General features: G+C 42.5%; 1 protein-coding gene across 1 annotated transcript; it reads left to right on the top strand.

Moving 5' to 3' along the window:
* The first annotated feature begins 1,068 nt into the window (after positions 1 to 1,068).
* On the top strand, positions 1,069 to 45,985 carry LOC111853263 (guanine nucleotide-binding protein subunit alpha-12-like). Its single transcript, XM_023829973.2, has 4 exons — positions 1,069 to 1,944; positions 9,835 to 10,050; positions 41,025 to 41,075; positions 42,279 to 45,985. The coding sequence occupies exons 1-4, from the start codon at positions 1,627 to 1,629 to the stop codon at positions 42,846 to 42,848; spliced, it is 1,155 nt and encodes a 384-aa protein (XP_023685741.1). The 5' UTR covers positions 1,069 to 1,626; the 3' UTR covers positions 42,849 to 45,985.
* Positions 45,986 to 56,756: the final 10,771 nt, after the last annotated feature.

Genomic DNA, 56,756 nt, shown 5'->3' with positions numbered 1-56,756 from the left:
GAAAACAGGAAACTGACGTCGTCAGTCATGCGAAAAGCAAGAAAGAGTATAGTTTTGTCTTGACTTTTTTCCTACTATCGATGTTACAAATAGTACAATGGAGATGTGACACTTTCAGTGATAAATTCTATTTCCTCTCAACGAATTATTATACATAGTGCTCTATTGTTACTGTGACTTTATTGGGTAACATTTTAATAATGCCTAAAATTTGTATTATAAATTTCGAAAAAAAAAACTCGCAATATAATTTTGATGAAGAAAAAACCGAAACTTAAAATAAAATGTAATATTGTTTCATGGCGCCACCTGCTGACCACACAAAGAGATTGTCCATTATTTACAGAACTGCGCCGCTGGTCGTCCTCAGAAGACGACCCACAGTGCCATAATCAGAAACATAGGCGCTCCTGGACCATATTTTTTTTGGGGGGGGAGGGGTTATGTCTCAGTCCCCCGAAAAATAATTATTCTAAAACAGTTTAGCGATTTGTCATTATTTTCCTATATATATAAAATCCATCCCTCGACAGATTTTTTCATGGGGACATATATTTGCAATCTTAATCGTGGGGGACTGCGGGGACTCCCGTGTTTCTTCAAAGAATTCAATGAATATAAGAAATTAAATGTAATGTATTTATTACAAACAGAACAGCATCGACAATTCTAATGCCAAAAACATATTCTGATAAAGAAAGAAAATTAAAGCTCTTGCAATGAACTGCTTAATTGGTTTCCTTTACTATCTTCTCTCTCCTGAGACTCCTGACCTATGTCTGATGGAAAGAGTAAACCACCATCACAAAATATGAAAACAAATAAACACATATATTGTCATATCGATACCACTATTCAGATTTAGTATAATTCATATGTATTCCATATTGGTTTGTGATTTCAAGAAAAAAAAATCGTTCAAACGACTTCATGGTAGAACTGAAAAAAAAAAATCACAAATAGTGTTAAAGATTCAGTACAATACTATGCGCCACCCACGGCTCTGCCGGCGCCCCCTGCAGGCTGTTCCCATACCTGCAGCTCAATCAAAAATCTAAATCCGCTGGTTTTAAGAAAAGGAAAAGAGAGGCACCGACTGAGATATCAGAGCAACACAACCAATGCTTTTCTCTTCAGAACTACTCTCAAAATTATTCTGTCATACAGTTTTTAAGATATTTTGTTTAACCAGATATTCACGAGAATACTAGTTTGTTGACAGAGCATGATTTGAAAATTGGAAAAAAGTTTCCTTGCGTGTGGTATGATTGATGTGAACTTGTTAGTAAGTGAGCAGTAAGAATTTTGTTAATATTTACTGCACAAATATGCTTAACTGGTTCGGTTTTTGCATCGATATTTCATGTTGCTCTAAGTAGATAATGTCTCATTCCTAGCTTAAAGTTTTTGTGGCTTGTTTTAAAGAGTTAGACCTGTTCTCTTTTGAGAAAACTTGCGGAATAGTGGCTCTGGGTTGTTTTTCTTCAGGAAGTGAGTTAACTTTTTAGTCATCGCCTGACTTGCGGCGCTGTTAAAGCGACTCTGTCAATGAAAGCGACTCGGGGAAAGTTTCAGATGTAAAGGAACCAGAAGGAGTCCATCACAGCGTCGGCTTAACTGGAAAGAATGGCCGGCGTGATGCGCACCCTGAGCCGCTGCCTGCTTCCAGCCGAAGCCGGTCAGGAGCGAAGTAGCGAGAAGGAACGGGAGCGAAACCGGGATCTGAACCAGGAGCGAAAAGCCAAGCGCCGGAGTCGAGAGATCGATGCCATGCTGGCCCGGGACAGAAGGTCCGTCCGACGCCTGGTCAGGATACTTCTGCTAGGGGCTGGAGAAAGTGGGAAATCCACGTTCCTGAAACAGATGAGGATTATCCACGGGAAGGAATTCGACCAGAAAGCTGTTCTGGATTTTAGGGATACAATCTTTGAGAACATCATCAAGGTAGGTGATACCATAGGGATGCAGTAAGTCCCCTGCCGGTTTATAAAGATTTAAAAATATTTATGAATTGAAAACCCTAATGCGTGAATAAATATATATGTTTTTTGTAACTATACAAAGTCCATATGTGATATAGGCAACCTTTTTTGACACTATAATAAGGCCTACATAAAATAAGTTTGACACTCAATCTGAATCTCGTCTGTACTAGAAACACCGAACCATGGGCAATAAACTGGTGAATTACATTTTAATTAGTTTAATGTGGACTTAAGCAATCAAAGCAATCACACCCTTGACATTTAGGAAGTGCAAGTCAGCACTGTTAAACGTAAATTCTGAGCATCAGGATGATGCCTTGGGTCAAGGGACATGAAATGGCATATATTTATGCATCCCCCTGCGTAAGCTTGACTGATGCACCACTTGAGTGCAAAAAAATAGACTAGTATGTTGGATTAGTATGTTGGTTGAGGAACATTTTCTGAGGTTGACGTCCTTCCCTTGCAGTTACTGAAACTCTACTAACCTCGCAGAGTTTGAATGCAGAAGGATTGTGCTGTTGAGAGGTAGAAAGGGCTGTTTTGGTTGTCTCCTAAAGAACAGTTACGCAATATGTGATGCTAGCAGGCAATAAAAAGGAGCTTTTTTTTACCATGAGTTTTTTGAGTGAAAGTTGTAGAAGTGACCCAATTAATTACACTTAAAAGAAATGAAATCGCCTGCTCAATAAACGTAGTTCAAATAATTGCAGTTCAACGCATATGGGCCTTTTATATTGTTCACATTTACACAGTACGATTGCCAAATAACTGCACCATTGAAGCCTCGGTTTAGTATATAAATAGAAAAATCCGACTTCTCCGACTTAACGATTCCTAGCCTGACATATAGTTTGTTTTTCTGAAGGTATACATCATCTTCCCGGAATACAATTAACTTTTCAAATGAAGATGCAATAAGTTGCTGTATTTAAAAATCGGTGACTTTTTGAAGGATGCACATCCCGTCCAGGGCGTCCCCTGTGTCATTCCCTGTGTGGGACAGACTCCACGCTCACTGCAGAAATGAAAGAGCTTGTATTAGTATAAGTTTGTATACAGTAAGTTTGACTAGTTTGAGTATTGTATTAACTATGGTCCTTTATGTGCGTGTGTGAGCTTCATGAACCCTCCATGCCTCCAACAACAACAAGAACAATAATAACAATAACAATAACAATAACAATATCACTTTCCAGGGAGTTAGCCCCCCCTGACTGGGATGTGTGGTTAAAAGATGGATGGATGGATAATTTCTTCTGTCTGTAGCTTTGTCTGTTTTTATATCTAGATATTGGAGTGGCTGTTCAGGTTAAGTGCCTCAAGGGTACTAGAACTGGCCACTTTCGGCCCTTGTCCTTAATGCTGTTACAGAGCTGCCACTTATACCGCAGAATTTGAGGTTAGGTACCCACTGCAGTTATATCACTATTACTGTTATAACTCACCATAAGTGTCATTATAGCTGTTACCTTTTTAAGTGGATGGCTGCATATAAGAGAGCAGTGTGACTGAACCGAGACCTAATCCTGCATGATCCGACCACTTGTGTTTCCCTATGGGATGGCTTTGAAAATTGTACAAAGCAATTAACGATGTGGCTTTAACCATCTCCTCTTGGGGGGGTGTTTCAGTTCATGTGGCCGCGTTTTTAAAGGGAACACATTTAATTTTGACTGATCCCGCCCCCCATGTCTTTGAGTCTGCTATGTTATAATAATATCATAAGTGACTGGCTTTTGTAAAGTAATTAATGTTTTTCTTATTGCATAGTCCACAGGTCCATCACTGGATGGATGGGCATCAATATTTTATAGAATATCACACAGCTGCAATACAGTAATTTCTGTCCAGGCACATGGGTATAACGGTGAAGTCATGTCCGCACTGACCCTGACAGGAACGTGGCTGTTAATTAGTTTATTAAACAACTTAGGCCTTTTCCACACGTATGCGGATATTTTAAAAAATGGTGTTTTCCTCCTCCATTATTGAAAAAAATCCTGTCCACACAAACCCTGTTTTTTAGAAAATTTTTGTCCACATGAAAATGCTAAGTCACTAAGTCAGACCGCTGGGTCAGAGCAAATCTGAAATGGCAAGGCTTGTGAGGAGCTCACGGTCAGCCGTGGAGAGCACCTACTGAGAGTGGGTATATTATAGCACTCAGAAAGGGTCAAGAAGGGCATTAGAATGGACAGTAAGTGTGATCTGAGAATTTAAAATATGGTGTTATTGTTGGTGCCAGACATGGTGGTTCCAGCATCTCAGGAACAGCCTCCTTCCTGGGATTTTCACACGCTACAATGTCTAGAGTTTACGGAGAATAGTGCGATAAACAACATCCATTTCTGTAGCCAAAGAACACCTTGCTAATGAGGGTAGTGGAGAATCATTTGTTAAAGTTGACAGGAAGGCCAGAACTGCAAAGAAAATAGCTCAGTACAGCAGTGCTGTGCAGAAAGGCTGTACCTCATAAAATTGTCCCTGAGTATATAGTGCTTACTGTGCCCTGAGCATGACCTTCACATGCAGCCTTGCGTTGTCATTGATGTTGAGTTTTGGAGAACTTGCATGGGTGACTGAAGTAGGCAAAGTTTCTGTAGGAGGATCCGTCCTCTGCTGTGCTGAGATACATGGGACTCCCCCCTGGGTGACCTCACTGTGTTGTGGTGATGTGACCTGCGAGCAGATATTCTTTGCCGTTGAGCTTCCTTCAGTACAAGAACATGACTAGGAAGATACAGTTTGACTGTGTACAGCTGCAGCATGCCGTTCTGGGGTGTTCTCAGGAGGAATGAGGTAGCCCCACCCTCTGGACATGGTGTGAGGTGATGCCCTTCGGGGGAGGAAGTAATGAGAGTTCAGGACCCTGTCAGTCACTGCCTTGTGTAGCACACGTCTCCATGGTTATGTCAGAAGCTGCCATCAGATCACACCAGACAATGACTAGCAGTGTACAGCGATCCTTCCCATCGTAGGATCAGAACCCCACATCTCCCCTCAAAAGATGCGTACTCCCACACTGGCCTTCCCATGGTCACATTACCAGTGAATTGTCCTGCCCATGATGTGCCGGTGCCTGACTGTCCCTGATTCAGCTCTGAGACGCCATGTGTCATTTTCCTGTGTGTCATCACACTGAATGTCTGAACTTCTGGCCCAGTTGTGCCTTTTTTCTGCTCAGTCACATGACCAGCCTGTTTCCATCAGTCATTCTGAAACACTGAGTGGAATCAGGCCGTCAGCATCGACATGATGTCAGGATGATGCACGTCTCTACTCTTCCCTAACCTGGTCTGAGAAAGTTCTGGTGTCATGGTGGGTTAGAGTGCATCCATGTTCAAAACCACATGCATTTAGTTCAGTGTGAAATCTCTGGATTCTGCCCCCCCCCCCCTCAGTTTGGCTTTTTAATTAAAAACTTGTTTTTTGACAGATTGTACGCCCCTCCTCTCTGAGTCTGCCTGTCGCACTCCTAACGACAATCCCTCCCACGATGAGGCGGAATGGCCGACAGGCGAGACTGCCCTGGTTTAAACGCCGTGCCGCAGCTCTGCTGAGGACGGGGAGGGCCGCCACGAATCGCTTAGCCCGAGTTCTCAGACGGCCTGTGGTTATTTCAGTCAGAACGCCACACGGACAGCCCACACAGAAAGATGCAGAGAAGCACGGTCAGGAAAGAGTAAGGTAATGAGGTAAACGAGAGTGCTGGAAATTGTGTGAGGGGGTGGGGTGTTTACACTCTGGCAGTATATAAACAAAATATATATCTGGGTGTGCTTTTGCTCTCTTTGAAATATGAGCAGGCAGGCTAAATTTAAGAAATATGGCCACTTCATAGTGTTCCTGGGTCTGGAGGCTTGTGTCTTGTTGTTGTACTAAGGGCGGGGGAGGTATGTTTAACCAATCTGTTTGATTCAAGGTCAGGTTTGGTCAGTAATGGCCCCTCGCTGATACATACCCAGGCCGATCTGGGTTCTTACGGTTCGTGCCGAGCTTTGGCACAGGCTGACAGCTCTGCTGATTACACAGGCTGTTGGGAAGTTTTGTGTTTTAATCACTCCCCCTTAACCTTGTGGCTTCAGCTCATACTTGACATGGGGGGGGGGGGTATTGCCTCCTATTGATCTACAGAGAGTATAGCTTTTAGGCTATAGTAGACACACTTCTATTTTGGCAGCTTTTAGTGTTTTATTTCTGTGTATCAGCAGACCCCTGGGTTGATCTTCCGTGACCCATAAAGACAGCCCCACGTAATCTCTCCAAGCTACATGATAAAAATTCAGAAGCTGCTGGCCTTTCACTCCTTATTCTACACATACAGGCCCCACACTATCCTCCACCTTAACCAATGAAAAACCTTTAAAGTTCAGCAGCATTCCTTATGAATCCCCTATAAGATTTAAATGAGAGCTTCCATGTGATTGGCTGTTTCCTGAAATTCTACTAAGACTTGTGCTGCTAACGTGTTGCTTTGCTTGTTTCCCTGCTGTGTATGGTGTTTGAAAACATTATGTGGAATTTCTAAAGAACAAAAAGACTACATTTGTTTCTATAGGTGGAGGTGGAAAAAATAACATAAACCTGATAGTCCTTGAAGAAAAGGAAATGCTTAAAAATAGTAAAAATAGTTTGGTACCATTTGCAGCTATTGTACAGGCCTTAACAGAGCTGACAAACGCATTCCCAGAATCTGGTCAGGCTACAGGGCGTGGGGATCGAAAACATTAGGTGGGGGCCGCATTGCAACAATGCAGTAATACCTCAGGCTAAAAAATGGGCAGCGGGGAAAATCCTAGAGCTTAAACCAATGCCGTCAGACAGCTGGAGCTGGTTTTTCCTGGGATGAAGCGTGAAAAACAGAATCTCTAAGGTCCCTTTTCCTCTTTAAAATGAGGACGAATCGCTTGATAAACATAACAAAATGATGTGGAACAAACCTTCGTTTAAAAGTTCATGTCAACATGTCAGATAAAGTTTTAAACTGATATATTAACACCTGTATTAAGGAAGTCCACATTTACAATGATGGGCTAAAGAACTTCAAGGTTTGGTCAGTGTGCTTCTTTAAATTGTATTCGCAAAAGCTCTGTATGTATACATAGCACTTTATGAGAATGTGGAACATTTTCATTTTTTTCCATCACAATAAAATCATTTCCTATTTATTGTCATAACTTCCATCAGATGGGATATGAATTATAGAAAGAGCAGATCAAAAATCAGTTTTCATCTCTCAGAATGTTTATTTATGTAATAGAATCCCCCAAAAATCTGATGGACTTTTATTACATGTTAGTTATCAAAACAATTAGTCCTAAATTATGCATTTTGTAGGTTTTAATGTGCACAAATAATGAAGTAAGCTCTTGAATTTATATATAGTTTAACCCAACCAAGGCTAGCAGACGTCGAGAGAAGTCATGTGATCTAGGCATGCGAGCTGATTGGACAAATCCATATCACAGCAATCCCACAATCCACGGGTCTCAGGCACCACTCGAGGAAGCATCCCATCTGTTAAAGTGGGACTTGCCTGACAGCCATAATAGGATTTTACACCAGTGACTATTCTGTTTTCGGAAGTAAATAGTGCTTTTTGTCCTGGTTTGGGCAGCAGCTCCTATGGGGCGAGGGTTGGCAGGCTCTTCTCTGGCACCGTTAGCCACATAGCCCACAGTTTCCCGCTTCCTGAATCCCCACTAGATGATTCAGACATCAGTGAAACATTGCTAATGTGGGAGAAAATGATTTAACTACCCCTCCACACTCTGCCAGCACAGGTGTTTCACCCGCACTCATCTAGCGTTTTATTCTGGGGATACACAAAATTTACCTGGTATTTTTGGGCATAACTACGCAAAAAAAATCCCCAGATGTCAAGCACCTTTGGATAAAAGGTGCAGAATATCCATCAGCTAGTCAGTGTAGCAGCAATGCAGAAATTTTCCTTTTTATGTAACGGGCAAGTATTTATGTATTGAGAAACTGTAACTTTATCCAACCATGTTCCAATCTCATATATTTCTCTTTTTGTTTGACGTTGTAGTTGATTTGTGACATGAGAGAGATTTGTCGTCCCCAAAATAGCGTGAAAATACATGTTTATAGCCGTACTTATTGTGCAATTTCTGCTTTGTGCGCTTAGTAGAAAGCACTCGCTTACAGCCTCCATTTCACTGTTGCCCCTGTGCCCCTCCCTGAATATGCTGTACTTGAGATTAGTTTATGACAGTTTCTCAAATTAGTCCAAGGACCCGGTTGAGGAACACTGGTTTCAGAGACTGTGCACAGAATGATGAGGGACTATCTGACCCCCACAGGTGTTTCATTAATGGAGGACTCATCGGGGCAGGAAGGCATCTCAGGAGTAGTACTGTAATTCCGCACAAGCGTTTGCCGCGTTTCTTAGGTTGCCTCACCAACACACGGATAAGTTCTCTGATTTCAAGGTTATCACAGACATGCAAGGTCAGAAAGACTCCCAGCCATTTCCCCGGTATTTGGAAACATCAAAATTTATTGTTAAGATGAACACTAGCCTGCTCTGGGTCAGCTTACTGCAAGCCCTCAGATGAAAAGCTCCTTTGTAGGGCAAAGTCAGCTTATTTGAATGGACTCCAAATTAGTTAGGGGAGGGGGGACAGTACAAAGAAACAGAAGGGGAGGCCAGCTGAGAACATCTGGAGGGCTTTGCAGAGATGCTGAGCCATTTTACACCCCCCCTCTGCAATTGTCCTGCGCAATGATAATGCAGAGAAGGCTGATAGCCCCATCCCGCTCTCCCTGTACCCCCCCGGTAGTTCCCACGTGGTGCCAGCTCACAAGGAAGCAAGGGAAAGGTCAGGGGTGTTGAGGAGAGGCCGGCAGCGGTGGAGATCTGCCCTGAAGACCAAACAAAGACCCCTGCAGCAATGCAATGCAGCTGGGAGGCCTGGGTAGGGATGACAGGCATAGAGGGGCTTCAAACGAGGGCGTCTGCAGCGTGAGGTGTTTGCTCTGGACAGCTGCAGGAAGAACCCTGGGATTTTTGTGCTTTTCTAATATATTTCTTTGAGTATTAAAAATCACAATCAATGTATGGTCAAAAAATATACAGTGGAAGCATGTGTCAATGATGATCTTCAGCACCAATCCGGTCCACTATTTTGGTTTCTGGAGCAGCATCCCCACTGCACTGGGCCACTGGCGATTCTTCTGCATGAACGTAGTGAGACTCCCGGGAGGCTTAATTCCGGCTGTGCAAGCTCAATGACATGATGTAGGAAGGTTCTTTAATGGACACCCTATTTATCCTGCGCACAGAAATTAAATTAGGGGAGAGTTTATGTCTTAAATAAATCACACTGATCCAAAGATGATACACAGCTCTTCAGTTAAGGGATTAATGAGCCTCGCCTTTGTTTTTGCAGTTACCTGCAGTCTCCTTAGTAATATGCCGCTAACCACAAAGTAGACAGGGTCTCAATGATTGTGTTTTCACACGTACATGTGACTCAGATCTCTGAGAAGCTTTCACTACTGTTGGCACAGATGAGACGGCTTTGCAGCACCCTCTGAATCAGTGTTCCCATTGCTAGCATCCAAAGCAGCTTCATGCTATAAAAGTGCAAAAAACACAAATTTCTTTGTTTACTCATGACATTAATCCCAATCCATGGTGTTGTCTGAATGATTGAAGTCCTGTCATTTCTGTGTCTTCTACTGTCTTTTACCCTTGATGTCTTCTGTGCTGAAAAACACGTCCGTGCTTCTGCAATGTAACAGGCCTCAGGCCTTTTTCACAGGCCCCCATGGTGCTAATCCCAGGTACTGACTGGCTCTGGGTCTCCCCCCCCCCCCCCAGGGCATGCGGGTGCTGGTGGATGCCCGTGACAAGCTGGGGATCGCCTGGCAGAACTTGGAGAACGCCAAGCACGGCATGTTCGTGATGGCCTTCGAGAACAAGGCGGGCGTGCCTGTCGAGCCCAGCACCTTCCAGCTGTACGTGCCGGCGCTGCAGGCGCTGTGGGCCGACGCTGGCATCCACGAGGCCTATGGGCGCAGGAGCGAGTTCCAGCTGGTGAGTGCACCTCCCTGGGGTCCCGTGTGATAGTAGGTGAGGCTTCCAATGTGCTTCATTTCTTCAGTTGATCCACTTTTTAAATGGTATGTAAAATAACTGACCCCAGAAAACATCTGTATAACAACAAGTCAGTTAGTGCAGACTGCTGGAACCAGAGCGGTGCTGGGGGTGGGGGTGGGGGTGGGGCTAGGGGGTGCTGAGGGCCACAGTGGACAACTGACCTTGCCATGCCTGTGAAGATGCTTTCCTAATGTTCGCTTTCTTAGTTTCTCTGAAAAGACAGATGAGTCATCTACTCATAACAGGAAAACTGTTTCTGTGAAGCATAAACCACAGTGATTAATGTGGCATCCATCGTGTCAGGGTGTGAAGAACCTCTGGCTGCTATTTTGTGTCTAGTTGCAGAGAATATTTAGATTTTTCTATTATACTGGTTTCATTTCGCAACATTTTTTCTTGTTCTTTTGTACTTTAATCTGACATTACATAAATCAGTCACAAAATTCAATGTGTTTATTTGTCTATACTATAGAGACAACCCACCACAGGCATACTGATTTTAGGGAGGTGGTGCTTGCTAGGCTTGGGCAGTATTACAGTAATATACCCCTCAGCAAAATTTATTGGGAAATATCGGAATAGCATTGCTTTTGAAAATACAGTCAAAATACCATATACCTCAGTATATTGTCTGGATGGTGTGCGGGTGTTGAAAATTATATACCGCCAAGGCCCATGTTGGCTGGCTGGGGCGGGGGTGGTGCTGGTGGTAAAATTTGCTGACCGGCTGGAGTGGGGTTGCAGTGGTAAAAATTTGAGTCTGGTAATTTTATCACAGCTGAATAGCGAAATTACAGACTGTGGGCATGTTGTGCCTCATTCACAGGTGTCAGGGAGCTGCTGTCAATTTGCGGGAGACTCCTAGAACTTCTGTGAGAGGTGGGATGTCTGACAGTGGCTACATCTGAAGTGTCTTACACGATACTAACAGGAGTAAAATTCAGCTTATTGATATTTGTTTTCACTTGTGTTTGTGTGCACATTTGGCATTTAGGCAATCCAAAAGTAACAGAAAGTAATCAGGTTGCGTTACTTAAATAGTGATAATCATACTGGAGAACATTTCTAAAGTAACTTTTCTTCTCCTACCCCTCCCTCACGGATATACATATCAATAGCACCACGGCCTGCTGCCTCCCCTGTCACAGCAAAGTTATTTTACTGTTGTCTCAGGGCAACACTATTCCGGTGTTTTGAAATCTTAGAGATAAAATTTGCCAGGTGGGGGGAGGAGGAGAGTCCCCACAATAACAATTACTGAAAATACTGTGGTATACCATTATCATGGTGTACTACATCAGGAGGTTTGTTTAACTTTGCTGTCATGGTGTCCTACAGAAGGGAGTGTGGATAACTCTGTTGTCATGGTCTCCTACAGCAGGAGGTGTGGTTAACTTTGCTGTCATGGTGTCCTACAGAAGGGAGTGTGGATAACTCTGTTGTCATAGTGTCCTACAGCAGGAGATGTGGTTAACTTTGGCTGCTTTGTTGTATGTCCATTTTGCTAGGAGGGGGCAGGCTTTTCTATACTGCCTTCCCCGGGGCCTGCAGGCAAACTGACTAGACTTCCTGTTTGGGAAAGTCAGCCCTCAGGACCAGCAAGTCTCTGAAAAGAGGATGTTGCCTCAATCCACTTGGGGAGCTTAGGGAGGAAAAGAAATTACCATGACAGTTAAAAGAAAAGAAAAACAAGCCTTTTGCATTCTCTGGCTCTGCCTTTCAGTCTCACATCTCATATTTTCTTAAGATTATATTGCTGTAGCAATTCCCAAGGATTGCAAAAATAAAAAAAAAGTCTCTTCAAAAATCTCACTTAGCTAGACGAGGCTGTAATGTATGTTTCATATAATAGTATGTGAATATGCTGTTTATATGACCTTAATGGTATGAAGTAAATAGTGCCAGAATGTATGTTACTGGGAACTGATAACATAATTGCCTGGTTGTGGTAATTTTAAGGGAATACATTTGCATTTCCTCTGTAATCTGTGTGTTGATATTGGACAGGGAAGGTTGAAGGTACTTGAGCTTGGTGAAGAATTTCTGATTCCAGTAACAGCAATTGCAGAATACCGATTTTCATGCTTTGCATTCCTCTACATCCAGGATTTTTATACTACTTTGGGGATTCTGTGGAAGGAGTGTTATTTAGGTAACTCTCAGTTCTCAGACTGGCCTCTCCGACCACAGCTAGACTTTCTCGGATGACTGATTAAGGATTTAGCCTGTTCCTTTGCTGACCACATCTGAGGTTTACAGAGACTGACTGTAACGAGGTTATGGATGAGCAGAGAGACTTGTTTATAAGAAGAGGGCAATATTATGATGTATATTCTGGACGAGATGGTTGGTCTGTCCCTCCCATGAGTTTCTGAGACAGCGACCCAGAGAATGCTGTACATTTCCTGTCCCTCACATGGCCTGACGTCATCCCAGCTCGGATCATTCACAGACATAAATATCACTTTCGATGGAAAGGGGGGAACCGAGGAACATTTTACTGTTCATGTAGTAATGTGAGGAACGCTGACGGTCGCTTTCCTAATGACCTGTTCTTTATGTGTCCAGCTGCCTCCCCTATCAAAGCAAAGTTGCTTTATTATCATCTGAACTCTGTAATGCATTGGTCACACACTGAGAAAATATATTATACTGCTGGCAAGATGGCTTCAGTAAGTGTTTTGCTTGTTGTTAATACTTGTGTTCCGGATTGTGTTTGCCCATGTCTTGAGTTTTGTATAGATTACCCTCTGTGTGTGTACCATACTGTCCAGTGTCTGACCTCTCTGTGTCTTCGCAGTATGGTGGCATCCGGTGTTTGTTCAGTGCCTGTAAGGACATGTTCTCCCCTTTAAAGGAGCCTGCTTATCATTCATGCCACAATGCCTCAGTCTGCCTGGTGCTACAACGTCAATGCTAGTTGGTCAAAATAAAGTAATAAATAGAATATGCTGTAAATATGTAAGACATATTATAAACATTGGACATATTAAGACAAAACATGTACATAAGATATTAGGATAAAAATAGTGTGATTGGATGAGAGATTATGTAAATAGGTAAAGGAAATGAAAGAGCAGGTCAGAAGAATGTGCAGTAAATAGCATATGTATTTGAGTTTTTTTATGTGCGTATGAGCTACACGCTGCTCAGGAACCCTCGTGCGATAGATGTAGTGTTCACCATACTCACTAAGACAGTCTGCAAAACTAGCTCACTCTTTAAAGAGAGTGTATTGTATGCTCAGCGTCTGCTGTTAGGATCCCTTTGTAAGCAGTTAGCCGCTGGGAGGATCTGCTTCTGACGGCAGCTTGTGTGTCTCCTTTCATCGGGCCAAACAAAGAGGGTGTCAGAGAGCGCTGATCTGTTTAATGCTGCCAGGCGAGAGGCCACACTCCATTTTGCCACTCATCGAAGGAGAGGACTGAGTGTTTCGGCAAACCAGGGCTACTGTTCTCAGAGAGGTCATGGTCAGTGGTGGGGGAAAGTGCCCCCCTTCCCCGCTCTGCTACCCCTCTCGCCCCTCCTGCTGAGACCTGGAACGATTCCATGTGTATCGGAGCTCATCGGCGTAGGCGGGGTCCAGCTGTGGTTAATTGGAGAATCCCCATCAGGGGGTGTGGGCACGGGTCATGTGAAAGTGAGGACCTGGCTTTTGTCTACACTCTCCCCACAATGACTCCATCTTTTCATTCTGTATGCGGCTCAGGACACAGAGACACCCCCCCCCCCCACCCCCTCAAGGCAACAGGTGGAAATTCTGGTGGGAGCCAAAAGTTGGTAACATCACATATTCTTACGGCCTCTTTCTGCTGCGTGCCATGCTGTCAGAATCTTTGGGACTTATTTGTTGCTCGGGGTTTTGACGGCATACTCCAGCAGGGCCCATGAATAAACACTGTAATTTACTGAAACGCAGCAGGAGCTAATCAGGCGTGATGTTAGAGCCCACGTGCGGCTCTGTGTGTCAATGGTGTTTTTACGTTCTGAAGCCCACTGAGAATCCCACAGAGTCATGTGAGTCACTTTTGATTCTTTTGTGGGATTATCACTGTGTAATTCACAGTCTGAAAGGCAAGAGATTATCCGCCCTCGCGTTCTACAAGGGGAAAGGCCAGCTGGATGGATGTTTATATGACCTGAGGAATTCTGGGAGTATTATCTGGGTTTTCTGAAGGAAGCTGATGCGGTACAGTTGCTGTGTGGCCAGCAGGCACCAGCCGACGTATACGAGAGAGATCATGTGACCAGGTGGAGTGAGATCATGTGACCAGGTCGAGTGATGGCAAGCCTGGAGAAGCCTGGGTGTGACAGCATACACATGCTGTTCGACGGCCTCTGCAATCACAGAAGTCACACACTCACACTGAGGATACCTCTCTCTAATGGTGAGATATGGGAGGTTTTCGTCAAACTGAACCAAATATACTATGTTCTGTATAATAACAAAGACACTTTATTGATCCCATATGGAGAACTTAGAATGCTGGTGGTTTAGGGCTTTGCTCAGAGGCCCACAGACATAACCATTCTACCAAGGTCCGGCTCAAACCGGTGACCTTCTAATGACAGGCATAGAGGCTTAGCCCACTGAGCCACACACAGCCACTTTCAGGAATCTTGCTGTGATCTTTGTGTCTTGTGTTTCTCGTATCTTTTTGTGCCAATTTAGTGCCCTAAACTGTACTCAGATCCAAACCACTTGACTTTGTTCAAGCTGATTTAGTTTGCCAAGAGGGCCAAAAATTTTTATGTGGTTCAGGCTGAAACCCTGCACCCCTAACCCCCACCATGTGGAAAATTGGCTGTATTTGATTCACATATGCACCCAGGCTTACTGTTATGTTGAGCAAAATTATGCTCTAATTTGACGATAGAATACTGACTGCTTCCTTTATGCCCTACAGAATCCAGAGCCAATTATAGCATGTTAGTGTGAAGGCCCAATAGCAGCTCAGTATATTAAAGCGTTCTGTGGCAGCTTTGATCCCAGCTCGAATAGAACACTTCATTACTGCCGTGTTAAATGCAAATAGCAAGATCAAAAGTTACCAAATGAAAGCAGTCAGATTTAAACCAGCTGTGATCATTTTCCTGTAAAAGAGAAACAGAAAATAAATTACCCAACTTGACCATGATCTCCAGCGGCCTGCTTTAATGTTACCCTTCCCTCAAATTAAAAAAACGAGAACAGTAAATAAAAGTTGAGGATGTCACACATTTTCATCTACTCTTGCTATTGGAATATATAGGCTAATAAGTTAATTTCATACAGTTTATATAATGCAGTTATTCATCTTATATATGCAAATGGAAATATAACCATATTATGAAGGTGCTGTCATTTACAGCCATACCAAACATATGACATTAATGTTGAATGAATAATGTTGGCTATCTAATACAATCGTGCGTGTTAAGGTCTGGGATATATTACACAATAAGCTAACATTTGGTACTCATAGTCGTGTGTTGAATGCAAAATAAATGGGCAGGGATTTTGATAAAAGTCAAATGACTATGGCCAGATGACTGAGTCAGAGCATCTCAGAAACGCCAAGGCTGTGAACTGGCGAAAGGGGGTTTGGCAGCCAAGACTCGTCGACACAAGATGTGAATGAAAGCTATTACATCTGGTACGAACCAACAGAAGGGCTACTGCATATGGGGCTACTTAGCTGCAGGCCAGGGTGCCCATGCTAGTCCCTGTCCCCCATTGAAAGCACCTACAATGGGAATGGGAGCACCAGACCTGGACCTTGCTGCAATGGCAGATGGTTGCCTGGTTTGGTGAATCAGGTGGATGGCCAGGTACGCATTGAGCATGTGTGGGATACGTTGGACTGACAAGTCCAATCCACAGTTACACAGCTGCATGCACAGCAGCGATCGATGCTCTGTCTCATGACACGTTACTCCCATGACCATCATTAAAATTATTTGCAATTTGTGCCACACCATCACAAATCGCATAAAAGGTCAGGAAGCTCTGTGGCACCCTCATGCCAATCCCTACTGGGCCCCACACTTCACTGTGATATGGTTTTTGAGGGCTGGTGCATGGCAGCATCGAGAGGGAGCGTGTCTCGAATGAAACTCACATGCTTCGAGTTCTATCTCCTCCTCCATCTGTTCAGCCTCTGATCTGCTGAGTATCTCAAAAAAACTGTAACAAAAGAGCTGCTCTGGCGCTGTGTGTATTTCTGTGCCTGTGTGTGTGCGTGTGTGTGTTTTCTGTGACTGTAGAAACCAGACAAAAAGTGTCAAATGAGCCATTTGTTTTACAGAGTAATGACTTTATATAGCCCAATAAAAATGTTTAGATTGAAGGCCTGTGTAGCATATGATTTATATTGACAGTCAGATTAGGATCTGAGGGCCTGTTTTTCCTTCTTGTCCTGTTTACATGATGCTCCCCCCCCCCCAATCAGAGCAGGCTAAGGTGGTCAGAGTGGCAGGTCCAGAACATTGTAAAGCAAGGCCTATGAACAGAAAGAGGCTTCCTGCAGTGGTGGTGGGGGGCCTCGGGAGCGCAGGGTTCCCCGTCGCGTCGCAGCCTGGCACATCCCAGTACTCCGGGAGCCATGGCAATGAAGTGCTGACACGCCCCCCCCCCCCGTCATTCTCACTCACTGTGCCACCTGTATCGGCGATCCCACTCTGTGCTGGTCCGTCGGATCGCTCCCCCTGCCCCGAGTTGACCCACGGCCAAGCTCTCATTGTGAGCTGCTAAAGAAATCGGAGACTAGAAAAACACCATTTTTCCTGCCATTTTGCTGTTCCAGAAACCAGTCGGCCAGCTCGCTGCTAGGGAGCTGACGCTGTTCACCTACTTAATCCTTAAAATTAATTTCAGCCTGAAATATATTTGGCTAAGTGAAAAACCAAGGCTCATTTTCTTTATTTGAAAAGCTACACTTTGTTATTTCTCCCGTCATTTCATACACGGTAGTTTGAAATAGGTTTGCAGTTGAATTGTCCTGTTTCCTGAGTTTGTTTACTACAGTAATGAATGAAACAATAGGCTTATTAAAGTCAAATCTGAAGAAATCTGAAGAATGGAATTTAAAGGGGAGGAATTTGCCAGACCATGAACATGTAATTCTTGCACTGTATACTGACACCTAACTGTAAACTCTATCTTCAGCATTGTTTCATATTTTGTAACAGATAGTGGGAAGATCATATAAGCAGATTTACTATGTCAGTGTCTTTGCAATTTATTTGTCAAACTTCAGCTCTTCAAGAATAATTCAAGCAGTACATTTAAACGAAATGGTGGTGAAATTAATCAATGCTAAATCATTCAAATATACACACAGTCCACTGTACGTTGATGACTATTTATGGGCTATATAATAAAGCATGAGAGAACTGTACGCTGATCTATGAAAGCGAATGCGGCAATCCGTCAGGCTGGGTAAGACAGAATCCCAGGGAATTGGTGGGAGTCATTCAGACCTGATTCAGTGCCAGAACAGATTCCAGCAGCATCCGGCTGTTGCGCTGGCTCACATCAAGGTCTGCCTGCTTGCATTTGTGTTTACATTTAACAGTCCAACTGTTAAATCTTTCTCATTGATTGTTTAGAAAATCCAGCTTACTTTAGTCTTCCAGTGTAATTGTCTAAGTTATAAGGATATAGTGAGAACTGTCAATAGCTTAGTATTGACAATGTCTCTCAGGCACTGCAAACATGCAGCCGCTGTAAAATAAAGTTTCTTCCTCTTAAACACTAAATCATGGCTTCCCGTAAGGGGGAAAACCCATCCACTAGATACTGTGGTATTTGGAAGCCCTACAGAGGTTCAGCAAACCATTATTTCATAGAGCGTGCAGCCAGATGAAATGACTGATAATCTCATTGGCCGATCCAAAGTAAATAATCAGGCTCTTTATGGAGGAAGGGTGTATTTGTATATTGAGCTGGCTTGGAACAGTGGCATGCACTGGAACATGGACTGATAAGAGCAGAATGCACATTCCTGAGGAGCTGGATCATGGTCTGTTTCTCAAGGAACTGATCATCTAATGGCCAGGAAGGATCCCCCATAATGGTACAGAGCTACAAATGCATAAAATAGTACATTATAAACATTCTGCGGTTTAAATAACTGACCATTACATTTTCTGAAGTTCTGCAAGTGTTTCTAGTGGAGATGCACCAACCCACCGGCCAGCAACCAGAATCGGCCGATTTTCAACGTCCTTAACCCACACAGGAGACTGGCAAGTCAGTATCATGCATTTCCTATACTAAACAGGTCCCTTTTACGCATGCGCTACACGTCATACGCACAGAGGCGCAGGGCCTCGCAGACGCGTGCACGCTCACAAACACATGCTGACATCGTGAAATTTCTTCGCAGTCAGAGAAGATGGCACAAAGCTTGCAATTTGTAGTTTATGTAAAGCCGAAGTAAACCGTGGGGAAACCACCACGAAAACATCATGAAACAGCAGAGAGAAACTTTTAACAGATTTTAAACATATACTAGATAACCCTGAAAAGGAATAATCATTAAAATTGCAAAGCTAGCTAAGAGTTTTTCCTTTGATATACTAAAAATGTTTTAACTTTAACCCCTTGCGCTATAATGTCCGTACAGTATGAAGCTATGAAAAAGCTCGATCTTAATCTAGCTTACTAGCGATGCATAGCATGCGATGTTGGTATTAACAATATTACCCTGCAACTATTCTTATTTGGAAGATTATAGTACACTTAGGTCTGTTTGGAGGTTTGTAACCTATGGACTTGTGCAAAAAAAAAAAAAATTGGAATCGGTCAAGAAAATTGGAATCGGTGCATCTCTAGTTTCTAACATGATTGCTCTCAGATGCTGTTATTAAAGTGCTGGGCTGAATTTTGACTATTTTGATAGTTTACCTCTTGGAATGATGTTTTGTATAAACGCAGTTGGAATCGTGGTGTTCTCCAAGGCTCAATCCTTTCTTCGTTACTATATTCATCATATTTACATCCTTCTGTTCCAAAAATAAACCATTAGTGATTTGTGTGTGTGTGTGTGTGTGTGTGTGTGTAATTTTGTGTTACTCTGCACGGGATGAGTTGTCAGGAGATCAATGTATATAAATTCTCAAATTTGACCTGTTCAGACACAAATTTCTCTCCCAGTGTTACCCTGACCATTTGTGAGAGGACACATCCAGGAATTACCCACTTTCTTTGCCTGTTTCGCTGGAAACTGAACTTTTTCCTGAATGAATAACTTTATACGGATTTGCCTGCAAAATAAATGTAGAAATGTGAAGGTATCTTTTTGCTGTCTGAGAAAAAAATATTTGGAAAAACAGATTTAATTCTTCATAGAAACTAGTTGAAATCACAAAGCCCTAACCTCTGGCCAGCTGAACAATGAGTCAGCCAGCCAGCCAGTCAGTCGACCGGTCAGCCAGCCAATCAGTTGGTCAGCCAGTCAGTCAGTCGGTCAGCCAGTCAGTCAGCCAGCCAATCAGTTGGTCAGCCAGTCAGCTGGCCAGCCAGTCAGTTGTCCAGCCAGTCAGTCAGTCGACCAGCCAGTCAGTTGGCCAGCCAATCAGTTGTCCAGCCAGTCAGTTGGCCAGTCAGTCAGCCAGCCGGTCAGCCAGCCAATCAGTTGGTCAGTCAGTCAGCCAGTCAGTTGGCCAGGCAGTCAGTCAGTCAATCAGTTGTCCAGCCAGTCAGTTGGCCAGCCAGCCAGTCAGTTGACCAGTCAGCCAGTCAGGTGGCCAGCCAGCCAGTCAGTCGGTCAGCCAGCCAATCAGCTGGTCAGCCAGTCAGCCGGCCAACCAGTCAGTTGTTCAGCCAGTCAGTCAGCCAGTCAGTTGTCCAGCCAGTCAGTCAGTCAGTTGACCAGCCAGTCAGTTGGCCAGCCAATCAGTTGTCCAGCCAGTCAGTTGGCCAGCCAGCCAGTCAGTTGGCCAGCCAGCCAGTCAGTCGGTCAGCCAGTCAGTCAGTCAGCCAGCCAATCAGTTGGTCAGCCAGTCAGTTGGCCAGCCAGTCAGTCAGTCGGTCAGCCATGTAATCAGTCAGCCAGTCAGTCAGCCATGGTAGTAAATATGTTTTAATAATTTTCTGCTCTTATTTATTTCCCACCATACACTCACCTAAAGGATTATTAGGAACACCTGTTCAATTTCTCATTAATGCAATCAACCAATCACATGGCAGTTGCTTCAATGCATTTAGGGGTGTGGTCCTGGTCAAGACAATCTCCTGAACTCCAAACTGAATGTCAGAATGGGAAAGAAAGGTGATTTAAGCAATTTTGAGCGTGGCATGGTTGTTGGTGCCAGACGGGCCGGTCTGAGTATTACACAATCTGCTCAGTTACTGGGATTTTCACGCACAACCATTTCTAGGGTTTACAAAGAATGGCGTGCAAAGGGAAAAACATCCAGTATGCGGCAGTCCTGTGGGCGAAAATGCCTTGTTGATGCTAGAGGTCAGAGGAGAATGGGCCGACTGATTCAAGCTGATAGAAGAGCAACTTTGACTGAAATAACCACTCGTTACAACCGAGGTATGCAGCAAAGCATTTGTGAAGCCACAACACGCACAACCTTGAGGCGGATGGGCTACAACAGCAGAAGACCCCACCGGGTACCACTCTTTTTCCTATTTGTAGTGGAGATGAGGCTACAATTTGCACGAGCTCACCAAAATTGGACAGTTGAAGACTGGAAAAATGTTGCCTGGTCTGATGAGTCTTGATTTCTGTTGAGACATTCAAATGGTAGAGTCAGAATTTGGCGTAAACAGAATGAGAACATGGATCCATCATGCCTTGTTACCACTGTGCAGGCTGGTGGTGGTGGTGTAATGATGTGGGGGACGTTTTCTTGGCACACTTTAGGCCCCTTAGTGCCAATTGGGCATCGTTTAAATGCCACGGCCTACCTGAGCATTGTTTCTGACCATGTCCATCCCTTTATGACCACCATGTACCCATCCTCTGATGGCTACTTCCAGCAGGATAATGCACCATGTCACAAAGCTCGAATCATTTCACATTGGTTTCTTGAACATGACAATGAGTTCACTGTACTACAATGGCCCCCACAGTCACCAGATCTCAACCCAATAGAGCATCTTTGGGATGTGGTGGAGCGGGAGCTTCGTGCCCTGGATGTGCATGCCACAAATCTCCATCAACTGCAAGATGCTATCCTATCAATATGGGCCAACATTTCTAAAGAATGCTTTCAGCACCTTGTTGAATCAATGCCACGTAGAATTAAGGCAGTTCTGAAGGCGAAAGGGGGTCAAACACCGTATTAGTATGGTGTTCATAATAATCCTTTAGGTGAGTGTATATCAGTTCATTAAAGAACAGAAAATGAAAAACCTGTGTCCTTTTGGCACTTGACCAGTGCCAGAACAAATCTGATGGGGGGCACATGGCTGGGGGGGTCATGGCAACTGTTAAAGTTGTCGACGTGGTGGAGCGGGGGCTTGGGTAAGCGGACTATCAAAGCCATGTCCCTGCGAGAGACTGGGCTTATTTGTTTTAGTAAGAATAACTTTATTAAAAAATCAAACAAAAGACGGTGTCCTTGGTGGGTGGCATTTTGGAGTGCACAATGGCTCATTTGGCAGGGGGGGGGGGGGGGGGGATAGCCCGCGAATGCACCCCCCCCCTCCCCCCATGACGCAAACCCTGTTTTTGACTAAGGTATTGGTGTCCATGGTTTTCCGTTTCCCTAGAAAATGAAGCATTACTATTTCACTCATCACACATTTTAACGAGCATTGTCTTCAGATTGTGTGCAGTAAATCTTCCTCCCTAGGTGGCATTAAAAGATTATGGCCTGATTTGTTCTTCAGTATGAATTTGAAGGGTCAGACTGCATGTGTTATTCCAAATCTCCTTTTGTTTTTTCTTGAACAAAACAAGCAGAAATATTTTCTGTTCATAAAATTAACGTTATATCATGTTAACAGATAATTTCTTCCCTGTTTCCAGATTTTCGGCATATGGGACAGTATGTCAGCATGAAAATTAGGAGATCGTTCCCTTGCCCCTTTAACCCTTGGGAGGGGGCTAACAGTACAATGTGAGAAAGCCCCCTCTGTTTCACTCGGTGCCCGTCAGCAGCATCTGCTTCAAACAATGGTACCCCATTATGGAGGGGGCCACGACTCTGCCACAAAGCGTCCCCTCACTCAGCGTGAGTGGAAAGAGAGCTGATTGTGTGCTCCTCCGGAAAGGGTCCAGACCTGCTGACCTTGATATGCCGTCCCAGAGAATAGGCATCTGCAAAGAATAAGAAAATGCACCATATATCTGTCACACCTCATTTATTTATTTACATAAACAACAAACTGGTTAGCTGGTTAATGTTTTTTTTGTATTAAAAATCACCTTGCAGGAAAACTGTAGAGGATACTGGAAACTGAATGGTACATTAGCAATACAAAATCACTGCTTCATCAGTGAATTGGCGACTCTCCAGATAGTTGGTGCCAGATAGTTCCAGATATTTTAAGACCGTTTAGTCCAGGAACCCATTTCTAAGGCTTGACAGGGCGTAAGGCAGAGAGGACCTTACAGCGAGCAGGAGAGCATGTGGACAGTAGTGTCTTTGGTTAAAAGTCTCTGTGATTATGCCCTCTCTGATTTAAGTTCTGTTTTTGATTAGATATTGTTTTTCATAGACACAGAGGCACCTCATCCAAAGTATCCCCTGCCTTTTGCCCAGGTCTTCCTGGGGTGGACTCTAGACTCTGCATGAGTCTTTACTGAATAAGCACTTATTGAAGATAGATTGATGAATGCATGGATGAAAAGCCTAAAGGCAATATTGATACATCTAACCCGAGATCACCCTTAATTATAATGAGTACAGTCTTTTTTGCTGACTCTAACCTTACTATGAACTGCATGTAATACTTCTTGTGGCCCTTGAATGAACATTAAGAATGGTACAGAGAATTATGCTTTATCTGGCTGACAGTATTATGTATAGAGCTGGATTTTAGAAACCCTGAAATTCAAGCTTTAAACCCAAAGTCAACAGAAAGTTCTGGGGGGGAGTTATCTTACAATTGAGCCATATTGAACTTTCCATGAATCCTATAGGGAATTAATGGGATAAACCAACATTGCATGAAATTATGCTAGAAAATGAGAGCTTTTCCTAAAAATAACAGTGTCTTTGTTCTATCATTTCATTTGTCAGATATGTTTGTTTCCATAATACATTTTTTGAACTGGATTACTGAAAAACAGTGGTAATCCCACCCTCCCCCCCAATGTCTTTGAATTTTGCACTGGACTGGAGTGGGAGGGGATCACGTGGAATCAAGGTTCTTGTGCTTTTCGGTGGAAGTGTGGGTGCCTGTCGCGGCGGCAATCCCCAAACCCGCCGGTGGACACCAGTGGTGAGGGATGCCGTCAAGCTGAAGAAGGAGTCCTATTGGGCCTTCTTAGCCTGTGGGACTCCAGAGGCAGCTGACAGGTACCGGCAGGCCAAGCGGGGTGCCGCTTCGGCGGTTGCTGAGGCAAAAACTCGGGTATGGGAGGAGTTTGGCGAGGCCATGGAAAATTACTTCCGGATGGCTTTGAGGCGATTCACGTCCACCATCCGGCGGCTCCGGGCGGGAAAGCGGTGCAACATCAACACTGTTTATGGTGGGGATGGGGTGCTGCTGACCTCAACTCGGGACGTTTTAGGTCAGTGGAGGGAGTACTTTGAAGACCTCCTCAATCCCACTGACACGCCTTCCAATGTGGAAGCAGAGTATGGGGACTTGGGGGTGGACTCCCGTATCTCTGGGGCGGAGGTCTCTGAGGTAGTTAAAAAGCTCCTCAGTGGCCGGGCCCCGGGGGTGGATGAGATCCGCCCGGAGTTCCTTAAGGCTCTGGATGCTGTGGGGCTGTCTTGGTTGACACGTATCTGCAGCATCGCGTGGACATCGGGGGCAGTGCCTCTGGACCTCAATAAGAAAGGGGACTAGAGGGTGTGCTCCAACTATAGGGGGATCACACTCCTCAGCCTCCCTGGTAAGGTCTATTCGGGGGTTCTGGAGAGGAGGGTCCGCCGGATTGTCGAACCTCGGATTCAGGAGGAGCAGTGTGGTTTTCGCCCCGGCCATGGAACGGTGGACCAGCTCTATACTCTCCGCAGGGTTCTGGAGGGTTCATGGGAGTTTGCCCAATCAGTGTACATGTGTTTTGTGGACTTGGAGAAGGCATTCGACTGTGTCCCTCGGGGTGTCCTGTGGGGGGTGCTCCGGGAATATGGGGTGCCGGGCTTCCTTTTAAGGGCTGTTTGGTCCCTGTATGACCGTTGCCAGAGCCTGGTCCGCATGGGCAGCAATAAGTCGGACTTGTTTCTGGTGAGGGTTGGACTCCGTCAGGGCTGCCCTTTGTCACCGATTCTTTTCATAGTTTTTATGGACAGAATTTCTAGGCGCAGCCAGGGTGTTGAGGGTGATCTCAGGATTAGGTCTCTGCTTTTTGCAGATGATGTGGTTCTGTTGGCCTCATCGGACCGTGACCTTCAGCTCTCGCTGGGACATCTCGCAGCCAAGTGTGAAGCAGCTAGAATGAGAATCAGCACCTCCAAATCCGAGACCTTGGTCCTCCGGGTCGGTGATGGGGTCCTCCCCCAAGTGGAGGAGTTTAAGTACCTCGGGGTCTTGTTCACGAGTGGGGGGACGATGGAGCAGGAGATCGACAGGCGGATCGGTGTGGCGTCCGCAGTGATGCGAGCGCTGCATCGGTCTGTCATGGCAAAGAAGGAGCTGAGCCAAAAGGCAAAGCTCTCGATTTACCAGTCGATCTACGTTCCTACCCTCACCTATGGTCACGAGCTGTGGGTAGTGACCGAAAGAACGAGATCACGAGTACAAGCGGCCAAAATGAGTTTCCTCCGCAGGGTGGCTGGGCTCTCCCTTAGAGATAGGGTGAGGAGCTCGGTCATTCGGGAGGGACTTAGAGTAGAGCCGCTGCTCCTCTGCATCGAGAGGAGCCAGATGAGGTGGCTCGGGCATCTGATTAGGATGCCTCCTGGACGCGTTCCTGGTGAGGTGTTCCGGGCATGTCCCACTGGGAGGAGGCCCCGGGGAAGACCCAGGACACGCTGGAGGGACTATGTCTCTCGGCTGGCCTGGGAACGCCTCAGGATTCCCCCAGAAGAGCTGGATGAAGTGGCCGGGGAGAGGGAAGTCTGGGTTTCCCTGCTGAGACCTCGGATAAGTGGGAGAAAATGGATGGATGGATGGTGTCTATTATTTTGGGAACTACCCTTTTCTCATTTCATTGCATTTTTTTCCCAAGTGAAACCTGACTGAAAATTACAGCATTGGATTTCAGTCCCCCATGAAGCCCCTAGGAGTGTTAATCGCTACTGTGCAACTCTAAAGAGTTAGTAACACTTTCTACTGACCAATTTTTTCAGTTAATTTGCCATCTCTGGAGACTGCCATCTTTTCAAGGCTTCTGAGGTCACTGGAGGCAAGAATGATGTTAGTCCCTCTCAGCTGAAACTGATCTCCTTTCAGCCAGCTTTGTGTGTGCGGAGCTTTCACATCTGTGTGTTTGCAAAGGTGTTTTTTGCCATGGCCCAAAAAAACACGCATTTAGCCAAATTTGCTTCTCTAAATTGTCTGCTGTGAGTGTGAATTTCTCATGAATTGAAATGCTATCCAGCATCCCTTGCTTAGCACAGGCTCCAGGCTTCTTATGTGATGGATGGATGGATGGATACTCTCAGGATTCTGCCACTGACTGAGAATGCCTCGTTGAAATGTGTCTGGTATGTGTCATCTAGACTTGTAGTCAAGACCACCTAAACCAAGACCAAGACACTACCAAGACCAGAGGGTATCGAGACCAAGACCAAGACTAAGACCAAGACAGACCGAGTCAAGACCAAGACAAAGTCGAGACGAGACCGAGACCGAAAATAAAGACTCCCTTAACTTTTGTGTGCTGTTAAGGACTGACATGACGGGTACTGACTGGTCCCAAAGTCATCTGACAAAACAGCTAACACCTCCAACAACTGTCTAAAGGATGGGAAATATGTAACTGATTTCAATTATACAGTACTTATTTTGTAGATGAAATTGTAACATCAAATTGAAGATACACAATTATATACTTCAAATTTCATCATGTCCCATTGTAGTAGTACTAGCCAAATGACATTGTATATCAACGTCCCTGAAATGGATTAGGCCTGTTAAGTCAACACAACGTGATATGCAGATGTTATTTAAAAGTCAATAGTCACATTTATTTAGTCAAACAACACCATTTTAAGTAAAATACTGTAATCAAACAATATAAAGACATGCGCACACATCACATAAATCAAATGCAAATTACAAATACTATATACCAATACAAACTGCGCATCAAATTGTGCCTTAATAAGAATAAGGACAAGTGCTTAAAAGATTCTGACATCTTGATGTCTGCAGTGGCATGTGATTACACATTTAACTAGGGCTGGACGATTTATCGATTTCAAATCGAAATCGCGATTTGAAACAACGCGATTAGCAAGTCGTAAAAATTGCGATTCAGGATATACATTATACAGCACGTCGGACCCAGGGTTTAAAACTGCTGTGAGAATAGTTTTACAAATTCACGCCGTGCTCCGTGTGTGACAGTCATTCTCACCAATCACAAGCGCCATGCTTCTCGCGTGCCAGTCATGCTCACCAATCAGAAGTGGCCCAAGAAGACGTATAGGCCCACAAACAGCAAACACGTGAAACCCGAGGGAAATGTTGCGTTAGCGGTGCGGAAAAATACTGATTCCGTTACTGAGCTACAAGTGAATTGCCTTCCTATTTCATGGTCCGAGATTGTTTCAGAAAGGTCCCATCATCAATAGAACCGGCGAGCTCCTTTTAAACACCAGCTGCAATATTCTTCAGCGTATCATATCTTTGGTTTTTGTTAATAGGCAGTAGCATTAGTATACCGCTAACCCATCAAAACGACGAGACAGTCAGTAATTCTCTCAACAGCCGAGTCGGTGATCTCCAAAAAAGCCGTAAAACCCACAATACAGTGTTTATGTCATATGTTTTTGTTCTTATTAAATTTAAGTGTTTCCAACACAACAGTAATAAAATAAAAGTCTTGCTTTAACATAAATACTTAAAGTTACGTTAATCGCTATTAGAGTTGGGTATGGGCACGCGGTCTTATTTAGAAAACATACAAAAAGAGACGCATATAATGTTTAATCATTCGTTTTGTATTTGTCCGAGTATCAAAGGAATGATAAGCTGCTTCATTGGAAAACTGCATTTTACTTCTCATTTAAAATAAAATGCAGGGTTGGCAACTTTGGTCAGCTGCATGGAGTGAGATTTTCTGTTCTCTGTTCTGCACACACATTTACATGTACAGTATGTAAGTTTTATTACCTTGTAAATAGTCTGTATGGTTTGCAAACTGCAGTAACGTTTTTGATGCAGCTAATTTTAAGTTCAGAATGGAATATAGATTTGCCGTAAGATTTCTTGCGTGAGAGTCTGAGAGTTTGCAACCATGAACACGTACATTTTTTGTTTAACCTGAATTGATTTGTATAGAAAATAACCGTATACAGTTCTCAAAAAGCGGAAACTTCGACCAACATGAAATCACCAATAAACGAATTCTATGTATTCAACGTTTTATAAAATGCATACTACTTTTAAAAATTTCCAGCTTTACGGTTTCAGGACAGAACAGCACACTTTTTGAGTGTTATTAGTGTTAATAACAGCATTTAACAACAAAATAGCGCAAACAAAAGGGCTGCATACAGCGAAGTAGTTCTTGCTTGTTCATTGGCGTGGGAAAAGGCGGTTGTAGTGTTATTAGGAGGGTAATAAGCGTTACCTGCAAGATCGCTATTTTTATTATAATAATAAGTATAATATAATTATTATAATATATTAATATTATAATTGTTTTCATTATTACTTTATTTAACTTGACACATATCACATCTTTAAATTCTCATCCTTGCATTAGAATGTAGACCAGTTAATACTGATCAATGGTATCTCATGCTGCGTCATGTTTTAAAATTACTACGCACTGAATATTAAACTGAAGCTTGACATTAAAAAAAATTAAATCGTAATCGCAATTTCTGTCAGAAAAATAGCGAGCATAGACCGTCGAGACTGTGACAAGACCAAGACAGCGTAAAAGTGGTGTCATCCAATCATTATTGATGAATATCCATGTCTATCTTCAGCATTTCTTTCTCATTGGATTTCAGGGGGATGATGACCCTCATTGGCTGCTACCTGCTGAACATTCTGTCTGTCCCACATAACCATTCACTGCACTATATTCTCCTTGCCTGTCACCATCTACTCATATGCATAGGAATAAGAAAGTCTTCCAGACATCCTTGAGCAATCGTTTGTGTTAGAAATGCATTACATGCAAAAACAGTGGACTACATGTGTGAAACCTGTTCTCTTGTGTGTTGAATTGTGTGTGTTTGAAAATCTCCTGGTTTGCTGTGCTATGAAAGCTCATTTACTTGGCACAGGTTCACGTTTACTTAAATGCACCTGGTGGGTATCTTATTTTTTCAATCCTGTAAATAAATAAAATTTGCCAACCCTGGGGATTAGTGTGCCCCACAATATATTTTGCCGAATGCCAAACCCTGTCATATCACCCAAGCACATAGTACCCTTACTTGTCCATTGTGACACACACACACAGAGTCACCACCATTACAAACACAAAAAAAATTGCTCAGTTTCAAGATAACACTTCAAAAAGTCAATTTATTCATGTCATACCTGTCATATACTTTTGTATATCATAGAATCTCTTGCTAAGAACACAACACATGAAAAACACCCTCTGCACCCACACAGAAAAATATTGCAGTCCTTATACAAGTACTGCTTAGCATGTACAATGTGGGCCCCTTTTCATATATGATTCATACATTTACTGTATGATATGTGATCTTGCATGATACTGCTGGTCACATTTATATATGGTCACATATGGATTGTACATGTATTCTTTGTACAACACACTAAACTAAACAGTAACAAGTAAGAGTTGTGTATTTATACAAGACTTTTTCATATGGGAATATCCACAAAACTACGACGTTCGGGTTAAATTGCTCCCACATTTGATATTAACCCTGTGTTGTCAGTGGTTATGAAACATGAGGGGGTTGGGCTAAAGTCCTGTCATCTGCAAAGGAAACGTCTCTCTCAGTTATATATGGTTTAGGCTTGGGCCATATGTCAATATCGTCGTGACGACGTTGACAACCTTGACCAACAATATCACTTTTGCTTTGAAACAATGACTGTCGAACACTGGTTGAGGACTGTAGAAATGATGGTCTGGGACTTGTATGTTAACCTAAGTGAGAAGTATTTACCCTGCTCCACTACTGCCTTACCCTACTTACCCTTCTTTAATTTCACTGCATGTTTATTTCATGTTTCCTTCTTAATTTTGATAAGAAAATCTTGGAAATGCACCTTATGTTCTTATTGTGCTTTGAAAATGTTAAAATTTTACATTTTCTGATTATTTAAATGTGATTACAGTTTTTTCCAATCATTTTCACACTTGTCTCAATATCATGTCTACTTTTTCAAAACACTTCACACTGTGAACTTTACAAACATTGAACTTTCGGTGCAAAATGCACTAAAACCACCAAAACACTTCACATTTCACCCAAAAGTGACTCATGCTTCCAAAACTATAGCACATGCACTCTCTCACAAGACGACTTTGTCACACAAAGTACAATGCATGACAAAGTACAAAACACAAATAACTTGAAGCAAAATGCATATGTTTATGGCAAAATAAAAGAAAAACGTATGACATTTCTTACAGTAAACATTGTAATACAAACAAATAATACAGTAAATAAATTCAGCTGCACAAAAAACTGGAAAAGAACAATACATTACAACCGCCTACTGAAAATACATTACATTCAATAAAAAAGAAGAAAAAAAACGCCAAATAGCAAAGTTTCACTGTATACAGTTACGTACACTGTTGACGTGGCCTGATCCATTCAGTCCTTTGCATTTGGCCATAAATCGACATCGCACCGAATATTTTCTCTTGCAGTACACCCAGGAAATAATGTCTTTGAGTGCCTTATCCAGTTGTCTTTGAGTGCCTTATCCAGTTGTCTTTGAGTGCCTTAACCTGCATCCATTTTCACTAGCTAAAGAAAAATGACAATGGAAAATGCCAATCCAAAGATGGCCCCTTTTGTACATATGGCAAATTGGCACTAACCACACAAATTCCTAGATAGGTGCTTAGCTGAAATTACAGGCAGGTGTGTGTTTTCATTCAGCTTTCCAGCTTCAAGCATTGTAAAATGCTTGGTGGTGATCTAGGGTGATGGTGGTGGTCTAGTGGTTAAGGATGTGGCTGGACTCCCATTAGGAACACAGGAAGATTGTGAGTTCACTCCCAGGGGGTGCCACCATTGTGGCCCTGAGCAAGGCCTTTGACCCCAACTTGTTCTAGGGGGACTGTCCCTGTAGTTCAGTACTTCACTGTAAGTCGCTTTGGATAAAAGTGCCTGCTAAATGAATGTAAATGTTTTACTGTAATATATGTGCTGCCATACCCACTGTTTTTGCACAGATTACATTGTGTTGCGATGCAGAAAGGAAAGGGACACTCCATGACCTCATTTGTATAGATGGTAACAAAGCAGCAAACAAAAACAAAATTACGAAATTTCTGCTAAAGGCATAATTATTTCATTAGGTTTTGACCTGAATGTTGACTGTTCTGAACAGATTATCTAAACATCTGAAAAATCTGCTGTAGTTGTACAAAGTTTTGCTGGTGGTGAACATTGACTGAAAGAAGTATTCAAATTTGGGGGAAGTGGTGACTGAATGCCTATTGTGTCAAAGCAATGCAAAAGTATTCATAGTTTGGCTCACATAGTCCAATGGTATGGTGCATGTGTTAAGTGTTTTGAAAAAGTGGACATGCGTTAAAATGATTGGAAAAAACTGTAAAGCCCTTGTTTTTTCACAAGTTTATAAACAAATTACTACGCTGAGGTACAAATTCTTTTATAATAATTATAATTATTATTACTAACACAGAAAAATTCCATGATAGTTAATTGATGGTTTTCTTGTTAGTTCTTTTCTCAACTCTTACTTGTAGTTAGGCTTGTAGTTAAAAGTGACAACAGCTAAATGCCACCTTGTGGCCAAATTCTGGAATTTCTTTAACGAGTGACCTTTTTTTTTAATAACCTAAATGATGCTATCATCTATCATGAGATTACAAAAAGACACATTGGGCAGCATGAAAACTGAAATTCGCCCCACCCTTGATATGGTTTTATATATTACCATATTTATTTATATATTGTCTCACTTTTTTGCGTGATGCTGACTTACTACACTGTGACACACGTGCTTGTGATATTTGAGATGAGATGTAGCTGATTTTATAAGTTGATGATGACTGTAGAATTCAAATAAGATGTACTTTTTTCTTTATGCCACTGTTCTTGGGGCTGAGGGAAAGGGGGGTACCTCCCTCTTTTGCCTTTTGATCGAAAGCGCCCTCCCTCTAGAGTATCTAATTGCTGCTTTTTCAATGACAGCCATTTATGCAAAATTTACTGTGGGAGATCCCAAAATTTATCAGAAAGTCTGTGTACGGCATACCAGTTGGGGTGAGTGTCACTGACATTCTGCTATCTCTCAGAACAGTGGACACCAACTCGATGGAGCATCACCACAGAAACTGTCAGTCATGCTTTGATGCAGGCTGAGAGACTGACACAAATGACAGCTTCACCTTTCAGTCAGTCTCGGGGCATGAGAACACATGATTAGGTGAACTGGCAACTGGCCATGGTGAACTATTATGTCAGTGTCCAACAATGAACTGGTATCTCATCTAGGGTGTCCCCCTGCCCTACGCCCTGTGTCAGTTTTTTACTTCTTATAATTCACAGAACATCCCCATCACATTTTGTGTTTATGATCTGATAACTGTGTGATCACCTACTGTGATACGGGAACCAAGAACTCACCTGGGTACAGTGTCTCATTTTGACTATTAGCGTCTTTTGTCACATATTAGATGCCTCTTATAATCTTTTAAAGTTGAGCACAGTTTAAAAGACAAGAAACTCTATCATTATCATTTGTGTTCATTTGCTGGCAGTACCTTGCAGTACCTTTGGATAAAAGAGCAGATCTGAACCTTCAGAAAGAGTCATAGGCTGAGAAGTCTTGTTTGGAATACCATCTGCCTTTCATTTTTGAGAGATTGTCATCATTGTGAAATTTCTAAAACAGAGCAATCAAAATGTCACCGTGCAGAAAAAAGTATTTTTTCTGTCTGTATAACAAAACAGAAATTTTATGACACAATTTCATGAAATTTTCAATATTATATGAAATGCAAAGGCTGTTTCAACTCTCTTTCATTAGGCAGTGAGAGTGGCCGTTTTGTTGTCACAGTCCCTGGTCATACCTCCAGCGCTGCTTAGTTTGTATGTCCTGCCAACTTTGTTCAGGTTTCCTGTCACAGGCCAAAACTGCTGTTAGGTGAGCTAACATCCGTAAATTGCTCATGTTGTGTGTGTGTGCATCCTGTTCAGGGTGTTTCCTTGTTGCCTGGGATAAGCTCCAGGCTCTTGGCATCCCAGCGCTGGATAAGCAGCTGAAAACTGGACATTTAGACACTGGGACATAAAATAATAATAAGACATGCGACATTTCTCACTTTTATAGTGCTGTGTTTTTGTCACTTTTCGAGAGAGCCGTGATAATTTTAAAGCGCTGAACATCTGTCCCATGGACAGGGCTACTTGGTGAGGTCTTTATACAGCCTTGTCAAATTTCGCTAGTCACACTCCAGAAACTCCTCACCTTCCCTGCAATGCTCATGAGCAGTGGTGGATGGTTCAGGTCCAGAAAGTAAAAGTTCAGACCAAGATTTTTTCAACCAGTCAGTTAAGTACTCTGTGACTATAATTCTTTATACTTTGCTGGTTGGCCGAAACAAAATCTTGGTCTGGACCTGAAGTATCCACCTATGACCATGAGAAAATGTTCAGTGAAACAAAAGAGACTGAAACCAGTGCCGGTCAACCCGTCAGGTGACATTGTTGGACACCTTGGGCATCATCTTCTGAGGGGGCAGTGAAGCTTGTCTTGGACTCAACAGGGCTTCCGCTGGCTCTGACTGAGAGATGTCATTAGGAGGCCTGGTAGGACTGACAGTAGGGCTGCTTTTTTCTGCTGTGAAGTTTTAATCCCAAGGGGCAATTGGGGTGGGAAAATAACTTTATATGGAGTCATATTCAGATGTGTTTCTTTTGCTACAGAATATCATACGCCCATCTTGTTTGTCTTTGATTTTTTTCTCACTTGTTCTCCCTTGGCACTTACAATAAAATGATCATCCCTGGTCTGACAAGATCAGCATGGATTTTGACAAGAAAGTTCTGCTGGTCCAAATCTGACTCATCGTTTATTAGGATCACAAGGAGAGCCATGCATGTCAACAATGCTGATTTATGTCTCCTTCGCTGGAGGTACATGACTGCCCGCATGGATCAGCCTTGCTCTGGCATTAGGGATTGAGATCCACATCTGCTGATGCTTCATGGCATGGATTGCGTGCCAGGGCAAAAGCATACCCCCCACTGTGATTCTTGGGTGGCTGTGAGGATGGGCTGAGGTAGAAGGGAGGGCATTCGAGCTGGAAACTCACATGTGGAGGGACATGAATGGAACTTGTGATTGCAATGAACTCCAGACCGGCAGGTCTGAAACTTTGCCAGGATGTTCTTGTTACAGATGTAGACCTTTGGGCATATATTAATCCTGCAGAGCAACTTTACACCAATTAATGGAATCATTTCTTCTTTGTGCCAGTTTCTTGGAGGCTTTTCATAGAGGTACACCACTAGCCCAAAAGGTCACAGCTCACAGATTTTCTTCTCATTTTCCTCTGACTAACTAGTATACTCATGACAAGCACCAATACGTTTACGCTGCCAGGTTCTGAAATGTTTGCTGTGCTGTAACTCCCCCAACTCCCCCCACCCTCGAGGGCTTCTGTCTTCTGGGATTCAGTCCCAGACCTCATTATCTCTTTGGAAATCAGCATAGACACCATTGCTGCCAGTAAGTGAGGAACCCTTGCTAACTCTTCCTGGAACCACACTTTCCTGTTACTCCTATTAATTCTTTGCTAAATCCATTCATTGCTCAACCCCTGATAGTCTAATTGCTGCTTGGATTGAGCTCCTGTGTTCCTGTTTAAGAATGACAGCAGTGTCTGAGCTTCTCTTATGTGGGCTTTTCTCCTTATGGCTCTCCCATGCATACTATAGTCTGACCTCTATTCACTAGTACCTAATAGAGACATTTTTTTCGAACCCAGCCCTGTGTACTGTGTTGCTGTCCTTTTTCATGCCTGCTGGCTTGCTCTGCTCTCTGCCTGAGGAATCCCTTGGTCTCTGGTTATATCCTGTGAAACTCAGGAAGGGTGTGGATTTTTCGTGAACGGTGTGATCAGGGCACAAACGCCTCTATATGTATATTTTGCTCAAAAATATATGTATACATACCTATAGCCAACTGTAGTTAGTATGAAGTAAGTTTGTTGACTGTTAGAGAGGAGGACAGGCTGGGAGAAATGGCCCAGCCCATGTGAATTTATAGGCTTGGCCGTCAAAGTTACAGAGTGTAACCATTCTTTTGCACGCTGTTCGAATAGCCTGGTCCCAGTCCCATTCCACCCTCCATTCACGCTGTTTTCCATCTGGAGTATTTTACAGCTGGTGCCAGAACCTGAGAATACATCCACTGTTGCAGAAGCCAGGCGGGTGTCATTTTTATTTTGGGAGGAGGGAGGTTTACTCACATGTATGTGCACTTTTACGGTTGTTTTAGGCTTGTTACTCAGTTTATCTTCCATTAAGGGACAATCATTTCCTTGCAAGATTGCACATAAAGTCATACCCGAATCTTCGGTATTTTGAAAAAAAAAGAGAAAATTAAAAAATAAACAGTTCATAAGTTTCAAACTGCGTGCCAAGAGAGTACAAGCTGTAACACAGTGAAATCTGCCAGTCTAGTCAAGCCCAGTACATAACTCATCTCCCTTTGTCCCTCTACCCACGCTTCCTAGCAGAACTCTCATCCAGTCTGCCTCTAGCGTTCTCGTTGATCGCAATCATTGCCGCACTATGTCAGTGTCTGTGTTATAAAAATGTATAAAAAGCATGATTTTCATTGCTTTGTCATGATTTGATATATATCTATTCATTGCATTGTTGTGTCTTAAAAATTAGACTAAGACATCAGACTTTCATTCGAGAAAGCATACAACTGTTCGGCACTGTATAATAATGTATAATGTACTTTATTACTACTGTAAGTAATGTTGGTAATGCCTTACTGTGCATAATTTATCAAACTTTACCATATGTATGTACATGAAAACCATGTTATATATGGGGTCCATGGATTGATCACCATTATCTGTGGTCTTGGAACGTATCACCCGCGTATATGGTGGGACTACTGTACTCTGAAATGAGATTTATCGGCAGCACAGAAACAATCCATTCAGAATAAAGGGTGAAAATGTGTTCACACTTATGGTGTGATAACATTTCTCTTTGCGGCAATGTGAGGATCCAATGAGTGTAACAAGCCTGGGTGTAACAACTAGAGCTGCAGCGTCTGGTAATGGAGTGGATGCCTCAGGGTTGAATCATAGGTATGTGGACTGTAGTGGTGGTCAGACCAGGAGAAACATCAGCCACCATTCACCCTGCTGTCAGCTACGATGGCTGCCTAGGGGAACACCACCTGACCACAACCCAGGACAGGAAACCATATCGCCTCTGTTCTTATGAAATATCCTGTTATTATTCTGCTGCTTTTGAATATATAGGAAATATCCATTAATGCTGTTGAAAGTTGAAACAAATCAGATGTGGAATTATTGGCCAGTAGCAAATGCACTTAAAACTCATGCTTACTATTGTATATTTGGAGGGAAAATCCAGCGTTCTCATTGGTTTTCGGCAGCCTGATAGCTAGTGGCTCCTTGTTTTGCGTCATTTATTTGGCCTACAGCTTGCGATAATGGTTGTTGTAGTGTGTGTGTGTGTGTGTGTGTGTGTGTGTGGGGTGGGGTGAGCGTGCTTGTAAACCAGGCTCAGCGCCGTCTGACCGACCCGCAGCTGTTTCCTGCCCGGGGGCTTTTCCAGACACTCCCGGATACAGTCATGGCCACTGTTTACCATTTCCCCTCCTCCCAAAACTGTGCTTTCAGTCAGCGTAACAAGGCCAGTGGAATATTATTCTGATAACTTGTTTCTGTGGTTGACTAATAAAGGGGCCACAGCAACCCTGTTTTGGGTGAGTGGTGTGGAAGATGGCTGGAGGTGAATGACTCCATTATCTATTATATAGTATATATATTAACTTCTCAATTCCTTAGAGAGCCTTGGAAGCAGGAAGATTATGATATATATATTTGCTGCCCTCCATAATTATTGGCACCCCTGATTAAGATGTGTTCTTTAGCTTCTAATAAATTCAGTTGTTTTCTAAATAATATAGGACCACAATGAAAAAAAGAGGAAAATCCAACCTTTAATTCAAGTGCATTTATTTAGTGGGAAAAAAATCCCACATTAAGAAATAATTCTTTTACATTAAATCATGTGTGCCACAATTATTAGCACCCCTGATATTAATACTTTGTACAACCCCCTTTTGCCAACAAAACAGCACCTAATCTTCTCTTATAATGTTTCACAAGATGGGAGAATACAGAAAGAGGGATCTTCGACCATTCCTCTTTGCACGATCTCTCTAAATCATCCAGCGACCTGGGTCCTCTCCTCTGCATTCCCCTCTTCAGTTCACTCCACAGGTTTTCAATGGGGTTGAGGTCTGGGGACTGAGATGGCCATGGGAGGAGCTTGATTCTGTGTCTGGTGAACCATTTCTGTGTAGATTTGGCCACATGTTTAGGGTCATTATCTTGCTGAAAGACCCAGTGACGACCCATCTTCAGCTTTCGGACAGAGGCCACCAGATTTTGATTTAAAATGTCCTGGTATTTCAAAGCATTCATGATGCCATGCACCCTAACAAGGTTCCCAGGGCCTTTTGTTGCCAAAAAGCTCTATCTTGGTCTCATCTGACCAAAGCACAAGGTCCCAGTGGAAGCCCCAATAATGCTTAGCGAACTCCAGACGTTTGCGTTTATGATTGTGAGTGAGAAAAGGTTTTTTCCGTGCATGCCTCCCAGGCAGCTTTTTGGCATGTAGATAGCGCCTGATGGTTGTTTTGGAGACTTTGTGACCCCAAGATGCTACCATTTGTTGCAATTCTTTAACAGTGAGCTTTGGAGAACTTTTTATTTTTCTTACCATCCTTACCATCAATAAGCTTGCGTCCTCGTCCAGGCTTGTTTACCACTGTTCCAGTTGTTTTTAACTTTTTAATGATTACTCTGACAGTAGATATGGGCAGGTGCAGGCAAGTGGCTATTTTCTTGTAGCCATTGCCTGACTTGTGAAGGTCAACACACATCTGCCTTACTTGAATGGTGTGTTCCTTTGTCTTTCCCATGTTGAAGAGTGGATAAGAGAAATGGCCTCTGTGTCACGTCATATTTATACCCCAGGGACGCAGGAAGTGATGAATTAGTAATTAAATGTTCCTAGATACTCTGATCAACTTTGTGAACTACTGTAGAAATGACAGAAATACTTCAATTACATTGATTTCCTAGGAATTGTTAGGGGTGCCAATAATTGTGGAAAAGGTGATTTTATGAAAAATAATTATTTCTTAGTCAGGAATTTTTTTCCCCTTAAAATTCACTTGAGTTTAAGGTTGCATATAGTTTATGTAAGTTTGAGAAAATGAATTTATTTAAGGCTTTTAACACATCTTAACCAGGGGTGCCAATAATTATGGAGGGCAGTGTATGTGTGTGTGTATATATACACTCACCTAAAGGATTATTAGGAACACTTGTTCAATTTCTCATTAATGCAATTATCTAATCAACCAATCACATGGCAGTTGCTTCAATGCATTTAGGGGTGTGGTCCTGGTCAAGACAATCTCCTGAACTCCAAACTGAATGTCAGAATGGGAAAGAAAGGTGATTTAAGCAATTTTGAGCGTGGCATGGTTGTTGGTACCAGACGGGCCGGTCTGAGTATTTCACAATCTGCTCAGTTACTGGGATTTTCACGCACAACCATTTCTAGGGTTTACAAAGAATGGTGGGCAGAGGGAAAAACATCCAGTATGCGGCAGTCCTGTGGGCGAAAATGCCTTGTTGATGCTAGAGGTCAAGGGAGAATGGGCCGACTGATTCAAGCTGATAGAAGAGCAACTTTGACTGAAATAACCACTCGTTACAACCGAGGTATGCAGCAAAGCATTTGTGAAGCCACAACACGCACAACCTTGAGGCGGATGGGCTACAACAGCAGAAGACCCCACCGGGTACCACTCATCTCCACTACAAATAGGAAAAAGAGGCTACAATTTGCACAAGCTCACCAAAATTGGACAGTTGAAGACTGGAAAAATGTTGCCTGGTCTGATGAGGCTCGATTTCTGTTGAGACATTCAAATGTCAGAATTTGGCGTAAACAGAATGAGAACATGGATCCATCATGCCTTGTTACCACTGTGCAGGCTGGTGGTGGTGGTATAATGGTGTGGGGGATGTTTTCTTGGCACACTTTAGGCCCCTTAGTGCCAATTGGGCATCGTTTAAATGCCACGGCCTACCTGAGCATTGTTTCTGACCATGTCCATCCCTTTATGACCACCATGTACCCATCCTCTGATGGCTACTTTCAGCAGGATAATGCACCATGTCACAAAGCTCAAATCATTTCAAATTGGTTTCTTGAACATGACAATGAGTTCACTGTACTACAATGGCCCCCACAGTCACCAGATCTCAACCCAATAGAGCATCTTTGGGATGTGGTGGAACGGGAGCTTCGTGCCCTGGATGTGCATCCCACAAATCTCCATCAACTGCAAGATGCTATCCTATCAATATGGGCCAACATTTCTAAAGAATGCTTTCAGCACCTTGTTTAATCAATGCCACGTAGAATTAAGGCAGTTCTGAAGGCGAAAGGGGGTCAAACACCGTATTAGTATGGTGTTCCTAATAATCCTTTAGGTGAGTGTATATATATATATATATATATATACACACACACATACACTGGCCTCTCTCTCTCTCTCTCTCTCTCTCTATATATATATATATATATATATATATATATATATATATAAAAAATGAGTCATACTACAATGCAATTCTTACTTGAATGCCTTCTTCACAGACTGGACGATTAACCAAATAAAGCAGCGCAACATTACAATAACTAACAATAAATAAACCACTAACTTACATGTACTATTAGAGCATTTATGTCATTTATTTAAACTTTATTTTAACAGGTAAATTAACTGAAAACCAGTTCTCACTGCTTTACGTGATATTTGGGAGAAATAGCAGATTATGCATCGGAACTGCCTGAGATACAAACGTCATGTGTGTAACTAAACTCTTCAGCCAATAAGGGCGAAGGTGTGTCGTCAGGGAGCTGAGGGAGGCGGTTCCAGTTTGTGCAGCAGGGTGAGAGGTTGCAATGCATCTAACCATAATGCATTGCGTCAAGATCAAAATGCGTTGCTTTAAGCCAGCGCTGTAAGTCGAACGCACCCAATGACCAGACTGGGGAAACAAACTGACACGCGGACATAATACAGAGGACTAATGACAACAACCATAAACAGCTGATCACATGGGGATCCCACACAAGGTTAACGAGGGGGCGTAGCACACGGAAGGAGCGGACGATTGGGGCAGGACAGGGGTAATGTTGGGATAAGATCTTTATCGTTTTGGAAGCCATTAAGATAAAAATGCTCTTCTTGTTTTATCCTGTTCATTTTGTGTTTAAATGCTAAAAAAAAAAAAACATATTTAGGTGTAATTTTGGGGGGCCAGGAACCAATTAATTGGTTTTCCATTATTTCTTATGGGAAAAATTCGATCAGAACTCAAACTTTTTAGGATTCGATCCGGAGTACGGAACGGATTAAGTTCGAGAACCGAGGTACCACTGTATATTTCACCTGCAAGAATAACAGTAGAATCCTCATAACTTGTTTTGACCTGCAAGAAAGTCTCAAAAACAGATTTCTGTTGTATCTTACTGGAATATGTGTTATCCGCTGATGTTTATCACAGTTGAAAGTGTTATGTAATGTACTCTCGTAGAGCATCAGGGTCATGCTTGGTGTTGATGCTTACGTGAGTCCTGTTTACGTGTCTGTCACTACAGGCAGGGTGGGGTCCGTCTTTAAGGCCATATTCATGTCTGCTTTGTCAGCAGATGTGATGATTGGCTCTTTTGGTGGCATCTTGCTAGTATACGCAGTATCAGCCTAATGACTGCCCCCCCCCTCCCACCCCACCCTCCATGGTCAACTACTGCTCAAAACCTCTGACTCGAAGACACACTGGATGGCATCCTGGTTGGTTACATACCCCCTTGGAAGTCTTGGGTTAGTGATGAAACACTCAGTTTCGAACCCTCAGAAACAGAAAGGTGAAGAAAGGGTTCTGTTTTATAATAAGCAACCCTGTGACAATTGCTGTTATGTATATCATTAATTGTGGTCGGATACTGGACATTTCGCAGATGGCTTCTCAAAGTCTTAAGCCCAATCCTTCAGCACAGCCAAACTCAGCAATCTTATATCCTGTTTAAACAGCAAAACCACAAATCATGCAGCAGTAATAGCTAGCTGTTTGAGAAAGCATTTCCTAATGCCTTTTGTTTTTATCTCCAAGGGGGAAGCAGTTAAATATTTCTTGGACAACTTGGATCGCATTGGGCAACTGGTGAGTCATTGTAGCTTTTCCAAAATTTCTTTCTTTTCTGAATTTGGTGTATATTGTTTATCCTGTACATCTGTCATTACTCATAATGCTAGTCACACCGGAGCCATGAAGCAGAGAGAAAAAAGCAAGTAACGCTATTCAGTTAGCATTTCCCTTTTGGAGAAACATATCCATAAATTGTGTTGATCTAAAAAATATTGCCAGAGTACACAAATACAACATCATGTGATTCAAATATTCAGCAGGTATAATAAAGGCTAAGAAAGTTCAAGGGGATGCTCTTCTGATAGACTCTTTGGAATGATTAACTATACAGATGGGTAGTGTAAAACTGTCATTTAAGCAAGTCTAGGTCTCTAAGCATCTCATCACATGTACCTATCATTGTGTTCAATGTGTTCAATGTTGCTGCGTTCCCATATAAAAAAGAAACATTGTGTTCCCAGATCAGAGCCAGCCTGGATTCTTGTAATGTGCTGATTCTGTGGTCATCAGCAATCAGGCCCGGGCAACCCAAATCCTCCTTGTCTGAACTTGTGCTGTCCCTGGCACAGTGGGGGAGCCTGGACAGAGACAGAGAGTACAGAAACTATTAACTGGAAATATGAAGACCTGGCCTTAAAGCTGATTGACTCTCTCTTACTCACAACATCACTGTTTTTCAAACTGTCACCAACTGTTGAGGGCTTTCTTGGCCTGTATTTCAAAATATACTTTAGTCTTTATTCTTTGTTTTGTGCATAATGATGGTTTGTCTTCGTAATAGCAGAAGATAGAAGATCGCTTAAAATGGAAAGTTCTTTAGTGTGTGATATGTTAGTTTAGTTTCTAGTTTGGTTAATGTGACTGAAAGCAGTGTCCATGACATTGGCTATATCCCAAGTGGTAAGAAGAAACTACAGCAGTGGGATCCGTTCCATGGAAACCTTGTAAAAACCTGTAAGTCAACAAGTTCTGGTCAAGAATTCGGACCCAGTCTGCGCTGTGTTGGAAACTGTTTGGAGAAGCAGTGTGTCTCCTTTCTGCCAGCTTGACAGTATATATTTTGCCCATTTTAGGTGTCTTTAAAGCAGAAACTCCTACTGAGTCAGTTTGATCATTCCGATTGCTTGCATGATACCTATTCTTGCATGACTGCAAAAACTTTCTAAAAAAATTTCAACACTTTGCTAAAAGGAAATTCCTTTTGTCTTTCCCTTGCAGAGCTATCTCCCAAGCAGACAGGACATCCTTCTTGCACGGAAAGCCACCAAGGGGATCGTACAGCATGACTTTGTCATCAAGAATATCCCCTTCATGATGGTGGATGTGGGAGGACAGCGCTCCCAGCGCCAAAAGTGGTTCCAGTGTTTCGATGGAATCACCTCCATCCTCTTCATGGTGTCCTCCAGCGAGTATGATCAGGTCCTAATGGAGGACCGCCATACCAACCGGCTGGTGGAATCCATGAATATCTTCGAGACAATTGTCAACAACAAGCTCTTCTCTGATGTCTCTATCATCCTTTTCCTGAACAAGATGGACCTTCTGGTGGAGAAGGTGCAGACGGTGAACATCAGCAAGTACTTCCCCGATTTTAGGGGCAACCCGCGGTGCCTGAAGCATGTGCAGGATTATCTAGTACAGAGCTTCAACCGACGGAGGCGGAACCGCAGCCGGCCTCTCTTCCATCACTTCACCACTGCCATTGACACGGAGAACATCCGATTTGTGTTCCATGCGGTCAAGGACACCATCCTGCAGAAGAATCTTAAGGACATTATGCTAGAGTAAAAGACTGTTGGGGCAGGAACCTGAGACCAACACCTGGACTTTCTGCTTTGAAATCTGTACTTCCATGACTTTTCAAGCTTACAGAACCTTTCATGGAGTATGCTAATTTTATAGTGGGAATTAAGATAATAGAGAAAGTTAAAAAATAATTTACAGTAGTGAAATAGTTTGAAATGGGCCAACATGGCAATATTCTTTCGGATACACCTGCCACTGACGATCCATTTCCTCTGCATGGTTCTAGCTGGCAGCAAGCTTGGAACACACTTTGATTTTGACTTTATTTCAGCTGCATCCCTTGCAAAAAATAAAAGAAAAATCTATGGTACTTTTTAAAAACACTGTAAATGAAGGGCAGTTTTGTCTTTGGTATATGCACCCTCTGAAATCAGCTGGGTACTTTGTAATGTATTTGCTCAGAAAGTATCTCAGTTGGTTGAATGACCACGTGCACTAATTAGTCACAGGCTCGAACTTACATAAACTATATAAATATCAGTCAAAGGCCCTGTTCATTGTTCAAAGAAAATCACACCACCCTCGCTCCTAGTGTGCGAGCGCTTGTGTGTGTGTGTGTGTGAAGTAGGTTTATATTGCAATGTGGGGACCAAACATCCCTCACAATGTGATAAAACCTGTTACTTTGACATTGTGGGGACTAAAAACTAAAACTAATAAGTTTGGTTACTTATGGTTAAGGTTAGGGCTGGTCAGGGGTTACGGTCGTCATGTTGGGATTAGAGATTTCCTAATAGAAATTAATGGAGAGTCCCCACAAAGATATAATTACAAACCTGTGTGTGTGTGTTGTGCTGTGTATTGATTAAACAAGTCATTATGTGCTTGATGTGTTAAGAAGACTTCAGTGGACTTAGTCATAACACTGATACCGAGTTCACTGCAGTCCTTTGTTACCTAAATCTCATAGTAATGGAAAGGCCAGTGAGTCTCATTTAGGTTTTAAGCACTTGATTTTCTTTTAGAGACAATTAAATTGGGGGTTGCATATTTTTATTGACAATTTACAGCCAGGACATAAGAGACTTTGCTGTTTCCTGATTTGTTTTCTCAGTAGGAATCATTTAATAGCAGTAAGCTATTTCATCTTTCCTCTGCAATACAGCATGAGTTTATTACATTTATCAGATTTCTTGGAGGTACACTCAGTAGCATATGGCTAAGAGGCTGTAAGAACGCTGGGGTGCATAACATTATTATTCCTATGACTCTGCCGACTCCCATTGAGTTAATAGGCAGCCACACATTTCTCTTGGACTAGGTATGGAATTACACATTCCTTGAGGAAAACATAGATCGTTTTTGTTTCTTAGTTTTACTTCAGTCAATGGTTTATATGCAGTTAGAATATATAGAATTTTTCCCCGCATCAGTATAAGCACTGTTTTGCCATTGCATTCTGTCTGCTTGATCTCAGGAAGTCCAATTCAGGTTCTTGTGTTATCCTGGTAGTTTGGTGAATTGTAAATATATGAAAAACTGCCTTGAAAAGCTGATTCCCATCCATTTAGCAACTCATTTTACAGTTTGGCTAACAGTGGTATTTTCACTGTCTGGTAGCAGCCTATACCATTGACTGTGGAATTTAGCTTATTAAGATTCAACGGGGATTTCAGCCATGTAGCAGATTGCATCTGAACCTCTGCTAAATGCTGTCAAATACATTTGGCCGTGTTTACTTGCTTGAGGTTGCCTGAGGGGATGAGGTGTCTGCACAAGCATACTGCTTGTTGAGTGAGCTCCGCCCCCCTCCCAGAGTCCCACGGCCTTTCACCCAATCAGCCTCCAACTACCCTGCTTCAGTGTAGTGCTGTGCAGGGCCACCTCTGTGACTTCCTGTGCAAGCAGAAGGTATGTGATCACTCAGCGGGTGGCACATGCCTCATAGGGTGAACTGTCAGATCAGGGTGGATGTTTTAAACAGAAAATCGAGCCGAGCTTTCAGCTCCGAAAGTCATTCGTTTTTAAGCACCACCTGGGTTTATTGGTTCACTGGAAAACTCTGTGTCAGAGAGACAGACAGGTAAATATATTGGTGTATAAGAAGGGAGAAGCAATTTTCTTTTCCCTCAATCTGAACAATTCATAAAAACAAACTATCACAGAACTTGCATCAGGACCAGGGTGAAGAAATAGTACTTTTTTCCCATAAACTGGGGCCTCTACTTTTGCCAGCACTCTATGCCAGTAATTCTGAAGGGTCATTCATGCCCCTGTACCCCCCCCCCTCCCCCCTCCCCCCTTCCTGATACGTGCACACATTGTAATGATTCCAACTGACCATTAGGGGGTGCTCTTCAATCTCTCTTCCTCATCCTATTTTGTATTCATCAGCCACTCTCCTGAGGATCCTCATTCAGATCGTAAGTTCTGTGTGGCCTTTTAAATGCAGTGAAAATAAAATCTAATTACCTATTGAATTATTTATTCTGTGCATGAAATATAAAGAGACTAAACACAATTTCCAGACGAATCATGGCCCTGCTAATAATTTTCTGAAATGGCATCGCTCTGAATTTAATGGAGTTTCTAATCTCTTGTTTCCACCTTGAAATAATGAAGTGTTTGTCTTTGAAGAACATTAACGTAGCATGTCTATGCACAAGTGCAGAATTCCTAATTATCATCTGCAGCAGCAACAGTGTATTTTAATGAGAGAACATTACCATTCTTACAAGCCGCTACCACCCACCAGAGTTGAAATACAGACCCAAGACATCGTAGTGATTATTATACCATCAAAGGATAATATGGGGCAAACCGATAGTATTGTTTTATTATTTGACAACTATCTGGGTGACAACTGAGCAAATTCTTGCTTGATAGCATTTAAACATTTTAAACAGTTTATTTGGTAGATTAAGAGTAATAAAATTCCTAAAATATAGCCTGCAGTAGGATATGCTCTGTCTGTGAAACACTGCCTGTGATTATGTTTATTTTTTACCTCTCATGTATTCACATACATTCAAAGCCTCTTACACATTCCCCCTGGCCCCCCCACAGGTTACCTACCTGTAGAACTCAGACTCTGAAAGTGTTCATCGATTGCACAGGCGGTATTATGGCTGTATATATAAATTATACAAAATGCAGTAAAGTGCTTTATGGTGAATGAACAGCATGGTGTGATGTCGTTTTTATAATCAGTGCTTCTGCTAATGGTATTGTGATCTGCACTCGCTACATTTGCAATTAAGCATGTGTTTGAATCAGAGACACTGTGGTGATCTATACTGAGATCAGAACCCGACCCCCTGGGCCACTTTCCAGTCCACACAGTTACAGAATTTTTTTTCATGGAAAAAGCAAAACAACAACAGAAACATGATGACATCTTCAGCTCCCGGTGCTGCGGTGCCCATAGTTCAAGTCTCCTCCAGGGTTCCACGTGTGTAGAGTTTATATGTTCTCCCCGTGTCGTCCTGGGGTTTCCCCCCACAGTCCAGAAACATGCTTAGGTTAACTGGAGTTACCAAATTGCCTGTTGGTGTGAATGGTGTGTGATTGTGCGCTGGGATGGTTTGATGCCTCATCCTGGGTTGTTCCCTGCTTTGTGCCCGTAGTTTCTGAAATAGGAGAACAGAATTTGGATGGCTCATCTGCTCTTCACATCCATGGTTCATACTTCCGGAGTATGTTCTATTTACCTTTAGAAGGCCCCTCTTCTGATATCTCCAGGATTCAGCTTAACATCTTGTTGAATTCCATTGCCTAATACCCTGACTGAACTGACTGAAGTAATCCACCCGTCTCCCAAAACTATTTAAAATTTCCTTCAAAGCTTCATTGACAACACAATTTTCAGAGATTAGTGTGGTAAAGCTGGTCATGTGAGCTTCATTCATAAAGTTTCATTTATAAACTTTAAGAAAGGGACAGACACACAAGAGCAGATACTGTATATAAATATGTTACTGCTTCACAAACAAGTGTGGGGTGTGGGATAAGTCATCCACACAAAGACTCTTTCTGCAGGCATAATCAGACATTTACTGACATTTCTGCCAGTCCACGCTTAATTGAACTTACAGCTAAATATTTAACCATCTCTCCTCAACATGCATAGCAGCTGAGGTCCACGTTTGCCAGCTGGTCCTGCGTAACATCTGGCCAGAGGACAGCCAGCTGGCCCTCTACCTTGCATTCAAGTTCTCAAGTAACAAAAACAGCATTCATGGTCAAATCTTCTTAATTCTTATAAACAGAACAGAGTATAGATCTCAATTGCACCAAATTAGGAAAGGCATTTGCAACCCTGTTTCCAAAGAAGTTGGGACACTATTTACAATGTAAATAAAAACAGAATGCAATGACTTGCAAATCATATAAACCCATATTTAATTGAAAATAGAACAAAGACAACATATCAAATGTTGAAACTGAGAAATTTGATGAATATGACAAATTTGAATTCGATGCCAGCAACACGTCTCAAAAAAGTTGGGACAGGGGCAACAAAAAACTGGAAAAGTAGTGTATTGCTAAAGTAAACCACCTAGTTGAATATCTCACAACTAATTAGGTTAACAGGTCAGTAAGATGGTTGGGTACACAAGGGACAAGGCCAAAAACCAGTATTGGATAGCCGTGATCTTCCTCAGGCAGCACTGCATTAAAAACAAACATGATTCTATAGTGGAAATCACTGCACGGGCTCAGGAACACTTCTGAAAACCATTGTCTGTGAATACAGCTCACAATGCAGGATCGAAACCTGCCATGCAAAGAACAGACCATATCTAAACACAATCCATAAACACTGCCAATTTCTCTGGGCCCGAGCTCATTTAAGATGGTCTGAGGCAAAATGGAAAGCTGTCCTGTGGTCTGATGAATCAAGGTTTCAAATCCTTTTTGGAAATCATGGACGCTCCAGGCTAAAGAGCAGAGCGACCATCTAGCTTGTTATCAGCGCACAGTTCAAAAGCCAGCATCCATGATGGTATGGGGGTGCATTAGTGGTAGCTTGTGGCATTAAAACTGAATGATATATACAGGTTTTGGAGCAACATATGCTGCCATCCAGACAACATCTTTTTCAAAGAAGGCCTTATATATTACAGCAAGACAATGCCAAACCGCATTCTGCACATATTACAACAGCATGGCTCCATATTAGAAGAATTTGGGTGCGAGACTGGCCTGCCTGAAGTCCAGACCTGTCACCCATCGAAAAACATTTGCCGCATCATGAAACGAAACATATGACGAAGCAGACTGTTGCAACACTGAAATCTTATATCAGGCAAGAATGGGACAATAATTCACTTTCAAAACTCCAGAAACTGGTCTCCTCAGAAAACATTTACAGTGTTTTTAAAAGAAGAGGTGATGCAACACAGGGGTAAACATGCTCCTGTCCCAACTTTGTTGAAACATGTCACTGGCATCAAATTCAAAATTAGCATATATTATCATAAAACAATAAGAAATTCTCAGTTTTAACATCTGATATTTTGTCTTTGTTCAATTCTCAATTAAATATGGGTTTATATGATTTGTTAATCATTACATTCTGATTTTATTTACATTTTACACAGCGTCCCAACGTTGCTGGAAACGGGGTTTTAATATTTTTATGTGGGCAGTGGATATTGCCATAAAGATTATGATTGGACAGGCTGAGAAAAAGGCAGCCGGGTGGGGATAAATGAGGAGGGACAGTTGAGGACAATACAGTAGCCTTCATAGGGGAATGGGCACAAAATGTCTTTTTGGTGCAAACACCAAGATATCAGAGTTCAGCACAACAGAGGAAGAAGCAGATAAAAGCGTAATCTTTTTTTGCCAGAAAAAAAAGACAGAACCTTTTCTATATTTAAAATGGATCTACAATTGATTTTGCTATTTAATTCACACCACATACACATGGAGGTACAAAATACTTAGACAGATGTTGGTTGCATAAGCATTCACATACCCCACCCCAAGGAGTTGATATTTGGTAGAACCTCCTTTTACTTGTAATAGCTTTGGGGCAAGTTTCTTCGAGCGCTGCACATGTGGATCTACTGGTGAATGGCAATTTTCAAGTCATACTGCAAATTCTCAGTCGGACCAGACTGGGCCCTGGGCTTTGTCTGGGCAATTGCCAGACATTCATATTTTAAAACACTCCAGTGTAACTTTGTAGATGTGTTTACGATCACAGGGATGTTGCTGACTGAAACAGTTTCTCTATGGGACTTGATTTTTAGAATTTGACTCCATCCATCTTTCAATAAGTTCAGAGTTTCTCCGTTTCTTTGGAGAAAGACCAGTAGCGACATGTAGCTACTTATAAAAGGCACTGTAGAGATTCTTCATTTTGGTAGAGAGTTTTTGGGGTCAAACAGTGGGCTCAGCCAGGGGGCTTAGACAGTGGGCTCAACCAGTGTGCTGCACCCCAGGGCCAGGCTGGCATCCAGGGACTTTTATGACATCAGTTTCCACCCTGCTAGGTTTTTGTGGTCTGGTCAAATGGCCTTTAGGAATTGCCTGTTATGTTGGTACTAATCAAACCACACAAACAGTGGCCAACTGGGAATGCCAAACTTACTGTCTAGAGTCTAGACAGTTGTCTTGAAACCACATCATTATTTGGGATCAAATGAACCCAATAGGGAATATTTCACTTTATGACACTTAATAATGCCAATGGATTTTTGGCATCTTGCTTTTTAAAGGTTCCGTTATATTTCAGCTTCATGAAGTGGATCATATGTCGCCCTCTGCTGGACAATAAATTTCCTAGAAAAGCTGCGATCGGAATCCATTGAGGTAGACTGGGCAGAGATGCAGGCCTGCGGTTTGGCAGCATTAACCTCTCTCCCTCTGTATACTGCAGTGCCCTCACTGGGTTCCACCCAGCATGTCTTTTACATGTTATATAAAAATCGCACTACCAACAAGGCACTGCATACAGCCACTGGAGATCTTGAGAAATAGACTGGGTCACTGCTAACCAAACCGTGAAGCCAAGTCCAATTCTCCTCCTCTCTCCTCATGTAATCCTGTTTTCTCTGTTTTTCCTATATCCCCTGTCTTCCTAACCTGTCTACCCCCGGTAATGTGATGTGTGTATATGTATGGTCGGGTTGATGGCCTGCTTTTCGCTGGTACTTGTGACTAGTGACATGGTGCATTGCAACAGCAATAAAGGGTTTTCATCATCATCATCATCATCATTTATCACAACTTTTGTGATTTCTGATAGAAGCTGAAAACTGGTCATAGACACAGCATTTAAACCCTTTGTGCTGCAGTGATCTTCTGCACTCCATTTGCTAGAAAGAACTAAAGACTATATTTGTTTCATATGTTTAGAAGTGTACTTAAGAGTATAATTTTATTTTTTATCAGTATCGGAGACACACATTACATACACTGCTTTTACCCAGTAATCTTCTACATCCAGTAAAATCATCAATGTGCAATAGCTTGGCACATACGATAGCTTTGTACCCTACGCTGCTACGCTGAGGGTCATTTCTCAATATGTGTAATTAGCCATACTTGTGTTCTCATGTACCCGTCTTACATCACCTTCCATTGCCGAAGACCGGTTCCAATACTAAAGAACAGAAGTACGGAGAAAGGTAAAAAATCCCCGCATGTCGTTCTTGCCCTACCCCAAATATCAAGGATACAGTGGTTGTGTCCTTCACAAACGAGAACAATCCCATGATTCATTGTGCCACAAGTTCATTCTTGTGAGGTAAGTTAGCAAGACTGGTGTTGCCAAGACCACAAGTGTGACTTTTCCATCATTGGTATTGAGAAACATCCCAGGCTTCCTATTGACTCTGTCTAAGTGGTTAGAATATGAATGGAAATTATCATATATACATTACAGGTTCCAAGCAGTTTCTAAAATAAAAAAGATACCAATCAAACCTAAAGCAACAGGATATTAATTAATAGGCTAAAGTTTGCCCATATCCCATTGCTCATGTGGCATTGTCACACATACATGTAATACACAATGAGCCAAACTCTAACCTACTACAAACTTTATATCAGACTTAATATTACAACCCTTCAAACTGTGTAAGGCCCCAGTCTCCACCTCCCCCCTTGATAGGCCACCTATCGAAGTAGCAGGAAGTACACACTTCTGCTTTCATAATTGTCTTTAGCGTAGATAAGTTGCACATTCAGTGAAGCCTTTCTGCTCACTCAGGATTCCAGACTCAAGACTCTGGAGTTGTTTATTGTCAACACAGCTATGTACTGTACAAGTACACAGTACACTGACATTTCCCCCAGTGCTGAACATAAACACAAACACACAAAAGATGAATATCAGCAGCACAAAACAATACAAATATAAAACGTGTATATAAATACATTTTGAATTTGTGTGTGCAGGTAGTGTAGTGCAAATTTGCAGAGTAGTACAATTAAGGAATGTGCACATGCAATTAAAAAAGATTGACTGCCTGGGGGAAAAAAAACATTGCAGTGTCTGATCTATGCTCCGTAACCTTCTGCCAGATGGTGAGCAATCTATGGGATGGGTCTGTCACCATGCTGTTTGTAAAGTGGATGTCATGTTTCCTATACAGGGGAGTGATGGGTGGGAGAGGAGCCCCCATGATCCAGTACTGGGTTATACGGTCAGTGACACTGCAGTTCCTGAACCAGACAGTGATGCAGCAGCAGAGGGTGCTCTCAATGGTCCCTCAATAGGCTGTGGTGAGAATGGGAGGCAGGCTTTTTTCAGAGGATTCAGATGGTGAAGCGATTAGTCACTGTTGATACACCACGGCATACAACAACAAAGTGTGTCCTCAGCATTTAACCCATACGTGATATAGCAGGGGGGAGCAGTACCTTGCTCAGTGTAACTCAGTGGCACCTTGCTGGTTGGGGATTCAATCCAGCACTCTTTTAATGACAAGTGCACCTCCCTAACCATTAGGCCACCACTGCCCCACTGGTTATGCTGCTGGGTCTTCTTGGTGAGGGAGGTGGTGTTCAGAGTCCAGGAGAGCTTGTCTGCCATGTTCACTCTCAGGAGCTTACCACTGCTGTCATGATGTATGAGCAGGAAGCCAGGGATCAGGAACACGGGGTTTAATCCAAGGAAAGGCAGGTAATGACACATTGACAATACAGAACGACAATGCAATGACTGGACTAGGGAAACGAACGGAAACGGGGACTAAAGTAAGACAGGGAAGCATATTATCACCTGTTCTGTTTAATTTTTACATAAATGACCTCTCTAAGCAGTTAAACATGTGTAGAACTGGCTGTATGGTTGGAAGCACCATAGTAAGTCACCTAATGTATGCTGACAACTTAGTGGTGTTCAGCCCAAATTCAGCTGGTCTCCAGTATCTCCTTAATGTGTGTTCTGTCTACGGTGAACGACATGATGTCAAATATAATCCGGCAAAAAGTGTAATTATGATCTGCCGAACTAAAGAAGACAAATGCATGATATTTCCGAACTTTAAGTTGTCTGACAATTTACTGAGAGTCTCAGATGAAATAAAGTATCTGGGTCATGTGATCACAGATCGCCTGTCTGATGATGAGGATATCTATCGTCAGTGTCGGATGTTATATGCACAAGCAAATGTACTATCTAGAAAGTTTGGATTTTGCTCTGGTGATGTAAAACTGAACTTGTTTCGATCATATTGTACCTCACTGTACACAGCACACTTATGGTGGAATTATCAAAAAGCCAGCCTTCAGAGATTACAAGTGGCTTATAACGATGCTCTAAGACTTTTGCTAAAGAAGCCCAGATGGACACGTGCAAGTGAATTGTTTGTGTTAGCTGGTGTCAGCACGTTGAAGGCTGTTTTAAGGAACTTTATGTATTCATTTATCTGTCGACTGAATAAGTCTGATAATAGTGTAATTTTATTATTGACTAATAGTGAATATAGTGCTATACGGTACACCTCTGAACTTTGGAAACATTGGTTTGACTGTCTCTTGAAACATTAGGGGTATTTTATTGTCTTGTTGATCTGTCTATTTCTGTCTGAATGATTTTTTTTTATGGACCATGAGTCTGAAAATAAATAAATATTCTTCTTCTATTCTTCTAAATACAATGAACTAATGACAACGATTAGAAACAGCCGTAAAACACTGGGAATCCACACAGGGTTAACGAGGGGGTGTGGCACACAGGAGGAGCGGACGATCGGGGCGTGACAACTGCCGACTGTCTTGACAATGGAGCCCTTAATGTACAAGGGAGAGCGAGCAGCAGGTTCTTCCTGAAGTCAACTGCTTCAACACTCTTTGTGTACTAAGCTATTCTTACACTTCTGGCCTTCCTGTTAGTTTTAATGAGTCCAGCACTTTGCCTAGGGGTGGGCGGCACACCGGTCTCATAGTCGTTACCAGTGTGATTTTGCGCCAAGATATAGATTTGTACTATACAATGAACACCATGAGAAGGAACAGCCTACTGTATTTATATATGTGAAAAACAGTTTATTTTCTTCAAAGCTTCAGTTGCAATCTGAATACTTTACCTTATATAGTATATGTAACCGGTTTATCTGTGTTGTGTAAATCTTCTATATCCTCCTGAGACCCCACCCATTCATTTATGTCCATTGTAGTGGACATTTTGTTTTTGCATCTATCTTTTCACTGGTTTATATTATATTGTTCTGTTGCCTAATAAAAAAGTCTTTTTTTAACATTAATTATTTCCTCTTGTCTTTAGTTGATATTGATGTAATCGAAAAGTAACTAAAAGTAATTAGTTACATTGCTTTTATTTTGAGAAACTTACATTACGTTACGGATAACATTTTTTCAGCAGGTAACTATAGTACAGGGTTTTTTAAGTAACGTAGCCTGCAGCCCTGGTTATAAATAGATGATGTAGGCTATACAGTTATAAGATATAGCGCTCTAGGACTGTTGTATGGCAGAATTGGTGTTTTTTTACCAAAATGAAATATTTTAAAAATTTATTTGGGTGGAATGTACCTTTAAACTTACTTAAGCAGAACCTCATAAACAGTTGGTATTGGTTATCGAATTAATCGGTATCAGCCAGAAAGTTCCTTATCGGTGCATTGCTATAGCTCAAATCCCACATAATACACGTACATGTTACGATCGGCTTACAGGGAAGCAGGCGAAGGGAACCGTGAACACTAGGGAACGGTTTATTTGGGGGAAACATGTAACGTTAATGATAGACCTGGGGAAGCAGACTAATATACACAGGACTACAAGCAGGAAATGCAACACAACAGGTAAACGGAAGGATTCCACACGGGGTTAACGAGGTAGGCGTGGTCCACATGAGGGCGGTAGAGGCAGGGTGTGACAGTACATACACATATCCAGGGCAGGAACTGAACCCGAAATGGTCGGCTGTAGTGTTAATCACTGAGCCACAGCGCTGCTGCAGTTTTATAAAAATACTTATGCATATTAAGCAGTCTCAGGATAAATGGCCCTTTAATTTAATTAAAAAGCAGTCCATTAAAAAGCAGTTTGAAGTGAGTAGAGAGTGTATGTCTGACACTGCTACAGATACTTAAGCGTGTATGTGAAGAACACGCAACAATAAATATATGGATACAGCAGTACTATTTCATTCTGCTTCTCCTATAGTGTGGACCACAGTGAACAGTGTAGGACCAGTACAGGTGTATATTGGGAATAAAATGTGTATATTGGAGTGAGTTATGTGTTATTGAGTGTGTGAGGTGTAACAGTGTTAATGATGAAGATTCTGGTCTGTGTGATGGTATTAGTGGCTCTTCCTCTTGCCTACGGAATTCTGTCACCTGACATTGAACCCCAACACAGCATTCAAACACCTGCATCCGCCAGAGGGGAACAGGAAGGCGACATGGGGGGAAGACTGGCCATATCCTGATCATCCAGAGAATTTTGGATCTATGTTCTGTGTGGCTAAATGTGAAGAAACGTAACTCTGTGGGGCTTTCCCCCTCCCCTGCATATATACGTTTTATATATTTCTGTCTATATATTGTATTTCCTACCTGTACACTGACAATAAAGTCTTTCTATTCTATCATTAATTTTCTGGTTCAGAGTAACATAAACAGCACTCTGCGGAATTAAATTAATTCACTTTACTACTACAACATAACTAGCACATATACAGACGTCCCAACATTCTCGGAAATTCCGGGAGTCTCCCGCAAAGCATCCTGCGCAGTGTTGTGTGTAACGCTGTAATTAAATTACCTTTCCACTGAAAAAGTAGAGTAACTGATTACTGTTCATTTGTAGGTATTTTAATTACAGTTACTTGTAATGTACTTGCGTTACATTGAAAAATAATTAAACTCGCTGAATATCATTATTTAATTTTATTAATTTATCTTCTAAAGGTAAAAGTAAACTCTGCCGCTTTAAAATCGTTGTAGTGCAGGTGCACGTGATTTCGCGCCAGTTATAGTCGTGTATAGTCCTATTCTAAAGCGGAAGATGTCGGACTCGGCTGAAGCGAGTGGCTGTTTTAAAAAATGGAAATATTCCCATCACTTCAGTTTCCTGAAACAAGCAGACAAGAACATCACTGTACTATGTAAGCTATGTCCTGGGGAGAAAAAACTATCGGAAGCTGTCAATAGCACGAGTAATCTACTGAAACACCTGACACGGCAGCATAGACGAACACTTCTGAGTGATCCTTGTTCATCATCGACGGATAACACAGCGGCAACTCCTGCTAAGCAGGCAAAACTTGATTTTACTTTGGCAGTGCAGAAAGTGCTTAAAAAAATGACTGAGGGGGTTCTGTCTTGAAACGGCAGCTGGCAGGAGGAAGTGACGTCACAGGCACCCGCCAAGGCAGGTAGCGGCAGCTGCCACTAAGGAGCTTGGCAGCTGCCAGTTCTTAGTGGCAGCTGCCACTTCTGTCCGTCGCTAGTGGCGCTTAACAGTGGCAGGTCCCGTTCGAATACAGTGCCTGCCGGGGTACAGAGACAGCCACCGCCGCTCGTGGAAGTAAACCCGAGATGCTGTGCACGGCTACGATAAACTGGAATACGGAAATAAATTGAGGACTTGTTTAATCTTTGTATGACTACGAATTATATTATTGTTGCTGACTGTACATCTCTTTAAGATAATATTTGAGAAAGCAATGATTGTACTGTCGATAGTGGCGCTAAACAGTGACAGGAGCCGTTCGGGAACAGTGCCTGCCGGTAGTGGCAGGTCTAGTGGCAGGTCACGTGGCAGGTCTAGTGGCAGCTCTAGTGGCAGGTGCCGTTCAGATACAGTAGAGAGGTACCTAACCGCCACTCCTGGAAGTAGCCTAAACCAGAGATTCTGTACATCGGCTACATGATCAAAAGCAATGATTGTGCTGTTGATACATCACTCCTATCTCGGTTAGAAGATTGTCTGTTAGATATTCGGTGCTGGATGGCAAAAAATTTTCTAATGTTAAACACAGAAAAAACAGAAGTACTGGTGATTGGTCCCAAGGCTGCAAGAAATAAGTTTCACCACCTCAGCATTAGTGGCCTTCCTACACAACCTAACACAGTGGTTAGAAATCTTGGTCTTCTAGTAGATTCAGATCTATGTTTTGATGCTCACATAAGAAGTATTACTAGAACTGCGTTTTATCATCTACGAAACATAGCCAAGCTTCGTAAGATGCTCTCACTTCGTGATGCAGAAAAATTAATACATGCCTTCGTAACTACCAGACTAGACTACTGTAATGCCCTCCTTTCTGGTTGCCCGTCTGGTTCCTTAAATAAACTTCAGCTGGTACAAAATGCGGCAGCCAGAGTTCTCACAAACACTAAAAAATTTGATCACATCACACCAGTCTTATCCTCCCTTCATTGGTTACCAGTTAAGTCTCGGATTGACTATAAAATACTGCTGTTAACCTATAAAGCACTGAATGGCCTTGCACCAGAC

This window comes from Paramormyrops kingsleyae, chromosome 22 (genome assembly GCF_048594095.1).
Source record: "Paramormyrops kingsleyae isolate MSU_618 chromosome 22, PKINGS_0.4, whole genome shotgun sequence".
NCBI lineage: Eukaryota > Metazoa > Chordata > Actinopteri > Osteoglossiformes > Mormyridae > Paramormyrops > Paramormyrops kingsleyae.
Note: the sequence above shows the minus strand (reverse complement) of the source record. Positions and strands in the feature narration are given on the sequence as shown.

What these genes read in the sequence shown, in the direction of transcription:
- LOC111853263 (XM_023829973.2), top strand. Translation starts at nt 1,627, where the DNA reads ATGGCCGGCGTGATGCGCACCCTGAGCCGCTGCCTGCTTCCAGCCGAA. An exon ending in GCAGGAGCGAGTTCCAGCTG is followed by an intron (nt 10,051 to 41,024) that starts GTGAGTGCACCT and finishes TTTATCTCCAAG; the next exon opens with GGGGAAGCAGTTAAATATTT. An exon ending in TGGATCGCATTGGGCAACTG is followed by an intron (nt 41,076 to 42,278) that starts GTGAGTCATTGT and finishes TTTCCCTTGCAG; the next exon opens with AGCTATCTCCCAAGCAGACA.